General features: G+C 41.5%; 4 protein-coding genes and 1 pseudogene across 4 annotated transcripts; all 5 read right to left on the bottom strand.

The window, feature by feature from the left end:
* Positions 1-27,038: 27,038 nt before the first annotated feature.
* Krtap9-5 (keratin associated protein 9-5) lies at positions 27,039-28,166 on the bottom strand. The gene has a single exon (NM_001085527.2). It carries the CDS (start codon positions 28,113-28,115, stop codon positions 27,039-27,041), a length of 1,077 nt encoding a protein of 358 aa, NP_001078996.1. The 5' UTR covers positions 28,116-28,166.
* Positions 28,167-39,364: 11,198 nt separating this feature from the next.
* Krtap31-2 (keratin associated protein 31-2) lies at positions 39,365-40,299 on the bottom strand. The gene has a single exon (NM_001025244.3). It carries the CDS (start codon positions 40,244-40,246, stop codon positions 39,713-39,715), a length of 534 nt encoding a protein of 177 aa, NP_001020415.1. The 5' UTR covers positions 40,247-40,299; the 3' UTR covers positions 39,365-39,712.
* A 2,992-nt stretch (positions 40,300-43,291) lies between these two features.
* Gm11560 (predicted gene 11560) lies at positions 43,292-44,565 on the bottom strand (annotated as a pseudogene).
* Positions 60,919-61,839, bottom strand: Gm11565 (predicted gene 11565). The gene has a single exon (NM_001126323.1). The coding sequence runs from the start codon at positions 61,804-61,806 to the stop codon at positions 61,336-61,338; it is 471 nt and encodes a 156-aa protein (NP_001119795.1). The 5' UTR covers positions 61,807-61,839; the 3' UTR covers positions 60,919-61,335.
* A 5,860-nt stretch (positions 61,840-67,699) lies between these two features.
* On the bottom strand, positions 67,700-68,670 carry Krtap31-1 (keratin associated protein 31-1). Its single transcript, NM_027568.3, has one exon. The coding sequence runs from the start codon at positions 68,615-68,617 to the stop codon at positions 68,084-68,086; it is 534 nt and encodes a 177-aa protein (NP_081844.1). The 5' UTR covers positions 68,618-68,670; the 3' UTR covers positions 67,700-68,083.
* Positions 68,671-72,089: the final 3,419 nt, after the last annotated feature.

Genomic DNA, 72,089 nt, shown 5'->3' with positions numbered 1-72,089 from the left:
TACCCATGCAGATTTTGATTACACTTTGCTTATTGATGGAATATTTTAATTCAGAAAGTTTATACATAAAAAAGCTTTGAGTTTGACCAGGCATTGAATTGTAGTTCTGCTTTGTAGCATTGAAAAGCTTAGGCAGTCAGTGTTTCTCTCTCACAATGGCATTAGACAGAGAGACCTCTTCATTCAGAGCTACACAGTCACATCTGAGAGCTTCCTGCTACACACCCATTGAAATAGTCACCACTGTGGACTTCTTATGACTGCCCATCTTCTTGGCTATCATTTGTATTATAACTTGTAGCTGCCCTCTGGACACCCTGACAGTGAGCAACAGGTCTTCGTGAGAGTAGTGGCCTATACAATTACTGTAGTATTGAGGTAACTAAAATCTCATTTAAAAGAGTGAAAAATAGAGATTTAAAAAAAAAATCAAGTGCAGAAGAATACACTAGCAAACTACCCATGTTATCTAGCTATGGAAACATTAAGACCCTGAGTCAGATATCCTTATTCAATGTACATAGCCTAGAGGTCAGCCTGTAAAGTGTCTACAAAATACAAAGTTAGGATGACCAAGTCTGAGAAAGACGCTGTTATAAAAGTCAACCTGAGCTGGGTGTGGTGGTGCACACCTTTAATCCCAGCATGTGGGAGGCAGAGGCAGGCAGATTTCTGAGTTCAAGGCCAGCCTGGTCTACAAAGTGAATTCCAGGACAGCTAGAGCTATACAGAGAAAGCCTGTCTCGAAAAAAAGAAAAAAAGTCAACCTGGGAAGGTTACAGTTCTATTATTTAGCTGTACTGTAATAAATCAACCATTAATACATTTAAAGTTTAAAATTGAATACCAGTGCCCCAGAGCTGACCCTGTGCCACAGCTCTCCATATCCAAATCCCACCTGGAGAAAGCTGGTCTCCCAGGAGTGCTGAAACACCTGTGAGCACAGGTAAGACCACCACTTGTGCTCTGAGGGACCTGCCCAGAGCCCTCAGGACACTGGAACGGAAGAACAGACTGGAACAGGATTCTTCCAGTTTTCATCTGCACCTGGAGCTGACCCTATGCCACAGCTCTCTGTACTCAAATTCCTTCTAGAGAGAACTGGTCTCCCAGAAGTGCTGACACACAGGCTTACAGGAGGAACAAGCCACAGTCAGAGACAGCAAGATCAGCTAACACCAGAGATAACCAGATGGCGGGAGGCAAGTGCAAGAACATAAGCAACAGAAACCAAGGCTACTTAGAACCAGCTCTCCCATCACAGCAAGCCCTGGATACCCCAACATACCGGAAAAATAAGACTCTCATTTAAAATCACATCTCATGATGGTGATAGAGGACTTTAAGAAAGACATAAATAACTCCCTTAAAGAAATACAGGAGAACACAGGTGAACAGGTAACCCTTAAAGAGGAAACACAAAAATCCCTTAAAGAATTACAGGAAAACACAACCAAACAGGTGAAGGAACTAAACAAAACCATCCAGGATCTAAAAATGTAAATAAAGAAATCACAAAGGAAGACAACTCTGAAGATAGAAAACCTAGGAAAGAGATCAGAAGCCATAGATCACCAACATAATACAAGAGATAGAAGAGAGAATCTCAGGTACAGAAAATAAGATAGAAAACATTAACACAATAGTAAAAGAAATACAAAATGCAAAAAGCTCCTAACCCAAAACACCCAAGAAATCCAGGACACAATGAGAAGACCAAACCTAAGGATAATAGGTATAGAAGAGAGTGAAGATTCCCAACTTAAAGGTCTAGTAAATATCTTCAACAAACTTATAGAAGAAAACTTTCCTAACCTAAAGAAAGAGATGCCCATAAACATACAAGAAGCCCACAGAACTCCAAATGGATTGGACCAGAAAGAAATTCCTCCCATCACATAATAATTAAAATACCAAATGCACAAAACAAAGAAAGAATATTAAAAGCAGTAAGGGAAAAAGGTCAAGTAACATTTAAAGGCAAACCTATCAGAATTACACCAAACTTCTCAACAAAGACTATGAAAGCTAGAAGATCCTGGGCAGATGTCATATAGACCATAAGAGAACACAAATGTCAGCCCAAGCTACTATACCAAGCAAAACTCTCATTTACCATAGATGGAAAAACCAAGATATTCCATGACAAAACCAAATTTACACAATATCTTTCCAAAAATCCTGTCCTACAAAGGATAATATATGGAAACACAAGGAGGGAAACTACATCGTAGAAAAAGCAAGAAAGTAATCTTTCAGCAAACCCCAAAGAAGATAGCCACACAAACATAATTCCACTTCTAACAAACAAACAAACAAACAAACAAAATATCAGGAAGCAACAATCACTATTCCTTAATATCTCTTAACATCAATGGACTCAATTCCACAGTAAAAAGGCATAGACTAACAGACTGGATACATAAATAGGACCCAGCATTTTACTGCATACAGGAAACACACCTCAGTGTCAAAGACAGACACTAACTCTGGAAGGTAAAAGGCTGGAAAACAATTTTCCAAGCAAATGCTTCCAAGAAACAAGCTGAAGTAGCCATTCTAATATTCAATAAAACTGACTTTCAACCAAAAGTTATCAAAAATGATAAGGAAGAATACTTCATACTCATCAAAGGAAAAATCTACCAAGATGAACTCCCAATTCTGCCATACAACTCATGGAACACATGGAACTCAAGAGGGAGGAAGACCAAAGAAGTGGATGTTTCAGTCCTACTTAGAAGGGGGAACAAAATAATCAAGGGAAGCAGAGGGTGGGAGGGACTTGGGAGGAAGAGAAGAGGGGGAGGGGAAAAGAGGGGCAGAATCAGGTATGGGAGGAGATGGAGGAAAGCATGTCAGGAAAGCAAGAGACTCCCAGGACCCCATGGGGATGACATTAGCTGAAACACCCCACAAAGGGGAGGGAGAACCTGTCGAGACCATATCCAGAGGTTAGGTATGACCCCTCTGTTGAGGGATGGGGCCACTCATCCATCTCCAAAATTTTAACCCAGAATTGCTCCTGTCTAAAGGAAATACAGGGACAAAGAGTGGAACAGGGACTGAAGGAAAGGCTATCCAGAGACTGCCCCACCTGGGGATCCATCTCACATATAGACACCAAATCCAGACACTATTGCTGATGCCAAGAAGTACTTGCTGATAGGAGCCTGATAAAAGCTGTCTCCTGAGAGGGTCTGTCAGATCCTGACCAATGCAGATGGGGATGCTCACAGCTAACCATTGGACTGAGCAGAGGGACCCCAATGGAAGAGTTAGGGGAAGGACTGAAGGAGCTGAAGGGGCCTTATCTGGCATCAATGGGAGGGGATGCCCTGGGTCCTGTGAAGGCTTGATGCCCCAGTATAGAGGAATGCTAGGGCAGTGAGGTGGGAGTGGGTGGGTGGGGGAGCACTCTCAAAGAAGCAGGGTAAAGGAGGATGAGATGGGGGTTTGCATAGGGGAAACTGAAAAAGGGGATAACATTTGAAATGTAAATAAATAAAATATTCAATTAGAAAAAAATGCTAATATAAAAAAGTAATAATTCATGTTTAACTACAAGGAAGTGTGAAAATAATTAAGAGTTCGAGAATAAAAAAACAAAATAAAATGGAACACCATTTTTCCTTTCCAGGGGAAAACAAGAAAACACTGAAGACAAAACAAAGTTATCATATGGATTATTAACTCAAAGTAAAATCCTGCAGGTTCTGTTGACTCCCCCAATGAGTGGCATGGCTCCAGTCATTGTTAGCAGGGTGTTTTTTTTTCTTTTTCTTCTCTGTGGTCTTGGCTAACCTCAAACTCACAGAGAGCTGCCTGCCTCTTGTCTCCCAAATGCTAGGATTAAAGGCATGTGCCTCTGTGTTCCTTCTAGTAGGAGAGGAATCTAATAAAAATAAATTGTATTTATTTATTATTTTGCATATGTGTATGTGTTGGACACATGTCGTGGTGACCGTGTGGAGATTAGAGGACAACTTGATCCCCAGTGCCCACATGATGAATGAAGAGAATTGGCCCCACACACATACAATGGTACTAGAAAAAGAGAATGTATTGTCAGATGCTAACTGTTCATATGCATATAGAGATGCTGTGGCATCTCTGGTTCAATATACAGAGAAAGGAGAGAAAAATGGAATTCCATGCATTACTACACAGGGGTCCATAACCCTTCTGCTTTCAGCAGAATGACAAGGGCAGAAGGGTCCACTTTCCCCCCAAGCACAACTGCAATGTTGATTCCATAAAGGTTTTAGGACAGGATAGGATTACAAAATAAATTTAGAACAGAAAAATATGGAGTTTTATTGTTTTATTTATTTATTTATTTATTTATTTATTTATTTATAGCTTTGTAATATGGATTACAAAATAAATTTAGAACAGAAAAATATGGAGTTTTATTTATTTATTTATTTATTTATTTATTTATTTATTTATTTATTTATAGCTTTGTAATATGGCTGTCTAGTTATTCTAGCTTTATCTGTAGAAAAGTCTGTTCTCTCTCTCCACTGGGTGATCTTAGAACTCCTGTCAAAAGTCAGCTGACTCTAGGTATTTGTGTGATTTCATGAATCAGTTTTCAATTCTGTTGTTGGTTGATGTGTTTGTGACAACTCTCCATTTGTAACTGGAGTCTCAAATGAAAGTTAGGCACCGGCAAAGATGAAGAGACATCAATCTTGCAGGAGAAGGGCTGGGATCTTGGATGCAGGACGCCTCTTACTCTCTACTGCTGGAGATGTTCTATAATGTTCCTTATGTTACAGCATTTCAGGGGATGGTTCATCTCCTTCAACATATTCATTAGCCATACTAGATGCCAGCATGCCTGAGTTTTCAAATTTCATCTTGCAATATTTTCGACCTACCAAGTTTATTCTGATAACTACGTTAATTAGGTTTTGCAGTGCTAGGGACTGAAGCTACAGTTTATACACATGTTAGGCAAGTGCGCCACCCTGGACTATAGCCTCAGCTCTCCATTCACTCTTTAAAAGTTTTGCCTTCAAGGGTTGCCTTGAACTTACTTATTGCAGACCCCAGGCTGACCTTGAACTTAAGACCTTTCTGCCTCAATCTACCAAGTAGCTAGAATTAGCCTTTGAACTCTGAACTAGCAACTGGGTTACCAGATCTGATTGTCTCATTCTTTTCATTGTCTCAGTTATGGGTCTCTTAATTCATTGCTCCTCTGCCAGCACACTAACCGTAGGCTCCAAACACAATGGGTATAAGAGGTGTGTTGGGAAGATTTGTGATTTGTTGTTTTCTTTTTTAAATCATGGTTGGCGTCAGGTCAGATAATGTAGCATTTATTTGATTCTTGTAGGGTTGCTAGAACTTGTCCATAAAACATCTGAACCTCCTGTTATAAACAGTGTTCAGCCTGAACATGCTCATGAGAAAAATCCCTGTTTATACTTATGTCTGGAAGAGAGAAACAATTTTCAAAATACAAGAAGAGCATGTCAGTGCCCAACATCCACAATAGTTTTTCCTTTTTCCTTCCTTCCTTCCTCCCTCCCTCCTCCCTCACTCCTTCCCTCTCTCCTTCTTCCCTGCCTTCACTCTCCCTCCCTCCCTCCCTCCCTCCCTCCCTCCCTCCCTCCCTCCCTCCCTCCTTTCTTTCCTTCCTTCCCTTTCTTTTTAACATCTGCTTTGGATCTTTACAGAAATGTAACTGAAATAAAATGTTGTCAGTGGTGGTGATGTCTCCTTTGTATCCTCTCTGCTCTTCTCATGTTAGCTGGCTTCTTTCCTCAGATCCAACCCCTCCCAAGATTTCATTGTGCATAGTTCTTGCCACTGTTATTTATCCAAATTTGGAGACAATCTGCACTATCCATGACGTGTTTAAATAAAGTTTAGTGCAGGGCTTACAAGCTTCAAGATTCATAGATGCCACATAATGTGTCACATGTTCATTTTTGTCTCCAATCACCTTACAGAGCTATGCATTTGGGGGCTGGCGAGTTGGCCCAGGTGCAGTGTGTGCTGTGAGAGTATGCAAGCCTGAGCTTGATCTTTGGGACTCACATCGGCTAGGTGGGTATGGTGCGGGGCGCTTGGAATCCTAGCTCTGGAGAAGCAGATGCAAGAGAATCGGTGGGTCGAATTGGCTGGTGAGCTGTAGGCCCCAAGAAGGGACCTTGTTCCAACAACCAAGGTGAATGGCTCCTGAGAAATGATTCCTGAGGTTGACCTCTGGTCTTTATGAGCACCCACATGTGCACATGCGCCTGTATACACATGTACACACACACACACACACACACACACACACACACACACACACACACACAAAATGAACTTTTAAATATGAATCTATTTAATTTTATTAATGATCTATCCTGCAGAAGAAATGATTTCAAAAAGTTGTTCATAACAACCAACATGTAGTACCTTGGTATTTCTGTGGGACAGAAATGCAGGTGTGGCTCAGCTGGGCACCTCTAACTTAGGATCTGAGTAAAATGCCGATCAGAACCTCCGATGCTCTGAAATCCTATACCGGGCAGCCCTGCACCTCTGTGGCAGGCTGCCTGCCTAACTAACCCTCTGACACATTTCCTACCCAGGATTTCAGCTTGAATTTGGGCTTAAATCCTCATTAGCACTGGGTGAAGTAAGACCCTACTAACAATGAAACAGGCCTGGGCAAACTGTCAATGGATTCTATCCACACTTTTTCCTAAGGCATTAGGAGAAGTCTTTCAACCACCCTGCAGAATCCAGGATCATTTCCACTGAGCTCTGCCTATCGACATAATCTAGCAAAAACAAAACATTGAATGGTTTGAAATGACTTGGTCTAATTGGTGGTATGTTTTGTCTTCTCCAAAACAACCACAAAGAGTCCTTTGAATAAGCCCTCAGGATTTTTTTTCTTTTTCTTATTTGAGAGATCGAGCTTAGAGGTACAGCCTGCAGGAACTTGAACACCTGGTGTAGTGTTTGCTTGTCTTAAACACACCAAGCATCTTTGGTTTTCTAAGGTTTCTCAAAGACCAGCCTGTGGCACTTCCAGACTCTAACTGCTCCAGATGTAAACATGTGGAGTGTGATTCTTTGTGTCTGTGAGCTGGTTAGTCTTTAGAACACAGTCTTTCCCCGTCATCTGAAAAGACTGAAGCCATGTCAGTAAGTCTCCAGTCCAGCACATACATTCCTTTGCTTCACTCTGACCATTCTCAATTTCCAGCGTTCCAATGAACCAAGGATTCCAGACTCCCTTTATGAGTCTATATCCACGTAGGTGTTGATGTGATTAGTGTTTGTGGGTCCCAAGATAGATGATGGGTGGCTACAAATGCATCTTGAAGATAGAGAAAAATCAGCAATCAATTGCAGTGCCACCCAGACCTTCTCACTACACAGCAAACAAGTATTTTGGGGGCAATTATAGCTGTTATATCAAAATCAAGAGGAATTAAAATCTGCCATCTCTTTATCTCTGTCTGTGGTGTTTGTGTCTGTCTGTCTGTCTGTCTGTCATTCCCATTTTTTCCCATTTCAGTTCAGAAAGAAACATTCCATTCTTCTTCCCTTATAAAGGTCTCCTGTTCTTGGCATGTGTGCATGCTTTCAGCCTGTGGATTGTGACACATATGTAAACGTAACACCCTTGTGCTTTTCAGACAAGGTCTCATGATGTAGCCCACATGTACTGAAACTCACTGGGTAGCTCAGGCTGCCTTGGAACGTGAACTCCTCCAGCCACTGCCTCTCATGTGCTGGGATTACAGGCATGTGCTACCATGCCTGGACACATGTTAGTTTTTTTTTTTTTTTTTTTTTTTTTTTTTTTTTTTTTTGAGACAGGGTTTCTCTGTATAGCCCTGGCTGTCCTGGAACTCACTCTGTAGATCAGGCTGGCCTTGAACTCAGAAATCCGCCTGCCTCTGCCTCCCAAGTGCTGGAATTAAAGGCGTGTGCCACCATGCCCGGCTCACATGTTAGTTTTTAATACACAAGTAACATTATGTAGACTCCTTAGGCCATATTAAAGATTTTTTTCTAGTCAGTGGACCTTCATTGAAATCTTACTTCTTCCTTTACTCTCCTATTTAGGTGTGGGCAGATTGTCTCCTAGGGAATTTGCTTTGGCGTTTAATGGATTGTTAGTATATGTATGCTCTGTTATAGATATTATTAATGCTGGATGCTTAGGAAGAACTGGGTTAATTCTGCTGAGAATCAGCCTCAAAGGGGTCCAACGTCGTTGAAACTTATTCCTGTCTCTCTCCATCTTAAGGAAGAATCTGCCTTAAGATAAAGAGCTTGAATCCTGCCTTCTGCAGTCTCAGCTGAGGAATGCTTTTGTTTAGAAGGGGTCCGCGGGCTCTCTGGCCAGGTCAGGTTACAACCACCAGGAATACAGAGATAATAAAAGAAGGCAAGAGTGTGTGTCCTCTTTATCAAACTATTTATACAACTCAGGACTTCCTGCTTATGTTTTCCACATGGAAGAAGCAGCCAGGAAGTTCCCTGTAGTGATGTAATTCAAGGTTTCTCAAAGGAGATGGGGAAGGGAAGACATCGCTGTAGCAGTTTTGAAGTTGAGTAAAGCCTGCTGTCTCAGGCCCACTCTCTGGACATGGGGACATTTTTGAGCTTTTTTTTTTTTTTGTCTTTATATACATTTTTGATGCTATATATAGTGGCTGAGGTGGGAAAGTGGGGATGACTGAAAACTGTGGATTTGATGCACAGGCCTGATGGAAGCCAAAGGGCACAGGACTGCCAGGGGCAGCTCAGATAAGAGAAGGCAACCTCAGGTTCAGAAGAGCGGACAGAAAGCTCAGTACCAAGACACAGGAGAGATTAAAAAATACAGGCAAAAAGGCCCACGTTCAAGCCACAATGTTTCCTATAAGGTTTGGCTGTGCTTGCAACGACTTCGCACATGTAGAATAAGCCTATTTTATTCCACTTAGCTTAGTGCTTCTATGTATGGAATTCTCAAAGAACAAATTAATATGGATTAAAGAGAAGCCAACCCAGAGATGATCTTTCATGTTTGATTTAAATGGTAAGAACACTAATCTAATTATGGTAGAGTCTCCAATATGCTATAGTGAAGATGGAAAGTTATATGATGTGCATGTGAGTTATAAGAAGTTAGTGATACTAGATTATCATCTAATGGATGGATTACATACACACATACACACATGTATACACTCACATACATACATACACTCACATATACACACAGACCACACATACACATAAATACATACACACACTTAGGCTCACACACTTAGACACACACACACACACACACACACACACACACACACACACGTACACACAAACATACACACATGGATATACTCACATACACACACATATATATACACTCACATATACACACAGACCACACATACACTTATTCATAAACACGCACATACACTTATTCTCTCTCCCTCTCCCTCTCCCTCTCCCTCTCCCTCCCCCCACCCTCTCTCTCTCTCTCTCTCACACACACACACACACACACACAGGGAACATTCTGATGACAATTTCACATTATCATTGTAATAATAGTTCTACCTCACTGAGATTTTTCATTTCTGATTACCTTAGAAGATAAGAGAAAGAGTAATAAACCCCACATTTGAAATACACTTAAAAATACTGTGAAGAGATAGTATGAGCAATACCAAAATAAATTCCACCATGGGTATTCGTGGCACAGTGGTGCTAATGAAATGTCACTTCAAGTTGGGAGCTACAGTTAGATGCTATTTCTGACTTGGAATTTCCCTTATAAAAGACCAAAACCAAACTATGTAAAGTCCATTTAAGAAAAGACAGCTTGAAAATCTGAAGAATTGACAGAGACTTGACTAAGAATATAAAAATGTGAAACTTATTGACGAAGCATGGACACTCAAGTGTTCAGACAAGTCTGCCAGTGCCCAGCCAATGAATGGCCCACGGTGGCGTGCTGATGGGGTTTGGTCTTTGGACTGTGAATTCCCCTGTTTCCTTGGGGAGACATTGTACAATGAGCATATCAAATGCCCCCCCTCAACATTTTGTTCTTTTCACTTCCTGTGTTGATTCCTTGGTCATGTGGTAGGTGAGAAGTTTCTGTAAGCTAATGCTACCACAAGTTAATAAACAGATGCCCTGGTTTATAGGCTTCCTCAGAATGTGTCGGCTCCAAGCAGTGGCTTCACCTTTAGAATGTAAACAGAAATGAGTCTGTGAGTTTGCAAGGCTAAAGGCCAGATCCTTCCAAGTTTATCAGAACCATGAGTTCTGCCCCAAATGTTCTTTGAAGGTAGCATTTTTAAAAAGGGATCACTGTAGTTTATAGCCATACATCTGTTCTCCTTAAAGAATGCTATGGACTTGAGAGGGCAATCTGGTTGGCAGTGAACCAATCTAGTAATGACAGGCCAGGACAGAATGCTTAGAGAGTCAAGGAATTCCAGGCATGGAAGGAATCTTCATGAATCTTCCTGACAGGTGGGTGCCAGATCCAGTGTTTGTTAATTGGCTGAAAACCTACGGTTTTCATGGAAACGATGGTCTGGTGGCTGTATCCCTGGGAAGGTCTTTTGCAGAGTTTCTCCACCTTTTAGTTTATTCCCATTCCCAGCCCTCTAAATGTTCCCCCCTGAGTAGCAAACATTACGGGATAATCAGAACAGTACTTCTGAGCATGCCTCTGCCTTTGCCATCTCTCTTCTCTACCTGGGGCACTTTGATAGGAAGTCAGATAGATTTTTTCTCTAAACACAGTGACTATTTTCTTTTGATGTGGGATACAGTTTCCTTCCTTCCTTCCTTCCTCCCTCCCTCCCTTCCCTCCTCCCTTCTTCCTTCCTCCCTTCCTCCCTTCCTCCCTTCCTCCCTTCCTCCCTCCCTCCCTCCCTTCCCTCCTCCCTCCTTCCTTCCTCCCTCCCTCCCTCCCTCCCTCCCTCCCTCCCTCCCTCCCTCCCTCTTTCTTTCTTTCTTTCTTTCTTTCTTTCTTTCTTTCTTTCTTTCTTTCTTTCTTTCTTTCTTTCTTTCTTCCTTCCTTCCTTCCTTCCTTCCTTCCTTCCTTTCTTTCTTTCTTTCTTTTTTGGTTTTTTGAGACAGGGTTTCTCTGTATAGCCCTGGCTGTCTTGGAACTCACTTTGTAGACCAGGCTGGCCTTGAACTCAGAAATCTGCCTGCCTCTGCCTCCCGAGTGCTGGGATCAAAGGCGTGTGCCACCATGCCTGGCTGGGATACAGTTTTTGTCAAGCAAATACTTAGAAAAGAAAAGCCTTGCTAATGCAAAATTTTAGAGGTCCTCTGGTGGCAAGTTTGTCATCGCTAATATTTAGTGGGACCCTACTACTGTTACAATAAAGTTCAGAGTGGTTTTCCTGGATGCCTAAGAGCTTTGCATTTTAGGTGTACTGGGTGAGGTCTCCAGGAAATATTGAGATTATTTTATTATCCATTATTATTCCTCTCCTATTATTATCCCTCTCCTAGCACATGTATCCATTTATTTATTTTTGGCGTTTTGAGACAGCGTCTTAGCCTGTAGATCCAGCTGTGCTGGGAACTTGCCGTGTAGTCCAGGCTGGTCTTGAGTTTACAGTGGACCTGCCATTGCCTCCCAAGTGCTGGGATTACAGACATGTGCCATCATGCCTGGCTATGCACCAGCTTTGTGATGTACATCTTTAGCACATCCTTAATATTTATTTTTGTCTCTTGCCAGGAAGATTGTATTTATTGTATAATCTGCCCATAGGAAGAGAGCTCATGCATGCATCTTTCTTCCTAGTTTACCTGCATGTTTCCTACTGTGGAAGGAGGCAGGAATGGCTGGGTCATGAACCAGAGACATGGATATTCTCATCATTCCTCTTTTGCTTATTTGAGAATTTAATTTGTCCCTACAGCTTCCACTGGTTTTACGTGTTCTTATTTCAGAAGCATTTGTACCCGAACTGGTCTCTCAGTGTCCCCCTCTTGTCCCACCTACAAGCTGATTCGTGTGTTCGATGTAGACCAGTTTTTCTTTCCTTCTTTTCTGCCTTGATTGGTTGGCAAGACATGATCCAGCTAGGAAGTACTGTCTTTGATGTGGATGGTTTAGATGTGAACTGTCCCCCAAAGGATGTATGTGTTTGAGCACTCAGTCCCCAGTGGGTGGCGCTGTTTGAGAAGGCTGTGCAGCCCTTAGCAGGTGGATCCTCGCTGGAGGGTATCATTATCATAGGGAAAGGGGGGCGGGCCTTGAGGTTTTACAGCCTGACTCTGCTTCCAGCTTACTCTCTCCTGCCTGAGTATAAATCCGATGTGACCAGCAAGCCTCCTGCCCCTGTCACCAGAAGCCATGTCTTCTCTGCCATGACAGGTTATTTCCTTGTGGAACTGTGAGCCAGAATAAATCCCCTTTCCTTTAAGTCACTTTTGTTGGACTATTTCATCACAGCAACAGAAAGAATAACTCTGACACTATGTAATTGTGATGGAAGTTTATGATTCTCACTCCTGATATACGCATTTCCTTTTTCTGTCTGTTCTTCAAGACAACGACAGTGGACATCTTGATGGCCTTGTTCACATCTTTAATCCTGGCATCTGGCACAGTACTTAGGTAGTAAGTGCCCCCTAAATTCTATTGAAATAAAGGACCATTTTAACACAGAGACCAAAATCTTTGTTTCCATTCTTCATACCAAATTCTCAATTAGGAAAAAGAGGTCAAACTGAGTGCATGGATCAGGTAATTTGCAACTATTGGTATTTTCACTGTCCATATAGCTTCATCAACCCATGTTCCTTCTCTAGACATGTATGAGCAAGCTGTGTAGGGATCCCAGTGAGTGAAGTGCCAACAGTTTGGCCTAGCTGTTGAACCCTGAACAAGCTACTTCATCTCACTTTGTCTCTTGTTGCCAGACAAAATGGACATGATGAAATGATGCAGATTATGAATTAGATAGGAGGAGAAAAGATCTAGGTAGGTTCATACCTGTATATAATCAATAGATACTGGTTTCCCAGCTTATCTTCCTCCTTATCATGGACCAGGGGAGTAAGCATCAAGCAAACAAGATAACTTGGTGGCTCCTTCCCAGAATCCTATCCTATCCTGTCTAACTGTGCCATCTGAGATCTAACTAACCATAAGTTAGTTCTGGTCATAAACTATTTGATCCCATCAAGAGCCAGGATCAGTTGTTTGCCTAGCACACATATGAGTATATTGCTTATATTGATAATTATTCAGAAGACCTGGCTCCGTTTTTGGGGGACCACATTCATACCTGTTACGTCTGCTAAGACTACTAGGGTGTTTAATTTCTTCTCTTTCTCAAATCCCACTTTTATTTCCTCAGCTTCAGTTTTGCCTCAAAACATCCAGAGACCAGGTAGATCACGGGGTTATCCTCACAGAGCTCTGTCCAGGAAAGCTAAGCTGATTCAGGGTTTAGAGAACCCCCAAATCAGAAATGCACTCTAGCAACCTTACAGACTGTTTCTTAATCTAGTTTTTGACAGTTTTGCTCTGTTTCACTTCCTGATGTGGTCATAAACACGGCAGGCAAGCAACTTGGGGAAATGGTTTATTTTAGCCTAGGAGTTATAGTCTATTTTTATTTTCAGGGAAGCCAAGGTACAGACTTAAGGCAGGAGCTTGAAGCAGAAACCATGGAGAAATGATGCTTCCTGGATTACTCCTGGATTCATGGTCAGCTACCTTTCTAATACAGGTAAGCCCCACCTGTCCATGGATGGCACTGCCCATGGTGGATTGGGCTTACCAATTTAACAATGATGAAAAATGCCCACAGACATTCTCACACTCCTAGTCAACACAGACAATCCCTCCATTGAGGTTCCCTCTTCCAGGGCATGTCAAGTTGACAACCAAAGTTAGGCTCCACACAGTTATATTACATCCTTAGATACATCTTCCATGGGCAAGATATAGTTATTATCGCTGACAAACAACCCTAACTTGTAAAAGTAACTTTTATTCATCTGTAGTACTTGTCAACTCAGCGGCTTACTGCTGTAGTCTGCTAACCTAGGCCCGCTTCTGGAAGCTTCTCTCCTCTGTAGAATCTAATCTAGGCTTAGAATGTGTTGAGTCTCTGAGACTTGCTGCTGAATAAGCTCATCTCTTTCTAGTTCTTTCCAATTACTAGCTGGCTGGTTCAACTCAGCTGTTCTGGCTCAAATTCTCCTCCAATGTGACTGATTCAATCTTGGCCTCTCCTGAATTGCTCTTCTTGGTTTCAGACTAACTTTGGCAATACATTCTAATCAACTCCTTCTCATTCTTTCCCTCAGTCTGTCTTTATCTATATCTAGCTTGTTCTCTCTCTGCAGCCTGTCTCTGTACAACTGTCCATGTAAAACTGCCTCCTCCCTCCTTTCTTCTCTCTCTTAAGTAGCCTCTCTATTCTCTCTGTTCTCCTAAGAGTTGGGCATATCCTATTATTTCAAATTTTCTCAGATATGTCACTTTGTCTGCCACTCAATTAGACATCACTTTCAAACATCGGTGCTTCCTTCTATAAACTAACTTTATCTTCATTGTTTGGGGTTAAAGGTATGTGCTAGTGGAGTGTCTGTAACAAAGCTAGAGCAGTCAAATTGTTGGATTAAAATCTCTCTACATGTAAGTCCTGGAAATTAAATGCCAGAAAAAAATTGATACCACAGTTATAGGCTGAATGACAACCAGGTTTTTTACTGGGAGGGAAATAGAGGCTTGCCTAGAGCCAGGAAGACAATGCAAAGCAATCATGAAAAGAAGAAAACAAGATGGAAGGATGAATTCATCTTGGAAATGAGCAGTCTTAGTCTTAGTCTGCGTTTGAATCCTTGGCTCTGCAAGTCATGTAAACCCGAAGTCTTCGCTCAGCTTTTTAAGTTTGCAAATGTCTAGAGTGCACTGCAGAAGAAATAGTGATCTTAAATGTGATGGGTTGGTTGCATAAAACTATGTAATTGTCATGAAAAACTGTTTCCTTAAAGACCTCGGTTTTAGAATATGACCACATGAAGGACACGTGGTTACAAAATATGCACCTATAAGCCCTAAGGAAATAAGAGATCTCTGCATTGCCTCAGAGTGGCTCAGAAGCCCTTAAAACAGAGGAGATGGTTGAACAGTATCTGTGCTAGCCTGGTGGTTACCGAAAGATAAGAAGTGAATTGTGTCAGTGTGACGAGGAAGTTGCCAGGAGGCTCATCATCATCATCATTACCATCATTATCATCACCACCACCATCATCATCATGGCTGGCAGCAGCTAGACCCACAGCAGCAGAGATGGTGGCACACTGTGCTGCAGAAGATAGTCCTGCAGAAGGTGGCTTCACAGCAAGTTGGTTGGCCCCAGTTGGTCTGGTAACAGAGAGTGAGGCAACTGAGAGTGCAGTGTGTTTGGCAGCAGGGGTACCCACAGCAGCTGGGCTGGCAGCAGGACTGGCAGCAGCTGGTCACCCAGCTTGGTCTCCAGTAGGTGGCTCTGCAACAGCTAGGAACAGTAGGAATGGGTCATGGTATTAGATATGGAGGGTTGGGCTTCTCTTCAATGGTCAGTTTTCCAGAATACAATGACATTTTTCTATGTAGGCCTTTTGTATACCAGATCCTCATAGTATAGACCAACCAGAAGGTCTTTCCTTGTTTCTACAATATTTCACATCCAGTTTGATGTTGTCAAAGGAAGCATGGCTCTCCCAATGTTATGAAGTTTTTCAAGCAAGGATCTTAACTGAAAACAACTCATTAAAAAGATGAACCTTTGCAGGCAGAAGGAAGCTGAACATGTCATCAGCAGTATCTTGCTTTGGTCATCTCTTGATGGTGCGATCACTCTTTAGAACTAGGAGACTCAGGGTGGTTGCCCCTTTAAAGTTTTATTCCTTTGGCTCTATTTAGATTAGGAAGAGACTCAGGAGAGAGGCTGGGCGGTGATCAGAGATGACCTGAATGACTAGCTCATTGTTCACTCACAGAAGCCTGACTCCATAGGCTACTCTGAGCATTTGTCTCTGTGCCAGATCCTCTACTTGGATGTTCCAGATGCATCGAGGCAGTTTGGGGTGAGGGACTGGTGATGTAGCTCAGTTGGAAGGATGCTTAATTAGGGTGTATGAAGCCCAGATTTCAATCCCTAACACTGCACTAACCAGGCATGGCGGTACATGGCCATCATTTCCGTACTTGAGAGTTAGAGGTGGAGGATCAGAAGTTTAAGGTCATCCTCAGATACATAGGGAGCTTGAGTTCAGCTTGGGCTATATGAGATGCTGTCAAGAAAAGCAAAAGGCAAATTGGGAAGAAGATGTCAAGCACAATGCCATCCATAGTAGCCTAGCCAGTCAGAGCAGGAGGGTTGAAATAGCAGGATACTCTGGAGGGAGGAGATATTAATGGACACAGTGATGGTTTTGCTCTTATTTTCCAGGTCTGAGATCAAACTGGGATGAACACAGAGCACTTTTGGCACTTTTGGCTGCAGACCTGAACAAACTGGGGTCTGGAGAAATACAGTCCTAATCTGTGAGGAAGTAGGGCTAGTGATCATAGATCAGTGTTCTTCCTGTCTATCTGTGTTTTATTCTGTCTTGCCTTACCATTCTATCTTCTTTTTATTCAAGGGAGGAGTTAAGAGGGGTTTCTATGGTACCCGACTCACCAGAGACATTGACAGGTTTTCTCAGTTCTCTCAATGATCATAAATAACACAATATTTAATTTCCAATTCAAGAGAATAGCATGAAGTGAACACAACCATGCTGCTATGGCTAGGGTAAAAAATGAACTCTAAGATCTCCCAATAACCTCCTCGCATTCTCCCTAAAGGAACCGAGGTCAGCATTGCCTTGAAGCATTGACAGTCAGTTTGATTTTTTTTCCTTCAATGACTCTCTCTTAGCTGATTTTAATCTTAGAGGTTATCACTGCTGGAGGTTGTGCTAAGCCATGTTGTTAGATGCCTACTCCTTTGCTATAGATAACCTCAATGACATGTGGATCTTGATGATAGTAGTTGCCTGAGATGTTTTCTGGGGATGGATTTATTTATCTAAATCAATGGGGTTGAAACCATTGATACTTCAATTGGGACTGTAGACATTTCCAGTGGGTGACTTCTTTGAGATCAGAGGGTGGAGAACCATACTGGTATGCTATTTTCTTCACCTGTGTCCTGGACAAGCAATGGCATTTGATTGTGCTTGTTCAAACTGTGGATCAACTCACATTTCATTCACCCACTAGGGTCTTTATCACATCAATATCCCTGGACGGTATCCCAGAGAAAGCAGATGTGAGGAATTCTTTCTATCTCTTTGTCTGACTGCCTTGTGAGTTAACCCTTTCTTCTTTGCAAAGCTCCTCCTTTGAGTGACAGGCATTCTCTGTGATGTGTGGTGCTGATTTACAAAGATAACAGTAGTACTGTTCTCCTCATTTCCATATTATATCTGGGAAATATGTTGACTTAAGAAAACTTCAACCTTTCAGAATTTCATATATATTTCTGATAGACCACTCATTCCCTCTCTAACTTCTTCCAGATCCCTCCACCGTGTCTCCCTTCTAACTTCATGTCTTTATTTTGGACTTGAGTCCAATCAGTGTTGTTCACATGCTGATGGAATAGAGATGTCTACCAGAAATGTCCACAGTACCAACTGAAGTACCAATGGTTTCAATCCCATTGAGTTAGATAACTCTGTTCCTGGAAAACATCTTAGGCAACTGGTCTCATTAGGACCCACACATCATCAATGTTATCTATAGCAAAGCTGGTGAGCATCTAACAACATGGCTTAGCACAACCTCCAGAGTTGATGGTGTCTATCATCAACTTTAAGGTTATCTACTGGAATATGGGCTATTTCCCTTAAACATCTCTTAAGAACCTTTATATTAGCTACCCCAGCAGCCTTCAACTGTTAAAGATCATCAGCTAGGGACAGGGCTTCATGACTACCGCTCCTCACATGCCGGAATTACGACTGCTTTCATCTCATGCAGGTCTTCGATAGACAATCACAGCTCCTGTTCATGATGTCATCATGCCCAAAAGGCATTATTTCACAACAATTGTTCCCAACCTCCAAAGATAGTAAAGGAGAAACCTGTGCATAGAAAACTATAAAATATGAAAGAAAGAAATTAGATATGTTGGGGACCAAATTTTCTGAGAGAGATGAAGAGAGAGTGCTTATTCAATGAAGAAAGCACATACTAGGTATGCTGGAGTTATCTGATCAAAAATTACAGAAAATATGAGAACTCCTGAATTTTTGAAAAAAACCCATTATTTTGGTACTTTTATTGCTTAAACATTATTATTCTGAGGCTTATATTTAGTTTTTTTAACACTTGTGGAAGAAACTTTGAGTTATTAAAAAATCATAACTATATCTGTGTGACAATGTCCTAACACACTCTAAAATGTTGTAAACGAGGACTGAATAAAATGCTTTCTGTTTGTTTATTTTTATATTTTATCACAAACTGGTTCACTTCTGCCTTTAGGTATCATGGAAACAAGGCAAAATCCAGATTTTTATGGAGCCAAGGACTTTGGAGAAATGATTGGCCAGTCAGGCTGTCACCTGAACAATGGATTTGAAGGTAAAGGAACAAAGAGGGAAGATATTGAATATGAGTGGGAAGATTATTCATCAAGTTTTTGTGGAGGGGCAGAGTCCATCTTGGAGATGAGAGAGTCCTGTCCTTTAATCTTCAGGAGCTGCTTTGCATCTGCGTTATATGGTTAGGCAGGGATTTTACTAGGGTAATGCATGACAGGGAGATGTTAATGAGTCTGGGGGTTAATAGCAGGTCAGCGAGGTGTCCTCTGGGGATGAAACCTGTTTTACCGGGTACATTTCTACCTCATGTTTTCCCCAGGACAGCCAAGATCCTCTGTGTTGTCATGGCTGGATAAGAAGGTATGGTATCTGAAATAGAATTCTAGTCAACAGAAAGAATTCTTTCTCTGAGGTTGGGGGGTGTTGTTTTGGTAACAGATAGAAAAATCAGCATAAGAACTGTGCACCAAGGTACCTTAGGATCAATCAATCAATCAATCAATCAATAAACAAACCAAGAGAATTTAGATTAGTTTTGACAAGAAAAACTTGTAGTGACATAGTTAGAAGCATAGTCAATTTGAAGAAAGGTGACATCAGGAGAGCTGAGTACAAGATAGGAGGACATCTTTCCCCTGCTCTCTAGTTTACTAGTAATATTGCACATTCTGCCCAGGCTGGTAATGTATTATTGGGATATTATTTAGTAATCGCAACATTGGAACTCTATGTCCACCGATTATCAGAGAAAAACTAGAGACAAAGGTGTTGATGAGGATGTGGAGAAATGAGAATCTTTATACAATGGTGGGAATAGAAAAGGAGATAGTAGCTAGTGGAAAATCTATGGATGTTTCTCAAGCAATCATAAAAAGAAAGACAGAACTATGTCTGTTGTAGGGTATGGAGTCCTTTGGGCACTGTCTAGGAGGGTAAATGTAGGTTGCATGGAAGTGTTTACTTTAATTTTTAGAAAAACTTTACACTAATTTCCATAATGACTGTAAGGTCTTCATGTTGAGATGCGTTCTCTCCAGTCCTACTTCCTCTAGGGCTTTTATCACAAAGGTATATTGGATTTTGCTTAAGGCTTTCCTCCATCTATTGAGATTATCTTGTGGTTTGTGTTTCTAAGTCACTTATGTGGTTTCTTCCACTTATTGACTTTTGTGTGTTGAATCATCCCTGAATCTCATAGATAAAACCAACTTGGTCATGGTGGATGATCTCTTTTGATGTATGTCTACGCCATGTACAAATATTCTATTGAGTATTTTTGAGTCCGTGTTCATCAGGGATTTGGCCTGTAGGTTTCTTTTGTCCTGTCTTTGCAGTGGCTTTGGTGTTAGAGTGACACTGGCTTCACTGAAGGAGGTTGTGATGGTGAGTTGGTAATCAGGTATGCAAGAGGAGTAACTTATGAGATCTGCTTTGTAACATTGTAACTTCTATGTGTGTTAGAGTGACAACGTATTGTACATGTGAGAATGGGTTGCACATGTAGATCTTCTATCAAATGGCTTTACCTCGGAATAGTAAAGACAGACAATATGGGATGGAATATGGTACATAATTAAGAATTTGTCAAGGCTCCCTACGTTTTCTGAGAGAGCGGCTTCTCAGGAAGAAGAAAGTAGCATAAGACTATGGAGTGCACTGTAGAATGAAGTGTGATTAGAAAGTGCATGAAGCTAAGGCATTATAGTGAATTTGCTCTCCTAAGTTATTTAGAGGATGGGGTAAAGACCTTGGCATAGCATTGAAGCTTAAGTGAGACTTCTGCATGAGACGGCATGGGAGCTGCAATCGCAGGAAGTGAATGAAAGCAAGAACTCTGGATTCACTTAAGGAAATTAAGGTTTAAAAAAATGATGATTAACAATTTTTTTGGTGTTAGCCTAATGGCTTTTAGCACAAGTAAGTGTGTTTAGGTAAGTCGTGCAGACATTTGTCCCCTGGGCATTGATCATCCTCCTCAGGGCTGACAGCAGCTGGACACACAGCTGCTGGGCTCACTGCAGCTGCTGGTCACAAGGACTGGTTTAAAATAGGTAGTCCTACAGCAAATGGTTTCATAGCAAGATGGTTGACAGCAGGGCTGGCAGCAGGATGTGCTGCAGCAGATGGGGATGCAGCACACCTGGCAGCAGGTGGGTGCTCTTATCTGTTGGCTTACAACGGTAGTCTTGTAGCATGTAGTTTCACAGCAAGTTGGTTGGCAACAGGGTTGATAGAAGCCGTAGTTAGTGTAAATTTGGCCACAGCAGCTGGGCCCACAGCAGTTGGGGTGGCAGCAGCTGGTCACACAGGTTGGTCTCTGGCAGGTGGTCCTGCATCACTTTGTTCTGTAGCAACTAGGCTGATAGCAAGAGGAGTAGCAGGAGTTGGTAATGGTGTTAGGTGTTGGGGGTGGTGTACTGTTTACAGGTGAGTCTTCTAGAAACCTTTGACTTCATTTCAGTTGGGTCTTTTATACATCAGCTCATCCAGGTTTGGACCAATGACAGTTTTCCTTCTTCTTTACACTGCTTTCCATATTAAAAGTTTATTTATCAAAGAAGAAGTTGTTCCTTAGTAGGAATCTTTTAAAATGTATTTAATTTGTTTGTTTTCTTTTCTGGGAGTAACTCACAAGACCTTTTTCAGATAAAAGGAAAGAGTCACGTGTACCATCAACCTCATCACAGCTCAGAGTATCTTGTGGTAATGGGTTTGCGCCTCAAGGCAGAGAGGGTAGGGAGAGTGTTGCTTCTATAGCGTTCTTCCTTTGTTTGGCTTTGATTGGGAGGTAGCTATGGAGAAGGATGAGAGAGTGCTATGCTCACATCAATTAGCTGAATGCCTAGCTCCTTGTCTGTTCATCTACAAAACCTACCTCCAGATGGGTCAGGAGTGTGCTTTTGTACCGGCTCTACTACTGGGTACCACTTGTGTCAAGTACACTTGGGGACATGGTATTCGGTGGCTGTATCTCTGTGTATTTGTTTCTCAGTCCTTTATCCTGCTCCATTGGTCTACTTGTCTTTGTAGGAACAAGTACTTTGTATCACTTTTTTTTCTTTTTGGTTTTTGGAGACAGGGTTTCTTTGTGTAGTCCTGGCTGTTCTGGAACTCACTCTGTAGACCAGGCTGGCCTCAAACTCAGAAATCCGCCTGCCTCTGCCTCCCAAATGCTGGGATTAAAGACGTGTGCCACCACTGTCCGGCTTCTGTAGCATCATTTGAGGCCATGCAGTTTGGTACTTCTACTAGTATTTTTCTCTGTGTAAAGTTGCTTTATATTCATGTAGTCTTTTGTATTTCATATAAAAATATATTCTGACTATTTTTGGTTCTATGAGGTCTGTGACTAGAGTTTTTATGGAAATAGGGTTTAGTCTATAAATAGTTTTTAATATTATGGACTTTTCAAGATAACAACTTGCTGGAAGATTTCTGCATCATTTGATATCTTCTTTAATTTTGTTCTTCAGTATCTTGAAGTTTTCATTGTATGAGTCTTTCACATCTTTGGTGAAGTTCATTTATAAGAAGAACTTTTTATGCGTGGGAGCTATAGTGAATAGAATGTTTTTTTGTAATTTCCTTCACAGTGTGTTCATTAATGCTATGAAAGCTGCCAAATTTTGTATTTTAGTTTTGTATCTTGCAAATTAAAAGTAAGCATGAGAATTTTCTGTTGAGTTTGTAAAGCCTTTTAATATATAGAATCACATAATCTGTAATAGGCATAGCTTTGCTTCCTTCTTTCGTGTTGTTGTCCCTTTTAGATCGTCTCTTGTCTTGTCATTTTGACTAAGACTGAACACAATATAGAACAGGTGTGTAGATAGTGGGGACTCTTGTTTTATTCCATGTTTTAGAGGAAATGTTCCCAACACAATAGTTATTGGGAGAGTTTGGTGCCCACTCTCACATTTTACCATTATCACATAGATTACCAAAGTAGACCTCAGCAAAGGTCTACTTCAGAATTTAACTTCAGGGTTAAATTCTGCCGTATATCAACTTAACAGACATAGACAAAATATTCTACCCAATACATTAGGAACACACATTCTTTTCAACAGCATATAGAATCTTTCCAAAATTCATCATATCATAGACAAGAAAGCAAGCCTTAACAAGTACAAATAAGGAGTTAATTCCTTACACTCTACCAGAACACAGTGGAAAAAGAGTAGAGACCAATAGTAAGAAAGCATTCAGAAACTTAGAGACTGAGCAGGATGCTTTTGAGTGAAAAAGTGCATCACTGAAAAGTAGGGAAGAAATTAAAATTTCTTAAGGTATAAATGAGAATCCGTGTATAGGATATCAGCTTCTCTGAGGAACAGATAAGGCAGTCATAAAAGGAACGTTTACAGCTATATGTGGTCCCCCACACAAAGCCCCAGCGACGTCTCAAATAAACAACCTAATGATGCACCCGAACACTCTAGGGCAACCTATTCAAAACTCAGTGGACAGCAAAAATCAAAACAACAAAAACAAAACAAAACAACAACAAAACCCTCCAAAGTAGTGTAAAAATGAATAAGGTAGGGACAAAAAAAAAAAAAAAAAACCACTATGCAGAACCAGCCAACAAAGAGCTGGGTCTTTGGGAGATGTAGCCCAATTAATCAAAAAGAAAGAGAATAAAAATTAGAGAAGACATGGAGAGATTACAACAGACCCCAATGAAATGCAGATCATTGGGAAGATACTGCAAAAGTTATTTTCCCCAAAGCTGGAATACATAGATAAAATGGACATATTTCTAAATATGTATGACCTAACTAAAATAAAGCCAGAGTAGACCCATAATGAGTGATGAGATTCATACAGTAATTAAAGTTCTTTTAAAAGCTCAGAACACAGCTGAACTTTCATCACCTATAGGCCACAAAGCGAGCCTTAAAAGTGCAAAAAAGGCGTTGAGTCCTTGCATCCTACCAGACCACAGCGGAATAAAAGTAGGATTCATTGTTGAATTCTATCAAAACCTCAAGATGATCTAATACTAATACTTTTCAAACTCTTCTATGAAAGAAGAAGGGAAGGAACAGTACCAAATACATCGGAAGCCAGTATTATCCTGACGCCAATACCAAAGAGGTAATGAAAAAGAAAATGATAGATCTACTTTCTTAAGAACATAAACACAATATTCTGAACCCCTGCCCCTGCAAACTGAACTCTAGAACATACTGAGAAAATCATATATCAAGAATAAGCATATTTAGCTGGGCATGGTAGCTAATTTCAATACATGGGAGGCAGAGGCAGGTGAATCATGTGAGTTCCAGTCCAGCCTAGTCTATATAGTGAGACCTTGTCTCAAAAACAACAATATCATCAACAACAAAAAACAACCAAGATCAAGTAGATTTCATCCAAGGAATGTAAGGTTGGTTCAACATACATGTCAATAAATGAAATTCATCATATAACTAATCTTAAGGATGGAAAGCACATGATCACATAGGAAAGGTGCAGAAAAGGCATTTGATAAAGTTCAACAGTTTTCATGATAAAAAGCCCTGGAGAAGTTAGGAATAGATGGGTCCTATTTTAAAACCATAAAGGCCATATGACAAACATATTGCTAACATTATATTAGATAGGAAAAACTGAAAACACCCTTCTTTCTTTCCTTCCTTCCTTCCTTCCTTCCTTCCTTCCTTCCTTCCTTCCTTCCTTCCTTCCTTCCTTCCTTCCCCCTTCTTCCTTCCCTCCCTCCTTGCCTCATTCCCCCTCCTTCCCTCCCTCCCTCCCTCCCTCCCTCCCTCCCTCCCTCCCTCCCTCCCTCCCTCCTTCTCTCCTTTCTTTCTTTCTTTCTTTCTTTCTTTCTTTCTTTCTTTCTTTCTTTCTTTCTTTCTTCCTTCCTTCCTTCCTTCCTTCCTTCCCTCCCTTCTTCCTTCCTTCCCTCCCTCCTTGCCTCATTCCCCCTCCTTCCTTCCCTCCTTCCCTCCCTCCTTTCTTTCTTTCTTTCTTTCTTTCTTTCTTTCTTTCTTTCTTTCTTTCTTTCTTCCTTCCTTCCTTCCTTCCTTCCTTCCTTCCTTCTTTCCTTCCTTCTTTTCTCCCTCACCCACACTTGCGTAGCCTTCCTCTACCCAGTGCTGAGATACTTTTGCTCTCTGCTCATCCGTCAAAGTCCTTGTATTTATTCACATGTTCATGCATATCTTACAATGAGTAACTGACACCAACCTTAGTGTTGATTGACAAGAAAACTTTCCATTAAGCTCTGAAGGAAATTTTGCTTTTTTTTTTTTTTTTTTGCTAGAGTTAAGGAGAAGGGAGAAATGACTGGTACATCAGTTTCCCATCCAAACAAAAAAATAACAGTGTTTTGAAAATAAACAGAGAAAGAGGAGTTTGGAGAGTGTGTCAGAGTTTTTGAGCATTTGTTATTGTTGTTTTCCAACACGATTATCACTCATTTATGTCTTTTGTTCATACAACCCCAGTGGGATAACAAATCATGGATTCAGTTAGCTTGTTGTTTAAATTTAATACCCACTGAAATCATTTAGTGCTGCCTGCATGTGCTTGAGTGTGGGACTGGTACTAGTGCCTGAGGTAGAACCTTTATCTCTGAAGAAAACAGATTTTCCATGCTCCAGGACCTGCATAAGATCAAGACTGCCAGAACTCCGGCATAGATGGGGGAGGGGCTCATCAAATCCTTGATGTAAGGTCAATCCTTACAATGATGGTCCACCTAGTGCAGATTGTTCACCTGGATATATTTAATGAGCTGAGAATGTACATCTCAAACCTTGAGTTTAACATTTGCCATTGCATTGTAAAGCCCGAATAGCAGAATAATGCTTGTTTAGATCACTGATGCTGGGGCCATCTCTACACCATTGTATTATCAGTCAGTGCATGGGTGTTCATTCAGAGGTTTTGATTGTACACTTTTGAAGGTTTTCTGGGTCAAGAGAGTAGCCACCCATTTTCCACAGGTCATCTCAGGACATCAGGAGGAGCTGAAATAGTAGCACTTCAAACCTACTAGCAATGGATAGGACACTCGAGCAATCCTGATGCCAGTCAACAAATGGATGGAGAGAGCATGGCAGAAAGAGCAGTGCTGTGTGATTTCACATAAACGAGGTTGCTGAAAGAATCAGAGAAGGAAAGAGCAGAATGGTTCTTTCCATGGCTTGGGGAAAGGGAAATGGGGAGCTGAGAATCATTGGCTGTTAACTTCCAACTGTTCCAGAGATCTGATGGAGGCCATTGGGTGCAGTGTGTGTGCCCCTCTCCCTCTCCCTCCCCCTCTGTCCCCCTCCCCCTCTCTATGTGTGCATGTGTTCTTGTGTGTGTCTCTCCCCCTCCCCCTTCCCCTTACCCCCTCCCCCTCTCCCCCTCCCCTTTCCCTCTACCTCCCCTTCCCCTCCCCTCCCCCTCTCTATGTGTGCTGTGTGTGTGTGTCTCTGTGTGTGTTTATATGGCACAGGACTGTTCTTAGAGCTAAACAAAAGCCATCTTGGAGCCCTTTGTAAAAGATCATTCCATCTGGGCTTGTTTACTGTTTACATCTATCACAGAGGGATGGGAAGGTCAGGAGACCATCACCAGCCATTCCTCACACCTGTTATATGCCATTCTTCTCAAACTATGGGTGTCCTTTGGGAGGGACTAGAGTATCTAGGAAGGGTAAGTCTAGGAATGGGAAACAACCCTTGCAGCTGTCAGAAAGTGCTCATTCCTGCTAGATAAAGGCTTTCCACTGTAGCCTTTTCAGGAAGGCACACACACACTTCTTTGAAGCAGCCCCTCATCTATGCTCTGTAAGGAAGCCCAATAAACTTATTGCCTCCTCAGAGTCTACTTTGGTGGCATCCTGCTTTGGTTTGTTGGTGGGACATTAGAGGAATAGATATAGTTTATGTCTCCTGCTGAGAAGGAAAGTTAACAACAATGTGTGTGTGTGTGTGTTTGTATGTGAGAGAGAGAGAGAGGGAGAGTCAGAGACAGACAGAGACAGCCACAGAGAAATAGAGACACACACACAGAGACTATATTATATTGTACAACCAAAAGTCTTTTGAGCATGTGGATCTACCATTAAGTGCTTTATCAAAGTATAATAACAATAGACAATATGGAATGAATAATAGTCCAGAATTTATTAAGTTTCCATACATTTTTGATAATTTTAATTAATTTTTAATTTTAATTCTCAGTAGTTCAGAGAGAAAGATAAAGATCTGGGCTCAGAAGAGAAGCTGAAGACTGGCTTCCATATCTGTCTCTGAAGCCAGCACATGATCTACATTAGAGAGAGAGAGAGAGAGAGAGAGAGAGAGAGAGGCCTTACATCCCATCAAAGTAATGAATACGTTTCCAAAGTGGTGATAACCTCACATTAATATGTGAGCTTATGTGCACATGGCAAGATTTGTGTGACAGAAGTATGATTGTGTGGTATTGTTCAGTTGGAAAGTTGATCAGTAGCAGGGTTTGCAGGAGCTGGACTCACAGCAGCAGGGTGGGCTGCAGCAGCTGGTCACACAGGCTGGCTTACAGCAGGTGCTCCTACAGCAGGTGGTTTCACAGCAGCTGGGCTGGCAGCAGCTGGTTACACAGGTTGGCTTACAGCAGGTGGTCCTACAACAGGTGGTTTCACAGCAGCTGGGCTGGCAGCATGGTGGGCTGTAGCAGCTGGTCACACAGACTGGTTTGCAACAAGTGGTTTCACAGCAGCTGGGTTGGCAGCAGCTGATCACACAGGTTGGTTTACAGCAGGTGGTCCTACAGCAGGTGGTTTCACAGCAGCTGGGTTGGCAGCAGCTGATCACACAGGTTGGTTTACAGCAGGTGGTCCTACAGCAGGAGGTTTCACAGCAGCTGGGCTGGCAGCAGCTGGTTATACATGTTGGCTTATAGCAAGTGGTTTCACAGTTGCTGGAATGGCAGCAGCTGGTTACACATGGTGGCTTATAGCAGGTGGTCCTACAGCAGGTGGTTTCACAGCAGCTGGGCTGACAACAGGGTGGGCTGCAGCAACTGGCCACACAGGCTGGTTTGCAGCAGGTGGTTTCACAGCAGCTGGGTTGGCAGCAGCTGGTCACACAGGTTGGCTTACAGCAGCAGGTGGTCCTGTAGCAGGTGGTTTCACAGCTGCTGGGCTGACAGCAGGGTGGGCTACAGCAGCTGGTCACACAGGCTGGTTTGCAGCAGGTGGTTTCATAGCAACTGGGCTGGCAGCAATTTGTTGCACAGGTTGGCTTATAACAGCAGCAGGTGGTCCTATAGCAGGTGGTTTCACAGCAGCTGGGCTGGCAACAGGGTGGGCTGCAGCAGCTAGTTATACAGATTGGCTTATAGCAGGTGGTTTCACACATGCTGGGCTGGCAGCAGCTGTTTATACTGGTTGGCTTACAGCAGGTGGTCCTACAGCAGGTGGTTTCACAGCAGCTGGGCTGGTAGCGGGATGGACTGCAACTGGTCACATAGGTTGGTCTGCAGCAGGTAGTCCTGCAGCAACCAAGCTGACTGCAAGGGGAGCAGCAAGAGTTGGTCATGGTGTCAAGATGGTTGGAGGTTCCTGTTAACAGGTGAGTTTCCTACAATATGATGAGTTCTTGCATTCTGGCCATTTTATATGCCAGACCTCCAAGGTTTGGACCAATCAGCAGGACTTTTCCTTGATGTTGTTTACACCATTTTCCATATTCAGTTTGTGTTTCATAAGGAAGTGTTTCTCAATGTTATGCATCATTTGAAAGTTGATTCTTATTCCAGAGTAAATCATGGGAACTCTTTCAACAGGGGCAAGGGTATTGCACTACCATTCTCGCTGTATCCTTGATCATTATCTGATCATGTGGTAGGCCTTAAAATCTTGGGAGAGTCAGAGTATCTGTTTATTAATCTTTTATCTGTACTTAGCTTATGAGGTATCTCTGAATGATAATGCTACATTCACTGTGAAAACCAGGCTGGCTCTCTCTCCTTTTTCACAAATCCTTACTTCAGATTAGCCCAGGGATCTGTTTATCATCTCTTCCACCTATGTGTACCAAAGTCACCTGGGAGGAAGATATCTGGCACCATATGCTCCATATCAGGGTAGACTTAGAGGAGTAATATGGGCATGGTAACATGTCAGAATGAGAAGATACCAAAGCATGCAGGAGTTCACTGTTTTTTTCCTGATCTTTTTATCTTCATCCTTCTGTCTGCTTGCTTGACTGTCCTTCTGTATTACTATCTCATTTTGCTATCCTTTCTCTATTCTCTTTCTCAGTTGCTTTTCTTTCTGTGCAAAGATGGGTTAAAAATAAGTTGAAATGGTTCCTAATTTGTTTGTGGCGGCAAATGTATTTAAAACATTTGGAAGATCTACTGTACATATTGAAAGAGACAAGCTATGTTATGGTGGAAAGGATATGACAAAATAAACATGCCAGTCTCATTACTAATCAGGTAAGAAGTACAAATTTATCTAATTTTTACAAACAATACCCTCTCACTATTTCTCAAGGAGAGATGATCACTTTGTATCAAGTTTACTTATGGCCAGTGAAGCCAACTTTGGCGTCTTTGCAAATAAAAGTTATAATTGATTTCTCTATTCAGCTTATGATTGTGCAACCCTTTACTGTGATGACCTGTTCTTTCTCTTTTTCATTGGCTTGTAATCTTCCCCCAGGATAGATTTGACACAATCTATGTGTGGATTTTTCTTCTACCAAAAAGAAAAAAAAAAGATGCAGCTTGTTTGTAACTTGGGTCAATTAAAATTAATGGCACGACAGAAGGCCTTATATGCTACTTTGGACAAGTAGATTTGAATGTTTTTCTTGCATGTGTAACTATATGGATAATTAGTTACAAGATTGTTTTGTGAAATGTTTATTTCTCTGTGTATTTCTAGTCATCCTTCACATAAAGCAATAGAATTTACATATTAAATAACACTGTGGCCTGGAGAGATGGCTCAGTGGTTAAGAGCACTGACTGCTCTTCCAGAGGTCCTGAGTTCAATTCCCAGCAACTTCATGATGGCTCACAACCATCTGTGATGGAGACCATCCCGTGAGAAAGCAAGCCTTTCACAGCTTCCCACCCTAATAAGCCAAATGGCCTTGTGTTAAGGAGCAGGTCGCCTCCTCCTCCCTATCTCTTGCTGGCACCAAAGACCCTAAAAGATTGAATTATAGTCCCCTCTTCCTTATCTCTTCCTGACTCCCAAGACTTCTAAGGACATGAGTAATGTGCTGAGCCCAGCCTGACACCCAGGACTGTTAAGGAGGAATCTACATTCTGGAGATAAGACTTAGAGTGCCTCCCACCTGCAGTCAGAATTCGGCCTTCATGTCCCCAGATGCCCACTTCTTTGTTCTTTGTTAATTCCCCCTCAGCCCCTCCCTATTTCTCCTTGGTGTGTGCTTATAACCTGGCATTTCAGCCTAATAAACTGAGACCTTGACAGGAAACCTCCTTGGTCTCCGCTCTTCTTTCCCGATCATTTCTCTTCCAGGTTTGTGGTCCCCCTCGCACCCACGTATAAATGGGTCCTGCTGGACGGGACACATCTGTAATGGGATTCGATGCCCTCTTCTGGTGTGTTGGAAGACAGTGACCGTGTGCTCACATATATAAAATAAATGAAGTCTTTATTTTATTTATTTATTTATTTATTTATTTATTTATTTATTTATTTATTTATTTTTTGGTTTTTGGAGACAGGGTTTCTGTGTAGTCCTGGCTGTCCTGGAACTCACTCTGTAGACCAGACTGGCCTTGAACTCAGAAATCCACCTGCCTCTGCCTCCCAAGTGCTGGGATTAAAGATGTGCGCCACCACTGCCCGGCAATAAAGTCTTTTAAAAAGATAAATAAATAACAGTGTAATCGAATGATTTGGGGTAGTTTTGAGCAAAAATAAAAAAAAAAACAAATTTCAGGTTACTGAACCCCTGAACACACTAATAAAAATAATCAGTTCTTCTAAATGGGTAGATATGATGTAGTTGATATTTAATATTTAATTATTTAATTTCTCTGCTGCAAGATGCATTCTGATTAAAAAGCTCATCTCTGCTGCTTCTGAAGTATAAAAAGATTAATTTTTATTAGCATATATTAGCATATGCGAATTGTACAAAATTCTATGGTTGATTGTGACATCTTTCTATCTGTGCACAGCACACTCTTACCACACTTGGCCTTGGTATAGAACTCTCCACCTCGCTCACCTCAGCTCTATTTTTATCTCTTGTTATTTTATGTCACTTTTTTTCTTCTTACTTGCTATGCTGAGTCTGGTTTACTTAATTTAATATGGCAACTTTATTTCCATCCATTTCTCCACAAATCACATACTTTTGTTCTTTAGATTAAATTATTTTAGTAACTTATACATTCATTTCACATCTTACTAGTCAGTTAAATCTGATGGACTCCTAGGCTGATTTTACAAACTGAATAATGCACAATAGTCGCTTGCTGGCCACAGTAGAGGACATTTCCCCATTGTATATTGGCTTTGATTTCATCGGGTGCTTACAGAGGAGTCATGTAGCTGGATCACATGTCTGTTTTATTCTTAGCTTTTAAAGGAAACTTCAAACTGATTTGCATAGGTATTATGCAAATTTACATTCTCATCAACAGTGTAAGAGGATTTTTGTTTTTTGATTTTTTCCCCCTCCCTTTATTCTCAGCATTTATTCATTGTTTCCTTGGTGGTGGCCTTTCTGACTAGGGTTGGATGGAATTTCATAGGTAGCTTTGATTTGCATTTCCCTGATGACCATTTACATCAATTAATTTTTTTCATGTATTTGCTAGATGTTTGTACTTCTTTTTTTAAAAAAATATTCTGATCATTGGTCCATTTATGGATTGAGTTACTTTCTGTTTTGTTATTATTTTTTTTAGCTCATTGTATATTCTGGATAGTAGTGCCCTGGATGGGTAACTGAGAACAGGTTTCTTTTTGCTTTTGCATTCTGTTGCCTATCTTTTAGCTTGTTCATTGTTTCCTATTTGTGAAGAAGCTATTTAATTTGATAAACCTACATCTATCATTTCTTGCTGTATTTTCTGAGCTATTGCATAGCTGGAATCTTACTGCCTGTGCCCATGTCCTGAAGTGCTTTTTTAAAAATTTCTTTACAATTGTAATTTTATATAAAATTCTTCTGTTTTCATCATTTTTACTTATTATTCTTTTATTCTTTCTTTTTCTCTTTCTCTTTCTTTTCCTTTTTCTTCTCCTTCTCCCTCTCCCTCTCCCTCTCCCTCCCCCTCTCCCTCCCCCTCTCCTCTCCTCTCTTCTTCTTTTCTTTTCATTTAACACAAGGTCTCACTATATAGCTTTGGCTGGCCTGGAATTCATTATGTAGATCAGGCTGGCTTCAATCTCACAAAGCTTTGCCTGCCTGTCTCTTGAATAGTAAAATTAAAGACTTGTTTCACTATGCCTGGTAACAATTTCACACACAACACACAACACACACACACACATACACACACTATTCTTATCATTTTATTTACTCTCTCTAATCTCCCTTCCACTGAACCCCCTATTCTTTCCTCAAAGTCTCCCTCCTATATTCAATTTGTGTGTGTGTGTCCCTGCGTCCATCCCACTGAGTCTAATCAGAGTTGCATGCGCATGAATTGTGAGTAATATGACCCTGGTTACAATACTAAAGAAAAGTACTCTTTCTCCCTGGCAGCCATCATTCTTCAGGGAGGTGTGGGGCCTCATGGGTCTCTTCTTTATCTATGATGGAATGTTAATGGGCCCTGTCTTGTCCAGAAAGCTGTGTTTCACACTATTCTACCCCATTCTCTGGCTCTCAGCTTCTCTCTGTCCCCTCTCTCCTGCTGTTCCCTGAGACTTCGAGGGGATAGTATGGGCATCCTGTTTAGGGCTGAGAATTTAGCAATTGCTTATTTTTAGCACTCTAACCAGTTATGTATCTCTGTCAGAATCATCACTATCCACTGCAAGCAGAAACTTCTCTGACAAAAATGAAAACAACACTAACTTATGGGTAAAACCCTAAATATTTAGAAGTCAGTTTGACCCTATGTTTACTTATCAGAGTAGCAATGTAGTTGCTGTCCTAGGGCCTATGAGCTCCCCAGTTGTGGGCTTTGGAGCAGGTTTACAGTTCTTATCATGCATGAGTTTCCTCTTCTAGAATGAGTTTCGTCCAGAAAAAAAAAGTGGTTGGTTACTGCCATAATACTCATTCCTCCATTGCCCTGGTGGGCACACCTTTTCCAACAAGTTGGTACTGTAGATTGCAGGATTTGTAGCTGGTTAAGACTTTTCTCCCCTGACTGCTTGCATCATCCCTCTGGTTTCATGAAACTATCTAGTGGGAAGGAAACATCTAGTCCAGTTCCACTTCATTTTCTCCATTCCTCTAACCAAAGTATATGGTGTCTTTAGCAGTAGGGTTGTACTAGCTGGGTCTGGTGGACAAACAAAAGAAATGCTAATAATGTGTACTATTATTTGGGGGATCTATGGGTTTCTCGTAGGGTTGTATTACATACCTGGATTTTTGTGTAATTGCCTATGGCTTCTTGGAGCTGCACTACTCCAGAGTCTTCTTTTATTATACTTGTCAACTAGCTAACAAAATAATAGATCTCCACATGACTTTTAATACATCCTTAGGTTTTATTAACCCTCCCCTCAACCCATTTTATTCCCTATTTCCCCCACTCCTATCTCCTCTTAAACATTTCTACCCTAGTATTCTCCCACTCTATTTTTATGTAACATGCGTTCTACTGTTCCCTTTCTTTTAAGGATTTTCCACACCATTGTCTCCTGTCTGTCCCCATGGCCTCTACAGACATTCCAAGCTAAACATACAAATATAAAAATTCAGCACTTGGATTCACATATGAGAAAAGGCATGCATCGAGCCTAGAACGAAGTTGAGCTGGCTTCTGCCTAGAGTGAGAGACAGGGATAGACTTTAAGTCTTGTGCAAATTTCTCAGTGCTATCTGCAAACGGGGCTGTGTTCTCCAATATATGTTATTAGTACATTTTAATGCATGCATGTATGCATACAAATTGTGCACATTGTGTGTGTGTGTGTGTGTATACAACAGTGGCTAGAGCACAATCTCAGGTGTCATTATCAGACTTACCTCTTTTGAGACAGAGGCTCTCTAGATTGTATAAGCTCTTGTTCATCCTCTCAGGTGGCCATCAGAAATAGAGAATCAGATCATATGCCTGAAGATAACACATACCTTGGTCAGAGGTATAGAGGAAGCAGTCTGGAACTGAGCTGGAAGCTTCTTCCCTATGGAGGGGTTTTAAAGTGCCAGAATATCTCTCTCTCTCTATCATACTAGGCTGGTGATGGTAGTGGTAGTTATCAATAATCTTTCCTAGATATGAACACTACAACCTACAAAATCAACAAGATGTGCCCACCAGTATAACAGTGACACAAAAATTTATTATGCTCTTCAATTACATTTGAGACCTACTGCCCAGAGAGGAATCCACACCTAGCATTATGAATCCATTAAGCCACCCATGCCTGGAAAGTTCATAGGTACCAGGAAAGTGGTGATGGCACACACCTTTAATCCTAGCACTCAGAAGGCTGGGGCAGGTGGATCTCTGTGAGTTCAAGGCCAGTCTGGTCTACAGAGCAAGTTCCAGGACAGTCAGGGCTACACAGAGAAACCCTGCCTTGGAAAAAAGGAACTTACATTACTGTTGTTTAGTTAACTTGACATACCATCAAACTGCCCCCCAAATATCTACGTTCATACCCATAGACAAAAGCTACTCTCAGCCCTAACCAGAGAAGCCTTTCTGCAGTGAATGGCAGGGATGCAGAGATTCAATGGCTGCCCAAGATGCTGAGACGGGGCCAACTCTAAGCAAGACATTCATACCAATTCATACCACTCCCTATGAGGCTCAGAGGCCACTTCAAAAGAGGGGCAGAAAGAATGTAAGAGCTTAAGGGCTGGAAGATAGGGATAAAGGCTGTAAGATGTTATCCTTTAAGGCCCAAGAGAGCCACTGATTTATACATCACAGCAGCTGTGGTTACCTTTGCTGGGCCTGCACAAGACTGGCCCTATCAATAGTTAATGCTCAGTGGTGGAGGGGCTTCTAAGACCCTATGTGTTATTGCTGAACTCCTGACATTGTTGAACTTTTGATAGATTATGGGAGACCAAGAGCCATTGTCTTCAGTTATGAGCCCACTGCTGAGCCCACCAGGCTCCAGTGAATAGCTTTAAGTCTGTGATCACAGGGACAGCCCTCGTCAAACTCTTTGGGCCACAAACCAAAACAAATAAAAAATGAGTATGAAAGAGAGATTCCTATGGAAGAGGATGGGCAGATATGAACAGCAGGGAAATAAGGGAACATAGGGGGTCAGAGCAATCAGTGTGCATTCTAAACACATATGAAACTGTCAGAGAGCAAATAGAATAATGATGATGATGAAAAGGTAAAAGAGGTAAAACGGCCATTCTGTAAAGGGTCTATGCCTGGATGCATAGAAGCACGCTAATGTTTTACATATGTTGGTATTTCTTTTGATCATGTACATATTATAGCATTCTGACTTTGGTCTCTTTGACTTAGAAAGTCAAACTCTGTTTAAAGGTTTTAAAAAAGGATCTGACGGCTAAACCAACTGGAGTGAAGTTGGAGAAGTGCTTTTGTTAACTACATATAGCCAAAAGACTGATGCTACCAGATTAGCACCAGATCTACAACCACATAAAACAGGCAAGCTCCCAGGTCTTTGGAGAGACAGCTAGCTACTCTACTGACAGAGACATTCAGACTTTCAAAGAAATCATGGATGAAGCTCTGAGACACTGAAGAATGTACTTTGGAGGCTGGGGAGAAGGCCTCATTGTTAAGAGCACTGGATGCTCATACAGAGGGCCCAGATTCAGTTCCCAGCACCCACATGGCAGCTTACCACCACCTGTAACTGCAGTCTGAGGGAATCAGATTCCCTATTCTTGCCTCTGTATGCACCATACGCATAGGATGGACATAATACCTGCAGCCAAATGCTCATACATCTTTATATTCATAAATCTTTGACTTGTATGACATGCAAACTCATCATTGGCTTTAAAGCATGTCATGAAGGGATAAAATAAAAGGGTTTCTATTTTTAGACACCAAACCAGGTCTTCTTTTCTCTCTGGGAGTCATGGGGAAAGCTGAGATACCCCTGAGCCATGGTAGACCTTATTCTTGGCCAGAGAACAAGAAGATAGAAATGACTGGGCAAGCAACTTTCCAATAAATAAAGGATGAGAGTCTCTTCTGAAGGTCGGGGGATAGATGAGAGAATTTTAGAATAAGAACCCTCTGAAAGGACCAATGAGCAGCTGAAAGAGTCAGATGCAGATACTAGCATCCAACCAATGGATAGAAGTCAGGGACCCCTGTGGTTGAATTGGGGAAAAGCTGGAAGAAGCTGAGGAGGAGTGTGGCCAGCAGTCTCAACTGATCTGGACTTCTGATATGTCTCAGACACTGAGCCACCAACCAGGCAGCATACACTAGCTGGTATGAGGCCTCTGACACATGTACAGCAGAGGACTGTCAGGTCTGGACTCAGTGGGAGAAGATGCACCTAACCCTTGAGAGACTTAAGGTCCCAGGGAGTCAGGAGGCCTGGTGGGGTGGGGGTAGATGAAGGAGTGGGGATTGGTGAGGGAGGGTATGGGGGTGGGGAAACCTCTTGGAGACGGGGTGAGGGGAGAGGGAGGTATGGGATGTGGAGTATGAGGGGGAACAAATCAGGATAGGGGATGAAGTCTGGACTATAAAAAAGGATTAAAGAATAAAAATAAATATTTTTTTTTTAAAGAAAAGAACACCTTCCTTGAACTTCTCTGGGTGGGAATACAACACAGGCTTACTTCTTTTTCCTGTAACCCTCTTATGACCTAGCCAGATCTAGTTTGAAAGCTGGCTAGCACTAGATGATGCTGCCAGGCAGGAATTTACAAGGGAGATCTACAATGCGATGCTAATGAATTTGGGGGTGGACATCCAGCCTGCAGAGTTTTAGGGCGGAAACCTGTTTTACTTTAGCTTCTTACTATACATGGTTTCCCAAGAACAGCCAAGGTCCTGGATGTCTTCGTGCTGGCTAAAGAGATGTCATGTATGAAACCAGAATTCTGGCTTCCAGGAAGAGACTGGATTTTTTTTTTTTTTTAGTTTTGGAGGGCTCTAAATGGTAACAAAGGCTTACACTAAGTCAGAAATAGTGCCATTACGACTGCACACCCAGGAGCCCAAGACAGAAATCAAGAGTTCAGATTCCCTTTGGTGGGTACAACTTAAAAGTGGCACATGTGGCCAGGTGTGATGGTACATGTCTTTAATCCCAACACTCGGGAGTCAGAAGCAGATAGATCTCTGAAAGGCTAGTCTGGTTTATATAGCAGACTCCAGGACAGCCAGGACTACGAGAGAGAGAGAGAGAGAGAGAGAGAGAGAGAGAGAGAGAGAGAGAGAGAGAGAGAGAGAGAGAGAGAGAGAGAGAAGCAGCCCAAGTATCTACAGAGCTATTGTGTGCAAAGGCATCTTATGGACATATAGCCATACTGTAAAGGGTCTGTGCCAGGACCCATAGTAGCACACTAATGTTTTGCATATTTTGATATTTCTTTTGAGAATGTACATGTTATAGCATTCTGCCTTTGGTCTTTTTTCACTTAAAAAGTCAAACTCTGTTTAAGGACTTGTCAGCTAAACTCACTGGAGAGAAGTTGGAGGTGTGCTCTTGCTAACTAAATATAGCCAAAAAAAAAAAAAAAATGATGCTTCCAGATTATCATCAGATCCACAGCTCTGTTCTTAGGAGAGCAGGCCCTGGTGTGGTTAGTGGGAAGGAATGCCATTTCTCTACAGATAACAGATCCAGAGGGAGGATGGAGTTACACGGTCTTAGTGCCTCACTCAGGGCAGCACAGTGGAGGGACACTGTTCCTTGGTTGACTCCTTTGTTTTGCCCTGATAGCATGAGATAAGCCAAACACTGAAATATTATTTAGCTGGATAACGATTGCTGGATTAGAATGTTGTCTGCCTAGTATCAGAAAAAGAAGAGATTAAGAAAGTATTGACAACTATGTGGAGATTAGGACTCTTTAAACTTCTGAAAAATTTTAAAAGATTCATTTATTATATTTTATGTATATGAGTGTCTTGCCTGCCTGCATGTATGTATACTACATGCATGGCTGGTGCCCAGGGATGTCAGAAGAGGGTATTAGGTAGTCTGGACCTAAAATTACAGGTGGTTGTAGCTGCTGTGTGGATGCTGGGAACTGAATGTAGGTTTTCTTTATCAGCAAGGTATGCTCTTAACCACTGATCCATCTCTCTAGTCCCAGAAACTGGGTCCCTTACCCAGCAGTAGGACATGAAGCAGAGTGGTAGGGGTGCAGAACATGACAAAGATTCTGCAACAAGCGAGAAAGCAAGCAAGCACACAAACAAATAAATAAATATAAAAGTAATTTGTGACTCAGTAGCTATATCTCAGTTAAGTTAACTGAAATCAGAACCTTTTTAAATTTAAATTTAAAATTTTACTTCTGGCTGTTTATTGAATGTAGTGAAGGACTCTATAAAGTCCTTTTAAATCTATCATGTACTAATGTATTTTGAAGATATTTAGTCTTCCATCCCCCCTCCCCATGCCCCAACTAGTTATCCCTCTTTCTCACAGACAACCCGTAGGATTTGAAGTTTCTTTATAAAATCTTGAGCTTACAAATGAGAGAGCTTGGCTGATAATTTGTCATTCTGTGTTTGATTTATGCCACTCAATGTGATAATCTCATCCGCAGCCATTTGCTAACAATCAGTACAGTTAGAATATTAAAGGGTTATTGACACTTGCACATTTATGCCAGTCCCATGAACAATAGATAAAATGTGTGGAAACTGAGATGTCCATTAACAAGTAAATAGACAAAGAAAATATGATAGGAGGCCATTGTTATGTGTTGGGAGCCATTAAGACAACACAATTGTCCTGATCTCTGAATTGGGCCTCTCCCTTCGAGAAGACAAGGGGGTCAAAAGCGGGCCACAACACACTGTTCTGAGAACAACCACAGAATGTTCCAGCCCTAAGTCATCGCGGATGTCCTGACCACACTCTGATACCGCCAAGTTCCTGCTTCCCCGTGTAACTGCCTAAAGAATGTGCAATTCTATTGCCCCACCCCTCCCGCTGATAAGTACCTGTACTTCCCCTCTTGCTTGTGCAATTCTACTGCCCCATCCTTCCTGCTGAAAGGTACTTCCCCTTTTGCTTGTGCATTTAAACCTTGGGCCTGGCTAATACATTGGAACCTTGATGCAAACTCAGAACGTTTCTGTGTCATTATTCGCACAAGGTTCTCGTCTCTCTCTATCCCCCAATTTGGTTCTTAGGAGAAGGTCCCCTCGAGACTCTCGAATAACTGGACCTGCTGGATGGGTCAGCTATGTGATCCGCTTAAATGATGTGTATAAAAGCCAGACAGAAAAGAAGGGAACAGACCATTGGTTTATGGGAGCAGAGGTTGGAGGAACTATGAAGATAGCAATCAGTTGGTATTAGATTTCATTTGTGCCAGATAAAAACCTTTCATGGATCTGATGTTGAACAGCATGCTGAGTGTCACTGATACAAGGGAGCCTCGTTGAGTATTTAAACATCTTTTGATTAAGTAGATTTGACATGAAGTGACTTATCAAAATATAATGACAGACAATATGGAATGAATGGCAGCAGAGAGTTTATTTGAATTACTTGTTTCTAGTGATACAAATCGGAAGTGAGCAGAAAGAAGAAAAAGAGTACACAAAAATTGGGGGTAACCCAGAAGAAAATACAGGTTAAATAAAGTTACATTTTAGGAAGTTATTTGATGAAAGATGTAAAGATCCTGGCCCAGAACTTTAACTGATGCCAGACCTTCATATCAGCCATCCAGGAAGACCATCCACAGTCTCAGGAGATGAGAGGCTGAGGGTGAGGGACTCCATCCTTTCTCAAAGCATTTCATCTCTTAAGAAAGACTCCATTTGTCAGGTCCCCTGGTGAGAACATGAAGTTGGCCAGCAAAGGTTAAGAGGTGGCTTCGTGCACACAGGGCATGCCAGCTCTCGCAGGAGCATGGCTTTGTTCCTTTGGGAGCTGGTCATCAGTGGGAGATGGGCACACACAGCAGGGCTGGCAGCAGGGTGTGCTGCAGCCAATGATCACACAGGAGGGTTTAAAGGAGATGGTCTTGCAGCAGCTGGTTTCACAGCAAGTTGGTTGGCAGCAGAGCTGGAAGAGGCTAGGCTGGCAGCAGGTGGGCACGCAGCAGCTGGGCTGGCAGCAAGGTGTGCTGCAGCAGATGGTCACACAGGTTGGCTTGCAGCAGTTGCTGTCACAGGAGGCAGGGTCACAGCAGGTTGGTGGACAGCACAGCTGGGAACAGCTGTTGACAGTCTTGGTGCTGTGGCAGCAGATAGACTTGCAACAACAGGGTGTGCTGCACCAACTTGGGGCGCAGCAGATGAACACAGGGCAGCTGGATTCAGAGCTGGATTCAGAGCTGCTGGAGGTCCTGCAGGAGGTGGTCTTGCAGCAGCATGGCTGACAGGTGTGGGTCATGGTGTCAGGAGAGGAGGGTGATAGTCTATTCCCAGGTGAGTTTTACACAATGTAGCAAGTTCTTCCAGTCAGGGCCTTTTATACAACAGGCCTCCAAGGTTTGGACCAATCAGAAGGAGGTTTCTTTCTTGTTTATTATTTTCCATATTTAATTTGTGTTCATCAAGGAAGAATTCCTTACCCAATGCTCTGAATCATTTGCAAGCATTCATTACTTATCTGGTGATAACTTACTTGAAGACTTACTTGAAGTTTTTCCAACAAATCAGGGATTCATCCCACCAGTTTTGTTATAACTCTGATGGTCATCTGGGCCTTCGTTAGCTCCTGACTGTATGGCAATATCAAGATTACTGTATTCTTGCAACCTTCTCCCCATATCCCTACTTAGAAGTATAAATGTCTCTGCATATGAGTGTGGTGTATTCACAATCATGGACTCCACACCTATTTCCCTGTCTTTTTGCCCGCAATGTCCAATTCCAAACTGTCTTAGCTGTCAATCTCTGTGTAAATTCCTCTCACTGTGTATCTGAGGCATAGTAAGGGTGCTGTGAGCTAGGGTTTCTGGAACAATGTGTTTCATAGCAGAGTAAGCATAGTAAACCAATACTGGAGGAATGAAAACAAGCAAACGAAGGAACAAACAAACAAACACCCAGCACTTAGGAATAAGCAGACATCAGGGGATGTGTGGGTGAGCATGAGTCTTGACTCTGACTGGGGCAGCTCCTGGGGTAGATGTACTTTTAGCTTTAGAGCCAGACAAACTGGAGTGGGCAAGATGACTCCAGTGCACAGGGGCTGTCTGCAGCATCAAGGATCTTAGACTGGTGATCTTTCCCATGATTCTCTTTTACTTCTAACCCTATCTCTCTGTCCGGCCTTTCTCCTTCAGTTTCCATTTCTTTTCTTTCTATTCCATGAAGGAATCATGTACCTAATTTATTACCCATTTCACCTGTGAGGACCAAGATATGCCCCCTTCCTTTTCTACTACTCATACTAATAAATGTAAATTATTAATTTCTCATTTGAGAGAATAAAGAGCAAACACAGCCATACCAGTATTAAAGAAATGGAAACCAACCCAGTTCCTACAAATCATTTCATGTCACTCACCCCCAAAGGCTGTTCCTACTACCATCCAGGGTCTGTTTGTCGTCCAGTCCTGGGCATCATGTTTAACCTCAATGCCAATCAAAATCATTCTGTCTTTGTTCATAGGATGATTGTGACAATCTTCACCATCCTGACCCCAAGTTTGCTTGCTCTGATTCCTGTGTACTTTTCAGCTGGATGAATTTGACACAGCTCATTGGCTGAAACTTTTTCGTAGAAAATAATTTGGGACTATTCATTACCATGCTGCCACAAGTGTTTGTGTTTTAGATGCTGCTGCTGACTGTACAGAACTGGGTACCTGGACACTTGCTTCTCACTAAATGCTTGTGCATTCCTTTGCAGGAGCCTAAGCCTTTTTCACTAGGTTTATTCTTGGATATTTTCTTTTTTATTGCCCTACATGGGTTTCAATTTATAACTTTCATTTTTGTTTCTTATGACATATGGAAAGTCACTTCTACCCTCTCTCCTGGCCCCTGTGGTTTCCTCTGGAATCATTTTCTCTTCCCAAATAGTCCTACTGTTCTTTCCTGTGCTCTCCCCTCCTTCGATGAGGAAACATGAATTCTGTCTTTTTGAGTCTGAATTACTTAACAAGACGATCTCAAATTTAACCCATTTTCTGGCTAGTGACAACATTTGTCCTTCCTTATGTATGCTATGTTTTATTTATGAATTTGTCCACTGACAGACACGAAGCTGCTTCTTTGTTTTATGTATTGCATAGTCGATTAGATTGCTCATATGGTGGTTCTAATTTTAGGTTTTTTTTTTTAAAGATCTTACAAGCTAATTTCCATACAGCTTGTACTAATTTACAGTCCCATTAACTGTGTGTAAAGGTTTTCTTCCTCCCTCCCCCTGTATTCTCACCAGCACTTGTTATTGTTTGTTTTCTTGATGACAGCTGTTCTTGACAGGAATGTGGTAGAATTTCAAAGAACTTTTTTTTTTTTTTTTTTTTTTGGTTTTTTTCGAGACAGGGTTTCTCTGTATAGCCCTGGCTGTCCTGGAACTCACTTTGTAGACCAGGCTGGCCTCGAACTCAGAAATCCACCTGCCTCTGCCTCCTGAGTGCTGGGATTAAAGGTGTGCGCCACCACGCCCGGCTCAAAGAACTTTTTATTGGTATTTTCTCACGGCTAATGGTGTTGAATATTTTTCCATGTATTTTTTTTTATTTAAGACCTTTATTAACAGGTGCTTGCAGTTTGTTGACTTTTTTGAAAAAATCAAGTTGTAAACTTTATTACAAATTAAAAATGAAGTTCTTAAAAATCTCAACTTGACCAGATGTGAAACAATTTAAAAACCGTTAAAGGTATATTGAGAAAAACCAGGCCTTTTTTTTTTTCTTAAAAAACACGTTTGTCCGCTGACACCATTGCATACCCTAGCAAGATTTTATTGAAAGGACCCAGATGTAGCTATCTCTTGTGAGACTATGCCGGGGCCTAGCAAACACAGAAGTGGATGCTCACAGTCAGCTAATGGATGGATCACAGGGCTCCCAATGGAGGAGCTAGAGAAAGAACCCAAGGAGCTAAAGGGATCTGCAACCCTATAGGTGGAACAACATTATGAACTAACCAGTACCCCGGAGCTCTTGACTCTAGCTGCATATGTAACAAAAGATGGCCTAATCGGCCATCACTGGAAAGAGAGGCCCATTGGACACGTAAACTTTGTATGCCCCAGTACAGGGGAACGCCAGGGCCAAAAAGGGGGAGTGGGTGGGTAGGGGAGTGGGGGTGGGTGGGTATGGGGGACTTTTGGTATAGCATTGGAAATGTAAATGAGCTAAATACCTAATAAAAAATGGAAAAAAAGGAAATGTAAATGAGCTAAATACCTAATAAAAAATTAAAAAAGAAAAAAAAAACCACGTTTGTCATTACCAAAAAGAGACATTTTTAGGTAAAAATAATAAAAACCCCATTCTGCATAGATAATGCAGATAGTTCTAATGTTATCTGGTCAGCGGGCCAAAAGCAAGCACTTAAGGTCTTCAGCTCCAATCTTTGTTCATTTCTTATTGCTGGAATTTTATATTCATTTCTTCTTGTTGGATGACCAAACCGGATGATGGTAGAGATGGTAAGTCGGCATTTACTCAGCCCCCCGCCCTGCTCAGCCTTGGGAGCGGACAAATTCTCAGCTGGTGGATCGGCTGCTTTTGTCTCTTTGCCATCTTGTGGTTTAGGGTTCTCTGGGCGTCTGCGTCGGTAATTGAAGTTGCGGCGATACCGACGTTGAGGTGGCTGCTGACCTTGGGTCTCATCTCTTTGATTTTCTTTGTCCTCTTCATTGCCAACCTCTCTAGGCTGTCTTTGGCGAGGAGGGCCCCTTCTGAATCGTGGTCTGTAACCCCGATACATACTCTGTCTCACTGGTCTACCTTGCTCTCCTGCACCCTGGTTGTCAGCACCCTCCATCACTTCTCCTTGCACAGGGGGGTTGGAATACTGTGGTCGACGCGCATAGGGTCTCCGCATGTAGTAAGGTGGGAACCTTCGCCTGCGATAGGGCTGGCATTGTTGGGCCTGGCCTTCAGGAGCGCTTTCCGATCCCTCGTTCTTTTCTCCACTCTCACTATTCTGGTAATTTTGCTGGTAATTGCGTGGAGGACCCCTACGACGTGGATAACGTCTATAATGGTTACGGTCTGCTGCGTATTTACTGCCTTGAACTGGAACTCCACCAGGGCCTGTAACTTTTGCTGCCTCCGCACCCTTTTCTCCTTCAACAACATCAAACTCCACAGTCTCTCCATCGCCTACACTGCGAAGGTACTTCCTGGGGTTATTCTTCTTTTTGGCAGTCTGGTGTACAAATACGTCTTCCTTGGTGTCATTCCTGTTGATGAAACTGTATCCGTTCCTTATATTGAACCATTTGACTGTCCCCAAAACCTTCGTTGCGATGACCTTCTTGTCCCCGCTGGTGGGCGCCGCCGATATGAGCGCCACTACCCCTGCCGCTGTCCGTGGAGCCGGGCTTGGTGTCGGCGGCGCTGAGGGCGGCGGGCGGCTGCTGGGTCTCTGCCTCGCTGCTCATGATTGCGGTGATGGTGACTGGGGCCGGCGGAAACGGCTGCGGCTCCTCCCGGGTGTGATGGTGACTAGGCCGGTGGCGGCGGTGGGGCTCTCAGGGCTCTCTGGGGTCCGCTCTCCGCTCCCGCTACCGATCGAACTCCCATGTATTCTTTTAATCATTTCTAATTTTTGCTTTTAAAAGGTCTTCAAATAATATGACCAGTGATTGGATTACCTTTTTAAAATTTTAACTTTTAAGTTCATATACATACATACATATATACATTTATATATTTGTATATACACATATATGTAAACATACACACATATATGCATATATATATGCCCGTGTGTATAACACAATATATACACACATATATATGTACATATAAATACACATATAAACATATGTGTGTATGTAATACAATATATTTATTTATATACAGTTTATATGTAGAGTTTATATATGTAATATATATGTATATGTTACACACATGCACACACAGATATTAACCCTCTCTTAGGTAATTGGTTGACAACATTCCTGCTCAGATCACCATCTGTTCATGGGGTTACATGTCTGCTGCCTGGAAGGGCTGGGGTGGTTGCTCTTCTATAATATTGATCTTTGCCTGCACTTAGATTAGAAAGTTCATTGCAAGATGAACATGCTGCTGTGGTATCCATAGTGATAGAATGAATGATTGGCATCTAGCCTGACTCTTGGCTCTGTAGAGCCTCAACTCTCACGTCCTTGTGTTAAGAAAGCTTTATTTTTTGGTAGAGGTTAGGAGGAGAGAGACGTGATGGGCAAATCAGCTTCCCTTTCAAAGGATGAGGATTCTTTGAAGGTCAGGCGAAAGGAAGAGAATTGTTGTAGCCAATGGAATTGTTTAAAAAAAACTTTTCAGGAGAGGTACATGCCAATCTCTCTAGTGGACATCCTATGTCTTCTACCTTTAAATATGATGATTTCTTTCTGGGTTAGAAATATTCTATGTCAAGATGACACTGTTGGGAGTATTGCACTAGAAGAATGTATTTCAGTGAGATGGTAGTGAACCTTCTGGGAATAGCAGGTCAGCATAAATGTGAACTTGCTTTTGCATGGTCCCAGGTTGTCTGTGTTGATGGCTAGGCAGGTGATATGTCTGAAAGAGAACTCTGTCTAAAAGAATCATTTCTCAGGGTCAAGAGCATTCTTACCCAGTAGCACTACTTTCTTATTATATATCAGAAACATCAGCACTGGGGCTGTGGGCTCGGGTGCCTGAAGATAGAAAGCCAATAGGTTAGATTATCCTTGGGAAGTTGAACTCAGCAGCAGTGTAGGTAGGAGTAAAGCCCAATTGTGCAAGGACAACTTGAAAGAACGGATGACTTCAAGATTAGTAGAGTGTACAACACTTTAATTGAGGACTTTGAAAAACAAGTATGTATCACTCAAAGCCTATGTGGGTAGTCCATCATGGATGTTTAGCATTGGTGAGCCATACTCTACTTAGCAGGAGACAGAGGAGAGACAGTTTTACTGCATCTTCCAAGTCATCAGGAACATCGCACCTTTGACTTTGACCATGTGAAATGTCACGTACAATTGATACATTGCTTGACATTAGGCTAATTACAACATTGAAATTTTATTCCTAATATCAGTAAAATAAGAATAAATGTGTTAACAAGGAGGTAAATAAATTTATGTTTGTAGCTTTGTGAAAAGCTGCAGTACTGTACTGGCTGGTTTTGTGTCAACTTGACACAAGCTGGAGTTATCACAGAGAAAGGAGCTTCAGGTGAGGAAATGCCTCCATGAGATCCAGCTGTGAGGCTTTTTCTCAATTAGTGATCTGGGGGGAGGGGGGGGAGAGATCCTTGTGGGTGGTACCATCTCTGGGGTGGTAGTCTTGGGTTCTATAAGAAAGCAAGCTGATCAAGCCAGGGGAAGCAAGCTAGTAACATCCATCCATGGCCTCTGCATCAGCTCCTGCTTCCTGACCTGCTTGTGTTCCAGTCCTGACTTCCTTTGATAACCAACAGCAGTGTGGAAGTGTAAGCTGAATAAACCCGTTCCTCCCCAGTTTGCTTCTTGGTCATGATGTTTTGTGCAGGAATAGAAACCCTGACAAAGACAAGTACTTATGTAAATAATTATGGAAGCAATCAAAAGGAGAAAAATACATGTGAGCCAGAATCTGCACTTCAGAATATTTTGTAAGATAACAGAAACAAGACTTTGTGGGAGACACAAGCACCCCCATGTTCATGCCAACCCTACTGATGATTGTCAAGGCTGGCCTTGAACTCTGTGTGCTGTTCCCACTTACACTGTTGACTGTTATCTTTCTACTGTGCTATAGTTCTTCATCAGTTTCAAGAGCTTTAAAAATTAATTTGGTTACTATGTATGTCTCTCTGTGTGTGCTTGTATGGGTTTGTATGCACAGTGTGTGTACAGGCGTCAGGTGAGGCCAGAAGAGAGCATGAGGTCCCTGAACTCAGGTCCTCTGGAAGAAGCAGGTGTTCCTCACTCCTGAGCCACTCCATTAGCCAGTTTTTTATGGAGATTTTTATGGAACTTTTAGGCTCTAGGCATATATCAGGTAGACATTGAAATATTTTCCTTTTTCTAATATTTTAATTCATTAATATATTTATTTCCTTTACTTGCTAATTTCAGTTCCCTCTCCCTCCTCTCCTACCAGTCTCCTCCCCACTCCAACCTCCCTTTCTCTTCTCCTCACCATCTACTTGTCTCCGTTTCCCTTCAGAAAAGGGAGGCCTTCCATGGATATCAAACAGCCTTGTCATGTCAGGTTGCAGTGAATTCAGGAGCATCGTCTCCTATTGAGGATAAATGAGGCAGCCTACTAGGGGGAAAGTGTCTCAAAGGTAGGCAACAGAGTCAGAGACAGCCTCTGCTTTTGCTGTTAGGAGTCTCCCATGGAGACCAAGCTACACAACTGTTACATATGTACAGAGGTCCTAGGTCAGGCCAATGCATGTTCTCTGGTTGGCAGTTCATTATCTTTGAGCCCCTATTGTCCCAGGTTCACTGATTCTGTAGGTCCTCTTGTGGTTTCTTTGACCCCTGTGGCTCCTACAATCCTTCCTTCTCCCAGTCCACAGGATTGCCCGAGCTCCTCCTAATGCTTGAGTGTGGGTCTATGAATCTGTTTCCATCAGGTGGTGGGTGAAGCCTCTCTGATGATTAGATGCTAGGTTTCTCCCTACAAGTATAGAAGAATACTATCCATAGTGTCAGGGGTAAGTGCCCTCTCACGGCATGGGTCTCAAGCTGGACCAGTCTTTGGTTGGCCATTCCCTCAAGTTATGCTCTATCTCTGAACATCGTGTAGGCATGACAAACTGTAGGTTGAAGGCTTTGTGGTTGGGTTTGTGTTCCAGTCCCTCCATTGGAAGTCTTGCCTGGTTACAGGAGATGGCTGGTTCAGGCTCCATATCCTTGATTGCTAGGAGCCTTAGCTAGGGTCACCCTCATTGACCCTAATTGGTCCTCCACCCCCAGGATTCCAATTGGCCCACCCAATACTCTCTCCTTCCTTCCTCTTCTCACCTGATCCCACCTGTTCCCATCCCCTTCCCCAACCTGTTCTAGTGCCCTACTGCCACCAACCTAGGATGTCTATTCTATTTTCACTTCTCAATGAGATTCAGGTAATCTCCCCACCCCCAACCCCTTGAACCTTCCTTGTTACTTAGGTTTTTTGGGGTCTGTGGATTTTAACATGGTTATCCTTTATTTATTTAATTTTTTGTCTAATATTCAGTTATAAGTGAGTTCATGCATATTTGTCTCTCTGACTTGGTTACCTCATTTAGGGATGCTTTTTTCTAGTTCCATCCATTTGCCTGCAAAATTCATGATGTTATTGTTGTTAATAGCTGAGTAATATTCCACTGTGTAAATGTACCATATTTTCCTTACCCATTCTTCAATTAATGGGCAGCTAGATTATTTCCAGTTTCTGGCTATTATGAATAAAGATGCTATGCACATAATTGAGCAAGTATCCTTGTGGTGTGGTAGAGGTATATACCCAGGAGTAGTATAGCTGGGTCTTGAAGTAGATCTATTCCTAATTTTCTGAGAAACCATCAAATTGATTTCCAAAGTGGCTGTACAAGTTTACATTTCCATCAGCAATGGAGGAGGGTTTCCCCTTGCTCCATATCCTCATCAGCATGAGTTGTAGCTTGAGTTTTTGATCTTAGCCATGCTGACCAGGGTAGATAGAATCTCAGAGTCATTTTGATTTGCATTTCCCTGATGACTAAGGATAATGAAAAAATCTCTTAAGTGCTTCTTGGCCATTAGAGATTCCTTTGTTGAGAATTCTCGGTTTAGATTTGTACCCCATTTTTTAAAATTTTTTTTATCAGGTATTTAGCTCATTTACATTTCCAATGCTATACCAAAAGTCCCCCATACCCACCCACCCCCACTCCCCTACCCACCCACTCCCCCTTTTTGGCCCTGGCGTTCCCCTGTACTGGGGCATATAAAGTTTGCGTGTCCAATGGGCCTCTCTTTCCAGTGATGGCCGACTAGGCCATCTTTTGATACATATGCAGCTAGAGTCAAGAGCTCCGGGGTACTGGTTAGTTCATAATGTTGTTCCACCTATAGGGTTGCAGATCCCTTTAGCTCCTTGGGTACTTTCTCTAGCTCCTCCATTGGGAGCCCTGTGATCCATCCATTAGCTGACTGTGAGCACCCACTTCTGTGTTTGCTAGGCCCCGGCATAGTCTCACAAGAGACAGCTACATCTGGGTCCTTTCGATAAAATCTTGCTAGTGTATGCAATGGTGTCAGCGTTTGGATGCTGATTATGGGGTGGATCCCTGGATATGGCAGTCTCTACATGGTCCATCCTTTCATCTCAGCTCCAAACTTTATCTCTGTAACTCCTTCCAAGGGTGTTTTGTTCCCACTTCTAAGGAGGGGCATAGTGTCCACACTTCAGTCTTCATTTTTCTTGAGTTTCATGTGTTTAGGAAATTGTATCTTATATCTTGGGTATCCTAGGTTTTGGGCTAATATCCACTTATCAGTTAGTACATATTGTGTGAGTTCCTTTGTGAATGTGTTACCTCACTCAGGATGATGCCCTCCAGGTCCATCCATTTGGCTAGGAATTTCATAAATTCATTCTTTTTAATAGCTGAGTAGTACTCCATTGTGTAGATGTACCACATTTTCTGTATCCATTCCTCTGTTGAGGGGCATCTGGGTTCTTTCCAGCTTCTGGCTATTATAAATAAGGCTGCTATGAACATAGTGGAGCATGTGTCCTTCTTACCAGTTGGGGCATCTTCTGGATATATGTCCAGGAGAGGTATTGCTGGATCCTCCGGTAGTACTATGTCCAATTTTCTGAGGAACCGCCAGACTGATTTCCAGAGTGGTTGTACAAGCCTGCAATCCCACCAACAATGGAGGAGTGTTCCTCTTTCTCCACATCCACGCCAGCATCTGCTGTCACCTGAATTTTTGATCTTAGCCATTCTGACTGGTGTGAGGTGGAATCTCAGGGTTGTTTTGATTTGCATTTCCCTGATGATTAAGGATGTTGAACATTTTTTCAGGTGTTTCTCTGCCATTCGGTATTCCTCAGGTGAGAATTCTTTGTTCAGTTCTGAGCCCCATTTTTTAATGGGGTTATTTGATTTTCTGAAGTACACCTTCTTGAGTTCTTTATATATGTTGGATATTAGTCCCCTATCTGATTTAGGATAGGTAAAGATCCTTTCCCAATCTGTTGGTGGTCTTTTTGTCTTATTGATGGTGTCTTTTGCCTTGCAGAAACTTTGGAGTTTCATTAGGTCCCATTTGTCAATTCTCGATCTTACAGCACAAGCCATTGCTGTTCTGTTCAGGAATTTTTCCCCTGTGCCCATATCTTCAAGGCTTTTCCCCACTTTCTCCTCTATAAGTTTCAGTGATTCTGGTTTTAAGTGAAGTTCCTTGATCCACTTAGATTTGACCTTAGTACAAGGAGATAAGTATGGATCGATTCGCATTCTTCTACATGATAACAACCAGTTGTGCCAGCACCAATTGTTGAAAATGCTGTCTTTCTTCCACTGGATGGTTTTAGCTCCCTTGTCGAAGATCAAGTGACCATAGGTGTGTGGGTTCATTTCTGGGTCTTCAATTCTATTCCATTGGTCTACTTGTCTGTCTCTATACCAGTACCATGCAGTTTTTATCACAATTGCTCTGTAGTAAAGCTTTAGGTCAGGCATGGTGATTCCACCAGAGGTTCTTTTATCCTTGAGAAGAGTTTTTGCTATCCTAGGTTTTTTGTTATTCCAGATGAATTTGCAAATTGCTCCTTCTAATTCGTTGAAGAATTGAGTTGGAATTTTGATGGGGATTGCATTGAATCTGTAGATTGCTTTTGGCAAGATAGCCATTTTTACAATGTTGATCCTGCCAATCCATGAGCATGGGAGATCCTTCCATCTTCTGAGATCTTCTTTAATTTCTTTCTTCAGAGACTTGAAGTTTTTATCATACAGATCTTTCACTTCCTTAGTTAGAGTCACGCTGAGATATTTTATATTATTTGTGACTATTGAGAAGGGTGTTGTTTCCCTAATTTCTTTCTCAGCCTGTTTATTCTTTGTATAGAGAAAGGCCATTGACTTGTTTGAGTTTATTTTATATCCACCTACTTCTCTGAAGCTGTTTATCAGGTTTAGGAGTTCTCTGGTGGAATTTTTGGGGTCACTTATATATACTATCATATCATCTGCAAAAAGTGATATTTTGACTTCCTCTTTTCCAATTTGTATCCCCTTGATCTCCTTTTGTTGTCGAATTGCTCTGGCTAATACATCAAGTACTATGTTGAAAAGGTAGGGAGAAAGTGGGCAGCCTTGTCTAGTCCCTGATTTTAGTGGGATTGCTTCCAGCTTCTCTCCATTTACTTTGATGTTGGCTACTGGTTTGCTGTAGATTGCTTTTATCATGTTTAGGTATGGGCCTTGAATTCCTGATCTTTCCAGAACTTTTATCATGAATGGGTGTTGGATCTTGTCAAATGCTTTTTCTGCATCTAACGAGATGATCATGTGGTTTTTGTCTTTGAGTTTGTTTATATAATGGATTACATTGATGGATTTTCGTATATTAAACCATCCCTGCATCCCTGGAATAAAACCTACTTGGTCAGGATGGATGATTGCTTTAATGTGTTCTTGGATTTGGTTAGCGAGAATTTTATTGAGGATTTTTGCATCGATATTCATAAGAGAAATTGGTCTGAAGTTCTCTATCTTTGTTGGATCTTTCTGTGGTTTAGGTATCAGAGTAATAGTGGCTTCATAAAATGAGTTGGGTAGAGTACCTTCTACTTCTATCTTGTGAAAAAGTTTGTGCAGAACTGGAATTAGATCTTCTTTGAAGGTCTGATAGAACTCTGCACTAAACCTGTCTGGTCCTGGGCTTTTTTTGGCTGGGAGACTATTTATAACTGCTTCTATTTCTTTAGGTGATATGGGACTGTTTAGAAGGTCAACTTGATCCTGATTCAACTTTGGTACCTGGTATCTGTCCAGAAATTTGTCCATTTCGTCCAGGTTTTCCAGTTTTGTTGAGTATAGCCTTTTGTAGAAGGATCTGATGGTGTTTTGGATTTCTTCAGGATCTGTTGTTATGTCTCCCTTTTCAGTTTTGATTTTGTTAATTAGGATTTTGTCCCTGTGCCCTCTAGTGAGTCTAGCTAAGGGTTTATCTATCTTGTTGATTTTCTCAAAGAACCAACTCCTCATTTGGTTAATTCTTTGAATAGTTCTTCTTGTTTCCACTTGGTTGATTTCACCCCTGAGTTTGATTATTTCCTGCCGTCTACTCCTCTTGGGTGAATTTGCTTCCTTTTTTTCTAGAGCTTTTAGATGTGTTGTCAAGCTGCTAGTATGTGCTCTCTCCCGTTTCTTCTTGGAGGCACTCAGAGCTATGAGTTTCCCTCTTAGAAATGCTTTCATTGTGTCCCAAAGGTTTGGGTACGTTGTGGCTTCATTTTCATTAAACTCTAAAAAGTCTTTAATTTCTTTCTTTATTCCTTCCTTGACCAAGGTATCATTGAGAAGAGTGTTGTTCAGTTTCCACGTGAGTGTTGGCTTTCTATTATTTTTTTTTTGTTATTGAAGATCAGCCTTAGTGCATGGTGATCTGATAGGATACATGGGACAATTTCAATATTTTTGAATCTGTTGAGGCCTGTTTTGTGACCTATTATGTGGTCAATTTTGGAGAAGGTACCATGAGGTGCTGAGAAGAAAGTATATACTTTTGTTTTAGGATAAAATGTTCTGTAGATATCTGTCAGATCCATTTGTTTCATCACTTCTGTTAGTTTCAGTGTGTCCCTGTTTAGTTTCTGTTTCCATGATCTGTCCATTGGTGAAAGTGGTGTGTTGAAGTCTCCCACTATCATTGTGTGAGGTGCAATGTGTGCTTTGAGCTTTACTAAAGTTTCTTTAATGAATGTGGCTGCCCTTATATTTGGAGCATAGATATTCAGAATTGAGAGTTCCTCTTGGAGGATTTTACCTTTGATGAGAACAAAGTGCCCCTCCTTGTCTTTTTTGATGACTTTGGGTTGGAAGTCAATCTTATCAGATATTAGGATGGCTACTCCAGCTTGTTTCTTCATACCATTTGCTTGGAAAATTGTTTTCCAGCCTTTCATTCTGAGGTAGTGTCTATCTTTTTCTCTGAGATGTGTTTCCTGTAAGCAGCAAAATGTTGTGTCTTGTTTGTGTAGCCAGTTTGTTAGTCTATGTCTTTTTATTGGGGAGTTGAGACCATTGATGTTAAGAGATATTAAGGAAAAGTAATTGTTGCTTCCTGTTATTTTTGTTGTTAAAGTTGGCATTCTGTTCTTGTGGCTGTCTTCTTTTAGGTTTGTTGAGGGATTACCTTCCTGTTTTTTCTAGGGTGTTGTTCCCGTTCTTGTATTGGTTTTTTTCTGTTATTATCCTTTGAAGGGCTGGATTCGTGGAGAGATAATGTGTGAATTTGGTTTTGTCGTGGAATACTTTGGTTTCTCCATCTATGGTAATTGAAAGTTTGGCTGGGTATAGTAGCCTGGGCTGGAATTTGTGTTCTCTTAGTGTCTGTATAACATCTGTCCAGGCTCTTCTGGCTTTCATAGTCTCTGGTGAAAAATCTGGTGTAATTCTGATAGGCTTGCCTTTATATGTTACTTGACCTTTTTCCCTTACTGCTTTTAGTATTCTATCTTTATTTAGTGCATTTGTTGTTCTGATTATTATGTGTCGGGAGGAATTTCTTTTCTGGTCCAGTCTATTTGGAGTTCTGTAGGCTTCTTGTATGTTCATAGGCATCTCTTTCTTTAGATTTGGGAAGTTTTCTTCAATAATTTTGTTGAAGATGTTTGCTGGTCCTTTGAGTTGAAAATCTTCATTCTCATCCACTCCTATTATCCGTAGGTTTGGTCTTCTCATTGTGTCCTGGATTTCCTGGATATTTTGAGTTAGGATCTTTTTGCATTTTCCATTTTCTTTGATTGTTGTGCCGATGTTCTCTATGGAATCTTCTGCACCTGAGATTCTCTCTTCCATCTCTTGTATTCTGTTGCTGATGCTCCAATCTATGGTTCCAGATTTCTTTCCTAGGGTTTCTATCTCCAGTGTTGCCTCACTTTGAGTTTTCTTTATTGTGTCTACTTCCCTTTTTAGGTCTAGTATGGTTTTGTTCATTTCCATCACCTGTTTGTATGTTTTTTCCTCTTTTTCTGTAAGGACTTCTACCTGTTTGATTGTGTTTTCCTGTTTTTCTCTAAGGACTTGTAACTCTTTAGCAGTGTTCTCCTGTATTTCTTTAAGTGATTTATTAAAGTCCTTCTTGATGTCCTCTACCATCATCATGAGATATGCTTTTAAATCTAGGTCTAGGTTTTCGGGTGTGTTGGGGTGTCCTGGACTGGACGAAGTGGGAGTGCTGGGTTCTGATGATGGTGAGTGGTCTTGGCTCCTGTTAGTAAGATTCCTACGTTTACCTTTCGCCATCTGGTAATCTCTGGAGTTAGTAGTTATAGTTAACTCTGTTTAGAGATTGTTCTTCTGGTGATTCTGTTACCGTCTATCAGCAGACCTGGGAGACAGATTCTCTCCTCTGAGTTTCAGTGCTCAGAGCACTCTCTGCTGGCAAGCTCTCTTACAGGGAAGGTGTGCCGAAGAAGAAGGCCCAAAACAGGGCCTTTCTCAGAAGCTGTGTTGCTTTGGCAGTTCCCAGAAGCTGTCAGCTTCTGTGGTGCAGACTCTCACCTGTGCAGACTAAATTCCTAAGTTCCAGGGAGTCCCGGAACCAAGATGGCGACCACTGCTCCTGAGGCTGAGGCCGCCTCCCAAGCCAGGCGGACACCTGTCCTCTGGTCTGGACGGTGGCCGGCTGTCTGCAGCCCGCCAAGGGTGCTGCCTCAGCGGCTCTGTGCTTCCGCCTGTCCCAGAAGCTGTCCGGTTCTCTGGCGCACCCTCTCACCTGTTCAGACTAATTTCCTAAGTTCTGCTGAGTCCCGGAACCCTTGTACCCCATTTTTAAATTGGGTTGTTTGATTTGTTGATGTCTAGTTTCTTAAATTCTTTATGTAGTTTGTATAGCAGTTCTCTGTGAGATGTGGGAGAAGATCCTTTCCCATCCTGTAGGCTGCCGCTCTATCCTCTCTATGATGTTCTTTGCCTTTCCATTTCATGAGGTCCCATTTATTAATTGTTGATTTTAGTGCCTGAGCTGTTGGGGTTCTGTTGTTGCCTGCATCAATGCATTCAAGGTTATTCCTCACTTTCTCTTCGATCAGGTTAAGTGTATCTGGTTTTATGTTGAGGTTTTTGATCCACTTAGACTTGAGTTTTCTGAAGATTGGCAGATATGAATCTATTTGCAATCTTTTACTATCTGTTGAAGATGCTGTCTTCTTTTCCATTGTGTAATTTTGGCTTCTTTATAAAAAACCAAGTGTCTATTGGTGTGTGTGTGTGTGTGTGTGTGTGTGTGTGTGTGTGTGTGTGTGTATTTACTTGTTGGCTTTGGTTCAATTCCATTGATTAACCTGTTTGTTATGATGCCATTACCATGTGATTTTTACTTATTTCTCTGTCATGCAGCTTTATATCAGATATGGTACTACCTCCAGAAGTTCCTTTATTGTACAGGATTGTTTTAGCTATCTTGGGTATTTTTCTTTTCCACATGAAGTTGAGTGTTTTTCTTTAAAGGTGTGTAAAGAATTGTGCTGGAATTTTGATGTGAATTACTTTGAATCTGTAGATTCCTTTTGGTAAGATGGCCATTTTTACTATGTTAATCCCACATGTTTATGAGCATTGAAGATCTTTCCATCTTTTGACATCTTTTTCAACTTCTTTCTTTGAAGATTTGAAGTTTTTGTCACTTTCTTAGTTAGAGTTACCCCAAATATTTTATATTATTTGTGGCTATTGTGAAGTGTTGTTTCCAGAATTTCCTTCTCAGCCCATTTATCATTTGTATATAGGAGGGCTACTAAATTTTTTAAGTGAATTGCAAATCCAACTACTTTGCTTAAGGTGTTTTATCAGCCATAAGAGTTCTCTGTTGGAATTTTTGGGGTCATTTATGTATATTATCATATCATCTGCAAATATTGATACTTTGACATCTTCCTTTCCAATTTGTATCCCCTTGATCTCCTCTAGTTTTCTTAATACTGTAGCTATAACATCAAGTACTTTATTGAACAGATGTGGAGAGAGTGGAAAGCTTTATCCTGTCCCTGGTTTTAGTGGAATTTCTTTTAAGTTTCTCTCCACTTAATTTGATGCTGGCTATCTGCTTGGTGTACATTTCTTTTAGTATGTTTAGGTATATACCTTTTATCCCTGATCTCTTCAAGACTTTTTTATCATGAAAGGGTGTTGGATTTCGTCAAAGGCATTTTGAGCATCTAATGATGTTTTAAAAAAAATGTTTGTTTATATGGTGGATTGCATTGATACGTTTTCTTACGTTGAAACATTCCTGCATCTCTTGGATGAAGCCTTTTTGATCATGGTGAATTATATTTTTGCTGTATTTTTCAATTTGACTTGTGACTATTTTATTGAATATTTTTACTTCAAGGTTCATGAGGGAAGCTGGCTTAAAATTGTCTTTATTAAGTCTTGCTGTAGTTCAGACATCAGATGATTGTGGCCACATGAAATAAATTTGACAATGTTCCTTCTGTTTCTATTTGTAGAATATTTGAGGAGTATTGGTACTAGCTCTTCTTTGAAAGTCTGATTTCTTTTTTGAAAGAATTCTGTACTAAAGCAATCTGGCTCTGAGCTTTTCTTGGTTGGGGCATTTTAATGATGGCTTCTATTTTCTTAGGACTTATAGATCTCTTTAGATTGTTCATCTGATCTTGATTTTACTTTGTTAGTGGAATTTATCAAGGAAATTCTCCATTTCTTTGAGATTTTCCAATGTTGTGGAGTACAGATTTTTGAAGTGAGACATAATGGTTCTTTGAATTCCCTCTGTGTCTGTTGTTTTGTCCCTCTTTTCATTTTTGATTTTGTAAATTTGGATATTCTTTCAATACATTTTAGTAAGTTTGTCTAAGTGTTCGTACATCTTGTTGATTTTTCCCATAGAACCGACTCTTTACTTCCGTGATTTTTTTTATTGTTCCCTTTGTTCCTATTGTATTGATTTCAGCCTTGAGTTTGACTTTTCTGCTGTCTAGTCTCTTGGGTGTGTTTGCTTCCTTTTTTTTCTCTAGGTTTTCAGATGTGCTGTTAAGTCACCAGTACAAGATCTCAATAATGTTTTTTTCTTTTATTAGCTTTCCTTTTAACACTACTTTTATCATGCCACATAAGTTTGGGTATGTTGTGCATTCATTTTCCTTAAATGGTAGAGAGTTTTTTATTTTTTATTTTTATTTCTTCCTAGATTGAGTGGTCATTGAGTAGAGAGTTTTCATTTTCGATGAGCTTTTCCTTTGTTTCTGTTGTTGTTGAAGTTCAGCTTTAATCTGTAGTTATCTGAGAAAGTACAGATGTTATTTCCATTTTCTTGTATTTGTTAAGACTTGCTTCAAGTACATGAACAATTTTTAGAGAAGGTTCTGAAAGGTGCTGAGAAGAAAATATATTCTTCTATGTTTGGGTGAAATGTTATATAGAAATCTACTGAGTCTACTTGATTCATAATGTCTGTTTCTTCCATTATTTCTCTGTTTAGTTTCTGTCTGGCTGACCTGTTCACTGTTGAGTGTTGGGTCTCTCACTATTAATGTATGGGGATTGATGCATGATTTAAGCTTTACTAATATTTCTTTTACAATCGTGCTTGCCCTTGCATTTGGGGCATATATATATACAGGATTCAGAAGTAATCTTGGTGGACTTTTTCTTTGGTGAAATATGAAGTGTCCTTTTCTATCTCTTTTGATTAATTTTGGCTGAAAGTCTATGTTGTTAGATTAGAATGGCTGCATCATTTTGTGTCTTGTGTCCATTTTCTTGGAAATTATTTTCCAGCCCTTTACACTGAGGCAATGTCTACCTTTGATGTGTAGGTATGTTTCTTATATGCAACAGAATGATGGAACATGTTTTTTTCATCCATTCTGTTAGCCTGTGTCTTTTTCATTGTAGAATTGAGAACATTGATGTTGAGAGATATTAATGACCAATGATTGCTAGTTTCTGCTATTTTGATATTGGTGATAGTTGTGTGTGTGTGTATTCCTCCCTCTTTTGTTGTTTTGTTTTGCTGGTGGGAATTCATTTATTTCCTGTGTTTTCTTGAGTGTAGTTAACCTCCATGGGTTGGAGTTTTTTGTTTACTATCTTCTGTAGAACTGGATTTATGGATAAATGTGTCTAAATTTGGTTTTGTTGTAGAATATCTTTTTTCTCCATCTATTGTGATTGAAAATTTTGCTGGGCAAAGTAGCCTGGGCTAACATCTGTGGTTTCTTAGAGTTTGCAAGACATCTGCTTAGGCCCCTCTAGCTTTTAAAGTCTTTGTTGAGAAGTCAGGTGGAATTTTAATGCATTTACCTTCATGTCTCCAGTTCCTTTGCAGCTTTTAATATTCTTTCTTTGTTCTACACATTTAGTATTTTGATTATTATATGGTGGGAATGTTATCTTTCCTGGTTCAATCTATTTGGTGTTCTGTAAGCTTCTTGTATGTTTATAGGCATTTCTTTATTTAGGGCATGAAATTTTTGTGTGTGTGTGTGATTTTGTGGAAAATATTTTCTGGGCCTTTGAGTTGGGAATCTTCTTCTAGTCCCTTCTAATAATAATTCTTAGGTTTGGTCTTTTTATAGTGTCAAAGATTTCATGAGTGTTTTGTGTCAAGAACATTTTAGATGTATTATTTTCTTTGACCAATTTATCAATATCTTCTATGCCTAAGATTCTCTCGTACATCTCTTGATTTTTGTTGGTGATGTTTGTTTTGGGAATTCTTGTTCAGTTACTTGGATTTTCTATCTCTAGAGTTCCCTCAGTTTCTATTTTTTCTATTTTGTTCTTTTTTTTTAATTGCTTCTATTTCCATTTTCAGGTCTTGATCAATTTTATTCATTTCTTTCACCTGTTTGATTATATTTTCCTGTATTTAATTAAGGGATCTATGTTCACATAGAATGCTCCCCATGTTTTGCCAGAATGCATACTTCATGCCTATGTAGGTCAGAATATAGTATTAGAAAGCTTGAAACTAGAGTTATAAGTGGTTGGAAGCTGATATGTGGATATTGGGAGCAAAACATAGGTCCTCCTTAAGAGTGCCATGTGCTCTTAAACATTGAGCCATCTCTTTAGCACCAGAAACCAGGACTTTTACATAGCAGTGGGAATATGAAATAGAACCATAGGTATGAAGAATACAACAAAGACTCGTCAAAACATAAGTAAAAATAATGGAACTTTATGATTCAGTTGCTATGGCAGAACCTTCCCCTAATGAATAAAGATTTCAAGGAACCAATCACTGGGTAAGTATGTGGGACTTTCTGTTGGAGACCATACCGTGAGAAAGCAAGCCTTTCACAGTCTCCCACCTTAACAAGCCAAATGGCCTTGTGCTAAGGAGCAGGTCATCACCCCCTCTTCCCTATTCCCTTCCTGGCACCTGAGGCTGTAAAAAGCTGAATTATAGTCCCCTCTTCCTTATCTCTTCCTGACTCCCAAGACTTCTAAGGACATGAGTTACGTGCTGAGCCCAGCCTGACATCCAAGGCTGTTAAGGAGGAGCCACATTCCGGAGATAAACGCAGAGTGCCTCCCGCAGCTTGGAGCCTGAATTCAGCCTTCATGTCCCCAGATGCCCACTTCTTTGTTCTTTGTTAATTCCCCTTCAACCTCTCCCTATTCCCCTCGCTGTATGCTTAAAAACCTGGCGTTTCAGCCTAATAAACTGAGACCTTGATAGGAACCCCTTCTTGGTCTCCGCTTCTCCTTCCTTCCCTCTCATTTTCTCCCAGGTTTGCGGTTCCCCTTGTGCCCACGAATAACTAGGTCCTGCTGGGCGGGACAACTTTCATGTCAGGAAGAGGAAAAGGGGAGGCAGGAGAAAGAAACTTCCGTTTTGGACTGCGGGACAAGGGAGGCAGACAGAATGTAGGAAACCGGATGCTGTTGCGTCAAGTACAGAGAGACTGAGGCTGCTGGCCGGTGCCTACCTAGCCAGTGATCATGTGAGATGCTTTTTGAGTATTTCATGAAACAAGTTGCTGTGTCTCAGGATATTTTTTAAGTTAATTGAAATCAGAATCTTTTCAATTTCAATTTTCATTTTCACAAGTGTCCATTTACTGAGTGTAGTGAGGGACTCTATAGGGTCCTTTTAAGGATAGCATGTACTCACATACTCTGATGACATTTGCTCCTCCATGTTCCACTAATTGCCCTCTTTCTCACAGACAACCCATAGGATTTGAAGTTTTTGTATAAAATCTTCGATTTACTCATGAGAAAACTTGGTTGATAATTTGTGTTTCTGAGTTTGGTTTGCTTCACTCAATATGATAATCTTCTATGTAGACATTTCCTAGGAAATGATACAGTTGAAATCAGAATATTAAAGGGATATTGACACCTATAAGCTTATGCCAATCCCATTAACAATAGATAAGATGTGTTGAAACCTAGATGCCCATCAAGAAGTAAATGGATAAAGAAAGTATGACAGGAGGCCACAGCTATATGATCCCACACCAGTGATGTTTATAATAGCCAAAGACAGAAAAGGAGAGAACAGACCATTGGTTTATGGGACCTGAGATTGGAGGAACCAGAAGGATAGCAATCAGTGTGTATTAAACTTTAGTTATGTCAGACAAAAACCTCCCACTGATCTGATGTTCAACACTTTGCTTAGTATCAAGGATATGAAGGCACTATATTGAACACTTAAAAATCTATTGCTTATATAGACTCTTCATTAAGTGATTTATAAAAATACAATGACAGATAAAATGGAGCGAATGATAGCACAGACTTTATTAAAATTACTTGCTTCTAGGTACACAACTCATAGGTGAGCAGGAAGAAGAAGATGGTACATAAAAATCTGGGGTGACTTAGAAGAAAATACAGTTGAGAAGATAACAGGCTAAATAAAGTTATTCTTGGAGGGAAGTGTTTTTGTAAGTTGTTTGGTGAGAAATATAAAGAGCATGGCTCCCACCGGAAACTGATGCCAGACCTTCACAGCAGGCAGCCATAATGACAGGACAAGATCCACAATCTGTGGAGATGAGGAGACTCCATCCTTCCTCCAATCGTTTCATCTCTTATGTCAGACCGTACATTTATCAGGTCGCCTGGTGAGAACATGAAGTTGGCCAGGCAAAGGTTAAGAGGTGGCTTTGAGCCGACAGGGCATGCCAGCTCTCACAGGAGCATGGCTTTGCAGGCCTTTTTTGGGAGCTGGTCATCAGCGGCAGGTGGGCACACACAGCAGGGCTGGCAGCAGGGTGTGCTGCAGCCAATGATCACACAGGTGGGTTTAAAAGAGGTGGTCTTGCAGCAGCTGGTTTCACAGCAAGTTGGTTGGCAGCAGAGCTGGAAGAGTCTAGGCTGGCAGCAGCTGGGCACACAGCAGATGGTCACACAGGTTGGCTTGCAGCAGTTGCTGTCACAGGAGGAAGTGTCACAGCAGGTTGGTGGACAGCACAGCTGGGGGCTGCTGTTGACAGTCTTGGTGCTGTGGCAGCAGGTAGACTTGCAACAACAGGGTATGCTGCACCAACTAGGGGCGCAGCAGATGAACACAGGGCAGCTGGATTCAGAGTTGGATTCAGAGCTGCTGGTGGTCTTGCAGGAGGTGATCTTGCAGCAGCATGGCTGACAGGTGTGGGTCATGGTGTCAGGAGTAGAGGGTGATATTCTGTTCTCAGGTGAGTCTGCTACAATGTAGCAAGTTCTTCCAGTCAGGGCCTTTTATAAGACAGGCCTCCAAGGTTTGGACCAATCAGAAGGACTTCTTTACCATTTTCCATATTTAATTTGTGTTCATCAAGGAAGAACTCACCCAATGCTCTGAGTCATTCGCAAGCATTCATTACTTATCTGGTGATAACTTACTTGAAGTTTTCCCAATAAATCAGAGGTTCATCCCATCAGCTTTGTTGTAACGCTGATGGTCATCCAGGCCTTTGATAGCTCCTGACTGTATGGCAACGTCAAGATGACTGTGTTCTTGTATCTCTACTTAGATGTATCAACGTTTCTGGGGATGAGTGTAGTGTATTCACAACCATGAACTCAACACCGGTTTCCCTGTCTTGTTTGCCCACAAGGTCCAATTCTATACTGTCTTAGTTGTCAGTCTCTGCGTAAATTCTTGTACCTGTGTATCTGAGGCATAGTAAAGGTGCTATGAGATAGGGTTTCTGGAATAACGTGTTTCATAGCAAAGTAAACCAGGACTGGTGGGTATGAAACCAAACCAAACCAAAACAAAACAACCCTCCTGCCCTGAGCATATTAGGAGTAAGGAGGCATTGGGGATGTGTGGGTGATCATCAGTCCCCACTTTCTGCCTACCCCTCGAGTGGTGGGATGACCTACAAATCTGTATTTTCTGGCTATGAAAAGTGTGATCTGAATTGTCAATTAGAGCTGGCCAGCACCAGGCTAGTAGGATATGCAAATGTAGCTTCTTCAAATGCCTATAAAACAGAGACAAGCGGCTGTGCTGAGGTCACAAAGCCCCCAAAGCCAAGGGGTTGTGTAAGCAGTGTGACTTTGCATAATAAAGGGCTAGAAGCTTGGAGTTGGGGCTGTAGGAATAACCAGCAGAAGAAAGTCGGGGGTCAGAGAGAGGGGGAGAGAGAATGAAGGCCTGGGATGGGTCAGGAAGGTAGAAGAGAGAGAGCCACCTGGAGGGAGGCAATGGCAGAGAAGTCTGGTTAAGTTAGAGTTGAGTTATGGCCCCAGCAAAAGGCTAACAGCCTTAAACTATGCAGATATCTCATCTGTGTCTTTATTATTAAATCTCAAGTGGGGCCTCCAAAATCTCCACAATACCGAGGACGTCACGGTGAGGGAGCGCTTTTAGCTTCAGATCCAGACAAACCAGGGTGAGCAGGTGATGCCAGTGCACACCTGGCCGGAGGCAGCATCAGGATCTTGGACTGGTGGTGATCTTTTCCCCTGTTTTCGTTCTGCCCAACTCTCTTTATGTGTATTCCCAGCTCTGGTCTTTCTTCTTCTTCACTTCACAGTTTTGTTTCCTCTCCTTCTATTCAATGAGAGGATCGTGATTATTTGAGACATACCTAATTTATTACCTTATTTATCTGTGAGAACTAAGATGCGCACATTTTTCTCTTTCTCCTCTCTCTCATTTTCTGTCTACTATCCATACTACAAAAGACATAGGGGGTTACTTTCCCATTTAAAGGAATAAAGGCAAACACAGCCATACCATCATCTAAGAAACGGAAATCATCACAGGTCCTTACAAGTCATCTCCTGTCACCCATTCCCACAGACTGTTTCTACTGCCATCCAGGGTCTCTCTTCCAACTTGGCATCACTTTTAACATATTTGCCAATTAAAATTAGTCTGCATCTTTGGCTAATAGGATAGTTGGGATTGTCTTCACCCTTGTGACCACCAGTTTGTTCCCTCTCATATCTGTGTAATCTTCCACTGAATGAATTTGACATAGCTCATCAGTTGGTGTGTTTTTTTACAAGAAAACAAACAGGTGGTTTACTGTTTGGGACTATTCAAAGTCATGCTGATAAGAGTGTTTCTGTTTTAAATGTTATTGCTGAATATCCACAACAAATTCTCAGAAATCTCTGAGGGTAACCTAAGACTCCTAGCAGTGGGGGATATGGTGTTGTTTTTTAAACAAAAATCCAGTAGTTTACTTTTACCAGTGAAGACTCGGGAGCCGCTGGGGTGAAAACTGACCTCCCTTCACTAATGTCCCAGAAGGAACAAGCTCTCCCTCCTTCTTCACACTGTCTTAAATGCCTTCCTACCCAGTGTCCCTCCTTTCTGTTCACTTCTGTTCACTCCCTGTCAGCTGGTTGCTTGCTTTGCTTCTTGACTTAGTGTAGACTTCATTTAGCTCTTGGATTAAACTTGTATGCTGGGGCTGAGAAACACCCCAGCAAGATTTATCCAGTTTTCCTCACAATCTTGGCGCTCACGATATGATCAAATATCCTGCAACATTTCCCCTTTTGTCTAAAATAAAAAAAAAATTTTCTCTAACATCAATAAACTCTATACTATCTGGGAAGAATTGCGTTAACAATGTCCAGTCCATTTATATTTGGCAACCTTGGAGAAAGTACTTTACCATCTATCCTATCTTGCTGAGTTTAAGTTCTGTATCTAAGTCACTATCATAACTTGCATTTATAAATCTCTTTCCACCTTAAAACATTTTCTTAAATCCTTAACAACTTAAGCTTAATTCTGAGTCTATAACCATAACTAGTCTTCAACCCCATCAGAGACCTGAGAAGGATAAGTATTACCTGAATAAACCGAAAGTGAAGAGCAAGCAGCTTCCAAAACGGTAGACATGGCAGAAACTGCTAGCGTCCTGACAGTCAGTCACCCAAGGGTCCTTTGCAATGTTGTAGCACCCATCTCTAACACACCACAACAAAGGTTTTCTACTTCACAATCTTGGGGTTCACAATATGATCATATATCCTTCAAAAATATGGAGCCTGAGCTGGCTATCTCCTGTAATCAAGCCAGACTTCTAATGGAGAGATTAAAATACAAACCCAGCCACAAAACCTGCAGCCAACAATTTGTTTTGCCTACAGATTTTCAGGGGTAGAGATGGAGCAGAAATTGAGGGAATGGCCAACCAATAACTTGTCCAGCTTGAAACCCATGCCGTGAGAGGGAGCCTATCCCTGAGCCCTCCATGTTACTTAGCTCTTTGGGTCTGGGAATGGTAGCATAGTTATCATTTATTTTATGGTTAATATCCACTTATAAGTGAGTACCTACCATGTTTGTCTTTCTGAGTCTGGATTACCTCACTCAGGATGATCTTTTCTAGTTCCATCCATTTGCCTGCAATTTTCATGATGTCATTTTTAAAAATAGCTGAGTAATACCTCATTCTTTTTTTCTTTTTCTTTTTTGCTATACACACAGTACCATAATACATCATTTCTTTTAAAAATATTTTGAATGTACTTTTGTTTGATTACTTTGAAATCTCACATGATGCGCCTCAATTGTGTTCACTTCCCAGTCTTCTCATGTCATCCCCACCCCCTCCATTACTTCCTCCTCTTCAATAAACCAGACCAACAAAACAAACCCACAAAACCTCCAGACAAAGTCCATTTCATGTGTAAGTCCATATACCGACTGCAACATGGTAAAATGGCTAGCACCTGACAGGAAGGATGTATCTTTCTCTTCCTGTATCCAATCCAGAACTATGAACTGAGGAGATTTGTGCAGCTGCTGGATAGGAGGAGCACCAGCTCTCCCTCAAAGAGTGGAGACTGCTCTCCAGCACCCATGGACATCAACAAGGCTTCAGGCAGTAGCCTGAAAGCTCAGACAAGCCCATGAGCTTCAGTGGTAACAAAGGCCTCAGACATCAACAAAGCCCTCGGCTGTATCAGGCATGGTCCTCAGTAGCTACACAGGCCATAGGCCTCAACATGACCTTAGGTGGCTACACATGCCACACACACACAAGATGACCCCGGTGTTTTGCCTGCATGCATATATGAACAGCACATACATGCCTGGTGCCCAGGGATGTCATGATGCCATTAGCTACCCTGGAACTAGAATTATGGGTGGTTGTGAGCTGCTATGTGGATGCAGGGAACTGAACACAGGTCCATCTCAAGAGCAATGTGGGCTTTTAACTGAGTTATCTCTGTAGCCCAGAAATAAGGATTCTTATACAACAGCAGGATTTGAAGTAGAACAAAAGGTGTGCAGAACACGACAGAGAGTTCTTTCAAAAAAGGTAAAATAAAACAACCTCACTGTGAAATATAAAAGTCCATTATGACTCAGTAGTTGTTATCTCAGGATGTTTAAGTTAGTAGAAATCAGGATCTTTTAAATTTATACTTTCATTTTTTAAAATTTTTAATATTTTTTATTACGTATTTTCCTCAATTACATTTCCAATGCTATCCCAAAAGTCCCCCATACCCTCCCCTCCACTTCCCTACCCACCCATTCCCATTTTTTTGGCCCTGGCGTTCCCCTGTACTTGGGCATATAAAGTTTGCCTGTCCAATGGGCCTCTCTTTCCAGTGATGGCCGACTAGGCCATCTTTTGATACATATGCAGCTAGAGTCAAGAGCTCCGGGGTACTGGTTAGTTTATAATGTTGTTCCACCTATAGGGTTGCAGATCCCTTTAGCTCCTTGGGTACTTTCTCTAGCTCCTCCATTGGGAGCCCTGTGATCCATCCAATAGCTGACTGTGAGCATCCACTTCTGTGTTTGCTAGGCCCCGGCATAGTCTCACAAAAGACAGCTATATCTGGGTCCTTCCAGCAAAATCTTGCTAGTGTGTGCAATGGTGTCAGCGTTTGGAAGCTGATTATGGGGTGGATCCCTGGATATGACAGTCTCTAGATGGTTCATCCTTTTGTCAGAGCTCCAAACTTTGTTTTTGTAACTCCTTCCATGGGTGTTTTGTTCCCAATTCTAAGAAGGGGCACAGTGTCCACACTTTGGTCTTCATTCTTCTTGAGTTTCATGCGTTTAGCAAATTGTATCTTATATCTTGGGTATCCTAAGTTTTGGGCTAATATCCACTTATCAGTGAGTACATATTGTGTGAGTTCCTTTGTGATTGTGTTACACAATCACAAAGGAACTTATACTTTCATTTTTAACTTGTGCCCATTTATTGAGTGCAGTGAGGGACTCTATAGAGTTCTTTTAAGTATACCATGTATTCTGATGACATTTGTTCTTCCATGATGCATTAGTTGCCCCCGTTCTCACAGTCCATAAGATTTGAAGTGTCTGAGCACTTAGTAGGTAATTTTTCTTTCTGAGTTCTGTTTGTTTTATTCAATATGATAATCTCATAGGCAGCCATGTCCTAGCAATGGTATGGTTGATATCGACGCTTGAAAATTTGTGCCGGTCCCATTAACAATGGATGTGTCGAAATCTAGATTTCAGCTGTAGCTGGAAAAACTAGTAAGATAGCCATCAGTTGGTATTAAACCTCAGTTATGCTAGATATAAACCTTCCATGGAACTGATGTTCAACACTCCTTAGTGTCACAGATGCAAGGCTACCATATGGAACATCTAAAAATCTATTGGTTGTGTAGATTTTTTTTTCCATTTTTTGTTAGGTATTTAGCTCATTTACATTTCCAATGCTATACCAAAAGTCCCCCATACCCACCCACCCCCACTCCCCTACCCACCCACTCCCCCTTTTTGGCCCTGGCGTTCCCCTGTACTGGGGCACGTAAAGTTTGCGTGTCCAATGGGCCTCTCTTTCCAGTGATGGCCGACTAGGCCATCTTTTGATACATATGCAGCTAGAGTCAAGAGCTCCAGGGTACTGCTTAGTTCATATTGTTCCACCTATAGGGTTGCAGTTCCCTTTAGCTCCTTGGGTACTTTCTCTAGCTCCTCCATTGGGAGCCCTGTGATCCATCCAATAGCTGACTGTGAGCATCCACTTCTGTGTTTGCTAGGCCCCGGTTGTGTAGATTTTTATTATGTGGTTTACCAAAATATAATGATAGACAAAACAGAATAGATGGCAGCACAAAGTTTATTAAAATTATTTGCTTCTAGGTACACAACTTACTAGTGAGAAGAAAGAAGGAAATGGCACACACAAAATCTGGGGTAATTCAGAAGCAGAAGAAAATACAGTTGGGAAGATAACGGGTTAAATAAAGTTATTCTTAGGGAGGAAGTGCCTTTGTAAGTTATTTGGTTAGAGATGTAAAGATCCTGCCTCAGAACTTAAGCTGATATCAGATCTTCATGCCAGTCACACATGAAGATGGTACAAGATCCACAGTCTCTGGAGATGAGAGGGTGAGGGACTCCATCCTTCCTCAACACATTTCATCTCTTAAGAAAGCCTACATTTGTCAGGTCCCCTGGTGAGAACATGAAGTTGGCCAGCAAAGGTTAAGAGGTGGCTTCGTGCACACAGGGCATGCCAGCTCTCGCAGGAGCATGGCTTTGTTCCTTTGGGAGCTGGTTATCAGCGGCAGATGGGCACACACAGCAGGGCTGGCAGCAGGGTGTGCTGCAACCAATGATCACACAGGAGGGTTTAAAGGAGGTGGTCTTGCAGCAGCTGGTTTCACAGCAAGTTGGTTGGCAGCAGAGCTGGAAGAGGCTAGGCTGGCAGCAGGTGGGCACGCAGCAGCTGGGCTGGCAGCAAGGTGTGCTGCAGCAGATGGTCACACAGGTTGGCTTGCAGCAGTTGCTGTCACAGGAGGCAGGGTCACAGCAGGTTGGTGGACAGCACAGCTGGGAACAGCTGTTGACAGTCTTGGTGCTGTGGCAGCAGATAGACTTGCAACAACAGGGTGTGCTGCACCAACTTGGGGCGCAGCAGATGAACACAGGGCAGCTGGATTCAGAGCTGGATTCAGAGCTGCTGGAGGTCCTGCAGGAGGCGGTCTTGCAGCAGCATGGCTGACAGGTGTGGGTCATGGTGTCTGGAGTGGAGAGTGATAGTCTGTTCCCAGATGAGTTTTACACAATGTAGCAAGTTCTTCCAGTCAGGGCCTTTTATACAACAGGCCTCCAAGGTTTGGACCAATCAGAAGGAAGTTTCCCCCTTGTTTATTATTTTCCATATTTAATTTGTGTTCATCAAGGAAGAATTTCTCACCCAGTGCTCTGAATCATTTGCAAGCATTCATTACTTATCTGGTGATAACGTACTTGAAGTTTTTTTTTTCAACAAATCAGGGATTCATCTGATGATCATCTGGGCCTTTGTTAGCTCCTGATTATATGAGAAGGTCAAGATTACTGTGTTCTTGCAACTTTCTCCAAGTATTCATACTTAGAAGTACAAATGTCTCTGCACAAGATTGTTCTGTATTCACAATCACGGACTCAACACCTATTTCCCTGTCTATTTGCCCATGGAGTCCAATTCCCAGCGTGAATATCTGCATAAATTCTTGTACCTGTCTATCTGTGGCACAGTGAAGGTGCTGTGTGATAGCGGTGTCTGAAATAACATGTTACATAGCAGGGTAGAACCAGGTGGGGATAAAGAGAAAGAACACATTGAAAAGAAGAAGGCATCAGCAGATGTGTGGTGAACATCAGTCCTGACTGCTTGTCCTGGGCACGATGCCCTTTCAACCGCAGAACCAGACAAACAAATCACAGTGAGCAGGGGCCTCCAGCACACAGTGGCTGGCTGCAGTGTCAGCTGTCTTAGGCTGGTGATTTTCCCCTGATGTTCCTTTCCACCACCCGGCTTTCTACTTCTAATCCCATCTTTCTCCTTCAGTTTTTTTTTTAATTTCTTTTCTTTCTATTCAATGGAAAATTATGATTATTTGATATGAATCTAGTTTTTTGCCCATTTTGTCCATGAGGGCTAAGATGTGCCCCCCTTTTTTCTACTATTCATACTAAAACCTGTAAATTATTTATTTCTTACTTGAGAGAATAATTGGTGAGCACAGCCATACCAATAATAGAGAAATAGAAATTAACCCAGTTCCTACAAACCATTTTCTGCCACCCATCCCTAAAGGCTGTTGCCATCCAGGGTCTGTCTGTCTTCCGATCCTGGGCATCACGTGTAACCTCATTGCCAATCAAAATTATTCTGTCTTTGTTCATAGGATGATTGTGACAATCTTCACCATCCTGACCCCAAGTTTGCTTGCTCTGATTCCTGTGTACTCTTCAACTGGATGAATTCAACACAGCTCATTGGCTGAAACTTTTTCATAGAAAATAATTTGGGACTATTCATAACCATGCTGCTACAAATGTTTGTGTTTTACATGCCGCTGCTGACTGTACAGAACTGGGTACCCGGACACTTGCTTCTCACTAAATGCTTGTGCATTCCTTTGCAGGGGACTCTTTCACTAGGTTTATTCTTGGATATTTTCTTTTTGATTTCACTACATGGGTTTTGATTTAAAACGTTTTGTTCCTTATGACGTATAGAAAATGATTAAGTTGTATTAGCATGCATTAGTTTTTACAAAATAGTGCTTTTCATCATGACATTTACATGTATATGTAGAACATAGTTTCATCAATTTACTCATCACTGCCATGTCTTATGGCCCCAGTGGCTGACTTCTGGATCATTCTCTCTTCTTCCCCAACAGTCTTTTTGTCCTTTTATGTCCCCACCCATCCTTACACTATATCATATACGTATATATACATTATATACATATATATAAACATAATATTTTGCTTTTTGAACCATACTTCATTCACTGAATAAGATCTTCAAGTTTCACTCATATTCTTCCCCTTCTTTATATATATATATATATATATATATATATATATATATATATATATATACACACACACACCATTTTTTATGTATGCCTCATCCAGTGAGAGACACACACCTGCTTCTTTCTTGTATGTACCACGTAGTAGTTTTGGTGGGTCATATGGTAGTTCTAATTTTGTTTTTTGTTTTTTGTAAATCCTAGAAGCTAATTTCCAAACAGCCTGTACTAAGTTACATTACTATCAACAGTGTGTAAAGGTTTCTTTTCCCCCTGTTTTCCTCAACAACGTTTGTTATTATGGGCTTTTTTAATGACAGCTGTTCTTGACAGGAATAATATAGAATTTCAAGGAACTTTTGGTTCATATTGTCTGATGGCTAATGGTATTTAACAACTTTTTTCATGTATTCTTTTAATCATTTGTAGTTTTTAAAAATGTCTTTAAATAATATGACTATTTAGTGATTGGATTGCCTTTTCTCTTGATTTTACCATTTAAATCTCATATAGGTTTTACACACACACACACACACACACACACACACACACACACACACACACCACTCACTGTAGGGAAGACTGGGCTAAAGGAATGTATTCCAATGAGATGGTAATGAATCTCGGGGTGAATAGCAGGTTAGCATAGAACCTGCTTTTGCATGGTTCCAAGTTGTCTGTGTTGATGGCTAGGCACGTGATATGTCTAAAAGAGAACTCTGTCTAAAAGAATCATTTCTCAGTGTCAAGAGCATTCTTACCCAGTAGCACTACTTTCCTATTGTACGTCAGAAACATCAGCACTGGGGCTGTGGGCTCGGGTGCCTGACGATAGAAAGCCAATAGGTTAGATTATCCTTGGGAAGTTGAACTTAGCAGCAGTGTAGGTAGGAGTAAAGCCCAATTGTGCAAGGACAACTTGAAAGAACGGATGACTTCAAGATTAGTAGAGTGTACAACACTTTAATTGAGGACTTTGAAAAACAAGTATGTATCACACACTCAAAGCCTATGTGGGTAGTCCATCATGGATGTTTAGCGTTGGTGAGCCATACTCTACTTAGCAGGAGACAGAGGAGAGACAGTTTTACTGCATCTTCCAAGTCATCAGGAACATCGCACCTTTGACTTTGACCATGTGAAATGTCACGTACAATTGATACATTGCTTGATGTCAGGATGATCTTACAACATTGAAAATTTATTCCTAATATCAGTTAAAATAAGAGTAAGGATGTTAACAAGGAGGTGAAAAAATATCATAATAGTATGCATGTGAAATGGTGCAGTAGGTATGGAAATAATTATGGAGACTCCCCAAACATTGAAAAGGAAAAAATACTATACAACCCAGCACCTGTACTTCAAGATATTCATTGAAAACAGCAGAAATAAGAATTTTGGGAAGATATAATAATCCACTGATCGTGCCACCCTTACTGAAACTGTAAGACTCTTGAACTCAGCCCCTGTGTGCCGAGCACCGTGTCTACTTGTATCTTTCTGTACTATAGTTCTTCCTTCAAGAGATTTTGAAAGTTAATCTGTTTATTATTTATATGTGTACCCTTGTATGAGTTTGTGTGCACTGTGTGTGTGTGTGTGTGTGTGTGTGTGTGTGCATGTGTGTGTGCGTGTGTGTGCAGAAGACTAATGAGGCCAAAAGGGAGCACTAG

Source organism: Mus musculus, chromosome 11 (assembly GCF_000001635.26).
Source record: "Mus musculus strain C57BL/6J chromosome 11, GRCm38.p6 C57BL/6J".
Lineage (NCBI taxonomy): Eukaryota > Metazoa > Chordata > Mammalia > Rodentia > Muridae > Mus > Mus musculus.
The sequence above is the reverse complement of the archived record's forward strand: the minus strand, read 5'-3'. Positions and strand labels throughout refer to the sequence as shown.

What these genes read in the sequence shown, in the direction of transcription:
- Gm11565 (NM_001126323.1), bottom strand. Translation starts at nt 61,806, where the DNA reads ATGACCCACACCTGTCAGCCATGCTGCTGCAAGATCACCTCCTGCAAG.
- Krtap9-5 (NM_001085527.2), bottom strand. Translation starts at nt 28,115, where the DNA reads ATGACCAACTCTTGCTGCTCCCCTTGCAGTCAGCTTGGTTGCTGCAGG.
- Krtap31-1 (NM_027568.3), bottom strand. Translation starts at nt 68,617, where the DNA reads ATGACCCACACCTGTCAGCCATGCTGCTGCAAGACCGCCTCCTGCAGG.
- Krtap31-2 (NM_001025244.3), bottom strand. Translation starts at nt 40,246, where the DNA reads ATGACCCACACCTGTCAGCCATGCTGCTGCAAGACCACCTCCTGCAGG.